This window comes from Pongo pygmaeus, chromosome 15 (assembly GCF_028885625.2).
Source record: "Pongo pygmaeus isolate AG05252 chromosome 15, NHGRI_mPonPyg2-v2.0_pri, whole genome shotgun sequence".
Classification (NCBI taxonomy): Eukaryota; Metazoa; Chordata; class Mammalia; order Primates; family Hominidae; genus Pongo; species Pongo pygmaeus.
In genome coordinates this window covers 89,316,460-89,387,841 of record NC_072388.2, presented here as the reverse complement: position 1 = coordinate 89,387,841, position 71,382 = coordinate 89,316,460, and the positions used below count along the sequence as shown (strand labels likewise).

Genomic DNA, 71,382 nt, shown 5'->3' with positions numbered 1-71,382 from the left:
CTACATGCTCGGCTAATTTTTTTTTGTATTTTTAGTAGAAATGGAGTTTCATCGTGTTAGCCAGGATGGTCTCGATCTCCTGACCTTGTATCCGCCCGCCTGGGCCTCTCAAAGTGCTAGGATTACAGGCATGAGCCACTGCACCCGGCCTTTTTTTGTATTTTTAGTGGAGAGGGGGTTTTACCATGTTGACTAGGCTGGTCTCGAACCCCTGACCTCAAGTGATTCGCCCACCTCGGCCTCCCAAAGTGCTGGGATTACAGGTGTGAGCCACTGCGCCCAGCCGGTTTTAATAGTACTAGTATTATGTGATGTTGGCATGGATTAAAATGGCAGATCGTTTTGATCCTTTTGGAGGAGGAGAGAGCCATGAGCTCCTTGAGAATAGCACGAAAGCGATGGGTCTTCTCCCCAGAAAAATATGTATACATGTACTAAGTAATTTGGGGAGGTTCATGAGTCCCAGTCGGTGAGAAAATAAATGAATTTGAGATCCCAAAAGGAAAGAGGTATATTTGCACAGGGCAACTGATGGAAATCAATTGGGAAACTTGGAAGAGGAAGTAGTTTGGGAAAGAATTTAACAAGTTTATTTTCATGCAACAGGACGTGTGACAGGAGCTGTGCTTTTGGCAGCCTGTGGGGGTGCGGGGGGCAGAGATCTGAGTGGTTAAATCGCGGAGTTTCCGTTTTGAGAATGAATGAGCTCCCTGAATTAACACAAAAGCAGAAAGCAATCAAGTATTTCCCAAAATAAATAATAGGGGCAATATTTGTGCAGGTAATATTCATAGAAGAGTTTGGGATCACTGTGATTAAAACCATACAAAAAAAAAATAGATACCAGGTGAATTCCTAAGTAAATTATTCCACTAATATTCATTATAAAGCTTACAAATTCAGTTGTAAGAGTCAAGATCAGAATAGAAGCAGATAATTTAAAATTATAGTTATAATAAACTTGGCTGGACACAGTGGCTCACACCTGTAATCCTAGCACTTTGGGAGGCTGAGGCGGGTGGATCACTTGAGCCTAGGAGTTCGAGACCAGCCTGGACAATGTGGTGAAAACTTGTCTCCACAAAAAATACAAAAATTAGCCAGGCATGGTGGCACATGCCTGTAATCCCAGGTACTCAGGAGGCTGAGGCACAAGAATTGCTTGAACTCGGGAGGCGGAGGCTGCAGTGAGCTGAGATCGCACCACTGCACTCCAGCCTGGGCGACAGAGTGAAACCCTGTCTCAAAAATAAAAATAAAAATAAAATAAATAAAATTATAGTTATAATGAGCTTAAGATGAACAGACATGTCAAGATCTGTGAACTTTTCAAAATCACTTTCCAGAACCTCTTTGCTGCATGGAAGCAGTGTGAGTCGAAGTCGAAATAGCACGCCTCTTTGCTGTTCTAGGTTGTCTGCCTAAATCACCCCCTTGACAGCTGGGGCATCAGTGTCTTTTGACCCTGTAACCTGTACTCAGATGGGAACTCTTTGGTGACCGCTCTCCTAAGAGAGGTAAGGGAAAACAATATGGTTAGTTTCCAAACTATCTAGGGCTGTCATCCACCTTGTTCAAGAAATCATAACTCTGAGATTTGGATTTGGGGAATTCATCAGTTCTGACTGGGAGCAAAGTGACACACCTATTCCAGACACTGAGATGGGAGGTCTCTCTGAATCTTCCCTCAGTCTCCCTCCCAGGCTGTTGCCACCTTCCCGAAGGGTCTGGTGGTCCTTGGACAGGCCACGCAGAACACTGCATGGGTCCAGGCTGGGACTGATCATGCCATAGGCTGGACCTAAATAGATTGGTTTCATTTCTAACCATCCAATTCTGCATGTAATCATAATTCTACCCTAAGTCATCTTTGATTTCTGGACCTAATAATTTTTTCCCCCTTAAAAAAAAAAAAAAAGCCGGGCATGGTGGCTCACACCTGTAATCCCAGCACTTTGGGAGGCTGAGGCAGGAGGATCACATGAGGCCAGGAGTTCAAGATCAGTCTGGCCAACATGGTGAAACCCCGTCTCTACTAAAAATACAAAAATGAGCTGGGTGTGGTGGTGGGCGCCTGTAATCCCAGCTACTCAGGAGGCTGAGGCAGGAGAGTTGCTTGAACCTGGGAGGCAAAGGTTGCAGTGAGCTAAGATTGCACCACTCCACTCAAGCCTGGGCAACAAGAGCGAAACTCCGTCTCAAAAAAAAAAGAAAGAAAGAAAGAAAGAAAGACAAGTGGGTTTCACTATGTTGCCCAGGCTGGTCTTGAACCCTTGGGCTCAAGCTAAAATGCTGGGTTTGCCTCTCTAATCACTGGGATTAAAGGTATGAGCCACCACACCTGTCCTGAAACACTTCCCTTTCAATTGGCACATTTTTTTCCTTTTGTTTTTTATTGGCACATTTTAAATACCTGTAGGTCTAGGACCACCAGGCAGAGTGGGCTGAACAGACTGGAAGAAACCTTCACTCCAGGGACTACTTGGAATCCCTGTGGCTGTGTGTTTACCACAGTCAGACCAGCTGGGCTTGCAGGTGCTGAATTTAGACTTCCACTGAGCCCATTTGTGGCTTCTGTCGCCTTGCCAACGGCTCTTCCTCGCTTCCCCACTGCTCTAGAAGTGATTCTGGAAGCAGCCCAATGAGGCCTCCTCTAACCTTTCTTTGCCTCAGCCTCACCTCCCTGTGAGTTTTACAGCAGGGACCGTGTTCCAGTGGCATGCCCCTCCTGGCAATGACACACGGTTTCCAGGAGATTAAAACCTCCCCCGGGGGCATGTCATCTCGGTGTTATATGCTGTCAACCCCCAGAGCCCAGGACAGTGCTAGGAATCTTGTAAGGGCTATACAAAATAAATAGGAGGGCCGGGTGTGGTGGCTCACACCTGTAATCCCAGCACTTTGGGAGGCCGAGGCGGGCGGATCATGAGGTCAGGAGTTCGAGACCATCTTGCTGAACACGGTGATACCCTGTCTCTACTAAAAATACAAAAAAATTAGCTAGGCATGGTGGCGGGTGCCTGTAGTCCCAGCTACACCAGAGGCTAAGGCAGGAGAATGGCGTGAACCCAGGAGACGGAGCTTGCAATGAGCTGAGATGGCTCCAATGCACTCCAGCCTGGGCGACAGAGCGAGACTCTGTCTCCAATAAAAAAATAAATAAATAAATAAAATTAAAATAAAATAAAATAAATAGGAAAAGAAATCAAATGCATGGACACATTGAGGTCTTGGTGCATAGCATAGCAATCACTGCTGGCACTTCGAAAGGTTTGTAGGATGATGTGACACAATGTCAGTCCTGTCAAAATCTCAGCTTCCTCTTGCTAATACACTGGATCCTACAGATTCTTGCTTTTGAGCTCTGTGGATAAGGATGGCTTGCTATGACTTGTACGGTGACTCAAAGGCAGAAGACCAGGATTTCCCATGCATTCTGGTTGTGAAAGGTTCACTTCTGGAAGGTTATTCACAAGCTCACGAACATGGAAACCAATGTCGCTGGCTGGCACATTAGAGATACTAATTTAGTCTTTTGTCTTTATTACGTGATCCCATTTAAAAGAAAATCTCCCCAGTACTGTTTATCTGGTTTCTCAGAGTCTCATGCTGTGATGCATAAAGTTTTACAGTAATTGAAAAAGTAATGACTAACTCCCAAGGCGGTAAATAAAGCACCAAGTTCACTAATTCAAAGCACTGAACATCCATTTGTAGAACACTACAGCACCATGTAAAATGACATTACCCTACAGCATAAAAACGGGAAAGTGGGAATTAATTTTCTTTTAATTTTTAATGCACTTTGGCTGATAAAGATATTAAACACTAACAAAATTTAACATATATGCTGGCATTTATTAAACCACTGATTTGCGAGCAAAATAAGCGACATTGTATTTTTAAAGCATTAAAGATTCCCTGGTGATAATTAGCTTCAAGGTCAAGGAGGAAACCATTATCAGCATATTCTGCAGAATCCCCTGTAGATTATACAGCCCATATGCTGAGGGAATGTGAAAAGTTGCAATCAGCTGCTTGATACTCTTGAGAGATGTTGAAAGACATTATGCTCTCACTAGTTCTGATGAATCTGTTAGCTAAACATTTGAGGATAGTGAAAAATAAGGGGGTGAATTTCCATCCTCGATGCCACCTTTCAGTCTAACTTGGAAAGATCTGTGTCTTCTGCTTAAGCCAATCAAGCTGCATTGTGGAGGTTCTGTCCATGACATAAGCATCTCTAATGAGGCAGGATAGAGAACTGCACTAGGAATGTTGCTTCGTCTAAATGACTGTCACCACCATGCAACATTTCATTGCTGAGGTCTTTGAATTTAAGGGCCCTGACTTGAATTTTGATTCTTTAAATACAAAAACGTCTTCAAAATAAGAAGCAAATAGGGATGATTTTTCACTAAGGGAAAGTGATGTCATGCCTGGGACTGAATTAGTTGGTAAACCAATCAGGTACAATACCAATATGTGCTGATGTGGTGATTTTTTGTCCCTAGTTATAAAAGTGGATTTATCTGCAGAATTCCATTTGGCTGGAATACACAAAATCCCTCTGTCCTTAGACCTAACCCATGATAGTGGTTGCTTTGGGGGAGACAGTGGATGGAAGTGCGTTTGGGTTTGGCGAGGGGTACAAAGGGACTTCGATTTTATCTATAATATTTTATGTATTTTATTTAAATTGGAGTTTTTCAGTCTCAGCACTATTGACATTTGAGGCCAGATAATTCTTTGTGTTTGGGGCAGTCCTGGGCATTGTAGGATGTTCAGCAGCATCCCGGGCCTCTCCCCTCTAGATGCCAATAGCACCCCAAATTGTGACAACCAGAAGTATCTCCAGCCTTTGCCAAATGTCCCCTGGGAAATAAAATTGCTCCCCCAACACCGCCCCCACTCCCACCCACACTGCCCCCACTCCCCCCCACACTATCATGTTGAGAGCCATTGATTTAAATAAAAAGCAAATAAGCACAAATAGAACAAGTAAAGAAAATGTTAGCATGTGCTAAACTGGGGGTGGGAGAGAGCACTCAATCATTTGTTTTATTATTATTATTTATTAATTTATTTTTTGAGAGAGGGTCTTACTCTGTCGCCCAGGTTGGAGTGCAGTGGTGTGATCTTGGCTCACTGCAACCTCAAACCTCCCAGGCTTAATCCTCCCAAGTAGCTGGGACCACAGGGGTGCACCACCACGTCTGGGTAATTTTTGTAGAGACAGAGTTTCGCCACATTGCCCAAACTGGTCTTGAGCTCCTGGGCTCAAGTGATCTGCCCACCTTGGCCTCCCAAAGTGCTGGGATTATAGGCATGAGCCACTGCATCTGGCCTGTTATATTATTTTGTATTTTTAAATTCTTCCCAAAAACTCAAAAGGAAAACGTATCTTTAAAACACCCAAATCCGGGCCGGGCACGGTGGCTCACGCCTGTAATTCCAGCACTTTGGGAGGCTGAGGCGGGCAGATCAAGAGGTCAGGAGATCAAGACCACCCTGGCCAACATGGTGAAACCCTGTCTCTACTAAAATACAAAAAAAAAAAAAAAAAATTAGCTGGGCGTGGTGGCGCATGCCTGTAGTCCCGGCTACTTGGGAGGCTGAGGCAGGGGAATTGCTTGAACCTAGGAGGCAGAGGTTGCAGTAAGCTGAGATTCACCACCACACTCCAGCCTGGCGACAGAGCGAGACTCTGTCTCAAAAACAAAACAAAACACAAAAACAAAAACAAACAAAAAAACCCCAAATCCTTTAGCTCACCAATAATCTAAAGTGATATGTTGCCAATAAACTGCTGTCTTCCTCCTGTCCCACACCAGGCTGGTCACATGCAGAACTAACCCCTGGGGGTGCTGCTCTTTCATCTGCCTCTGCACACACGTATTTCACAGAGATGTTTGTAATTCATTCTCTTAAACACACCGTTTTCCTAAAAGTTAGCTCAAAAAGAACAGTCTCACTCCTGATCACTGTATGTTGGCCTAGTTTATTGATCATCATGATTCCTAGCCATCTGCAACACACCCTCCTTCATGTTCTACCCTGTCTAATCCATTCTTTATACTGCCGCAGACTGGTTTTTCTGACACAAGTATTTGATATTTCCTTACTTAAAACTTTTCAAAATAAGGTATACACCTTATTATGAAATACTGCAATGCAAGTCTTTTTTTTTTTTTTTTGAGATGGCCTCTCCATCTGTTGCCCAGGCTGGAGTGCAGTGGCCTGATCTTGGCTCATTGCCACCTCCGCCTCCACCTCCTGGGTTCAAGTAATTCTCCTGCCTCAGCCTCACTAGTAGCTGGGATTACAGGCGTGCGCCACCAAGCCTGGGTAATTTTTGTATTTTTAGCAGAGACACAGTTTCGCCATGTTGGCCAGGGTGGTCCAAACTCCTGATCTCAAGGGATCCACTGCACTCCAGCCTGGCTGACAGAGCGAGACTCTGTCTCAAAACAATAATAATAATAATAATGGTTCTTCCTGGGTGTTAAACTCTAAATCTTTGGAATTTCCCCAGTGATAGGATAGGAGTGTCTTTGTTATTCATGGTGCACCCCAGACTACACCTGAGTTTATGCTACCACAATGACTCAGATGGGGGATGCCTGGAAAGACCAACTCTGTGATTGAGAGGTGGGGCTTCTAGCCAGCCCCACCTCCAGGGAGTGAAGGTAGCTAGAGACTGAATTTGATCATATTGAATAATGAGCCAATAATTCAGTCCATCGTTCCTATGTCATGGAACCCCAGTAAAACTCTAGACATAGGCTGAGCAAGCTTCCTGGTCGGTAAACACATCAGCATGCATCCTGATTCTCAGAGGGCACAGAAATGGTGTGTGGGGGAGTGGGGGCGGTGTAGGGGGAGCAATTTTATTTCCTAGGGGACATTTGGCAAAGGCTGGTTTGTCCCTTTGTCTGTCCCAGGAACTACTTCTCATTTGTAAGACCCAGGTAAGTAGCTCCACCTCCTTGGAGCCTTCCAAAGGGGCAGAGTTAATCTCCACCTCCGCAGTGCTGGTAGTAATCCTTTGTTCATTTATAGATCATCTTTGCACTTAACTCTTCAGGCAGACTTGTTTGTTGAGATTCCCGTGTGTACCACTGGAATGTAGCATATGGCCTTTGCTGAATACGCATTGAATAGAAACTTGCCTTTATTATCTGGAGTTGTATTTGTCTGTTTTTTTTGTTTTTTTTTCAGAGATGGAGTTTCGCTCTTGTTGCCCAGGCTAGAGTGCAGTAGCACAATCTCGGCTCACTGCAACTTCTGCCTCCCGGGTTCAAGCAATTCCCCTGCCTCAGCCTCCCAAGTAGCTGGAATTACAGGTGCCTGCCACCACGCTCAGCTAATTTTTGTATTTTTAGTAGAGACAGGGTTTCACCATGTTGGTCAGGCTGGTCTCGAACTCCCAACCTCAGGTGATCCTCCGGCCTCTGCCTCCCAAAGTGCTGGGATTACAGGCGTGAGCCACTGCACCAGGCCGTATTTGTCTTTTTAGAAAGTGTCATTGTGCCCCTCTTGGTTCCTCTTTTCACACCTCATTCCTCATGCTCCAGTGAAGTGGCTGTTTCTTCATCACCAATGTTTCTCTTGGCTGCTGGTGGACAAGCTACAACTTAAAATCCTATGGTTGGCAGGGCATGGTGGCTCACACCTGTAATCTCAGCACTTTGGGAGGCAGAGGTGGGTGGATCGCTTGAGGTCAGGAGTTCAAGACCAGCCTGGCCAACATGGTGAAACCTCGTCTCTACTAAAAATACAAAAAACAGCCGGGCATGGTGATGGGCATCTGTAATCCCAGCTACTTGGGAGGCCGAGGGAGGAGAATCACTTAAACCTGGGAAGCGGAGGTTGCAGTGAGCCAAGATCACGCCACTTCACTCCAGCCTGGGCGACAGAGCAAGACTCCATCCCAAAAAATAAAATAAAATAAAATCCTGTGGTTGACAATCCTGACCAGCCAGTTCACAGTTTGGAGAACTCATAGATAACATTGATGAGATGACAGAAGAGGTGAGTTTTGCTAAATATCCAGCTACAAGGAGTCGTTAAGTATATTGTAATTCCACCTATTGAATGAAATATTACACATCCTTTCAATGCCATTCCTCATTGAAAGGAATGGCAAAAACCGCATGAAGGAATGGCAAAAACTGCACTTACTTTTGCACCAACCTAATACTACATGTTTATGAGGTTTGTAATAAAACAGAAAGGCTTTTGTATAACATGAAGAGAAAGAGCAATCACAACTATGATGAAACAAATTATCCATAATCTAAGACACAGGAAAAACCTAAAAGAAAGAAAGACCTGTAATCCCAACTACTCAGGAGGCTGAAGCAGGAGGATCACTTGAACCCAGGGGTTTGAGGCTGCAATGCACTATGATCGTACCATGACACTCCAGCTTGGGCAACACAGCAAGACTCCATCTCTAAAAAAAACAAAACAAAGCCTGGGCAACAAAATGAGACCCCATCTCTACAAAAAAATTAAAAAATTAGCTGGCGTGATGATGTGCGCCTGTGGTCCCAGCTACACAGGAGGCTGAGGCAGGAAGATCTCTTGAGCCTAGGAGGTTGAGGCTACAGTGAGCCATGATCTCACCATTGCTTTCCAGCCTGGGAGACAGAGGGAGACCTGTCTGAATAATAAAAAAATAATAATAAAATATAAAACAAAACAAACTCCAAAATAATATTTGTCTTTGGGTAATGGAAACATGGGTGATCATTCCTCATCTTTTTAATACTTTCCTGTATTGAAAACTTTTCTTGTATCATGCTTAAAATGGTAGGAGAGAATAGTTCCTCTCTGTATTCCTAAATAAATAGGCAAAAGGTGAAAACAAATTTAATTTGGATACTTTCCCCTATAACTGGAAATTTACAGGTGAAAAAATTCACACTTTTGCTCTTTTTGGCAACGAGAGGAGGCAATGAAGAGAGGTGCAGATGGGAATACAAGGTGGAAGACAGGAACCAGCCAATACCTCTGGCCACACTTTAAAAATGGGCACCCACAAGGCCAGGAGAATTGCCAGAGAGACAAAAGTCAACAAAAAAAGGAGATTTTAAATGGAGACTGGGACCAAACCAGTTCCTAAAATGTCATTTTTCTAGTCAAAGAAAAGCAGCCTGAACAGTGGGGATTTAACTATTTGCCTATTTTAAAATTATTTTTTAAAAAAGAGGTTTGTGTTGTTTCATTGATCTCTTTCACTATCAACATAACTAAAACCTATCACTTTCTGGAAGAGCTAATAATCACAACGAAAGCTGAAAATTGTTTCAGAGCATTTTGGGAAGAGGGGCTAGTTTAAGAGTGAGCTACCCAAGAAGACTGATTTAACCTTTTAAAACTCTGGTTAAAGTCACTCTTATCCAAGGCTCTTAAAAATGTCCTCAGCCAGAATACAACAGCCTCCATATAGGACAGTAAACCCAAGCAGGGTTCTCTCAATGATTATTCTAGATGACGGTATAGTTATTAAGTGTTATTGGTGTCATTCCTCTCTAATTTCTGCATAACCTTACATATTTTAGCAGGTTCTGGAGTGGGTGAATTGTGAGTTAGGCATAAATAGGCTGGTTTAGCTATGACTGAAGATCTGTTACTTGGGATTGTGTCCACATATTGAGACATTTCCAACCTGAGACCCCCATCACCCCAAAACAAAACAAAATAAAATAAAACAGAAAAAAGATCACACCAGTGAAGTGGCTCAGGCTCTTCTATTTCCTTGCTGATATTTCTGTCCAAAGGGCACATTTTCTTTTGTTTGACTTCATAGGAACTACCAGAAAATTCCTAAAGATTGATGGAGTTGATAGACCCGTTTCTCCAGTTTTCTTGATCAGTGAGTGAGAATTCTTTCCCTCTTAAGATGAATGGAGTTTGTTTATACATGTTCTGAGTACACCATTTTAAAAGTGTCATTTGTCATTCGAACTATTAATAATTGGAGTACCCGCAGGTTCTGAGATTGTGACTTTGAGTGTGCAAATGGTATCATTTATTTATTCATTCACTCATTTATTTTGTATCATTTAGGACTCTTGGTAGCAAGTGGCAGAATTTGTTTACTGAAATGTGAGATGTATTATAATGATATTGGGCTGTTTCCTAGAACCCAAGCATAGGAATGCAGCGGAGCTCCAGGGAGAATTAGAATTAGAGTTCCAAAATCCCGGGGTCTGTCCTGTCCAGCTCACTCCTGATTTTATCTTCTCTCTACAGGCAGTTTACTCTGTATCTCCACCAGCTCCTGGACTATTACATCCCGCAGTCTAGACATACAAAGAAAGACAACTTTTTCCTTTTCAGTTCTAGTTTCAAAATGCATGGAAAAGAACTTTGCTTGGCCTGGCTTGGGTCAGAGCTGGGTTGAGCACCTATCAACTAAGGACATGACCAAGCTGGGTCATGCACTTACCCTAACCTGTCAGATGGGGCTGGGACAGCCAGACCACATTGTACTGATAGGACTTCTTGTGGATTCAGAAAGGAGCCTGCCAGTTAAACAAAATAAAACATGTTCACTACCTATTCCTTTTTCCTTTTTTAGTTTTACTTAAAAAATGATAGAGACGAGGTTTCACTATGTTGCCCAGGTTGGTCTCGAAGTTCTTGGCTCAAGCAATCCACCTGCCTCAGCCTCCCAAAGTGCTAGGATTATAGGCATGAGCCACCATGGCCGGCTCCCTATTCCTTTCTCTATAATATCCTTTTCCAAAAGTCAGTGGGAATTATGTATGCAGTATTTTGCCAACAAACAAGTACTGAGTACCTACCTATTTTGTATCTAGCTGCCTCTTGCCGATCCTTTTGTTCATATCACGTCTTCTGGAATGACCTAAAGGCTGTTTTCTATAGTTTTTAGCTCTCACTCATACCCACCTCTTTTCCGTTCTTTTTTTTTTTTTTCCTTTTCTTTTCTTTTTTTGAGACAGGGTCTCGCTTTGTTGTCCAGGCTGGAGTGCAATGGTGCAATCATGGCTCACTGCAGCCTTGATCTCCTGGGCTCAAGCAATCCTCCTGCCTCAGCCTCCCGAGTAGCTGGGATCACAGGTATGCACCACTATGCCTGGCTAATTTTTAACTTTTTCTGTAGAAACAGTATCTCCCTTTGTTGCCCAGGCTAGTCTCAAACACCGCATCCTTCCACCTTGGCCTCCCAAAGTGTTGGCATTACAGGCATGAGCCACTGCACCCAGCCTCTTGTTTGTTTTTTATGGACAGACTAGCTGCCTGCTTTATTAAGATCAAAACTCTTATCCAACTCCTCTGCAGCTAAAACAAAGCCTCTTTTCACATTTCTCTCCTGCAGCTTTTTTTTTTTTTTTTTTTCCTTTTCCTTCCTGCCAGCTTCAGGGAAAAGATTCACTCATGTCAGGGTCCAGAGGCGATCAAGATCCGTGACAAATACAGGCTAATGAGAATACCCCAGAGAATGAGATAGATGCAAAACAGCAACTTAACAGTCTAGAGTGAGTTATTTCTGCCACAAAGAAGAGAGATACTTAAAAGTGGTCGAGAAATTCAGTCCCTTCCTTTAGTCAAGCTATATACAAAGCCAAATCATTATCTGAAAACGTCTTTGTTTATTCTGAGAAATCCCTGCCATATGCACTGGAAATACCCAAAGCCTGTAGATCGAAATAGTAATAATAATAATAATAATAATAATAATAATAATAAAGTGAGTTGTTTTTATTCTTTCTGGGATTGTTTTTCAATGCAGAGAAGACTACTCAAAAGTTTACTTTTAGTTGACTCTAATAATAAAAAGTTTGCATAGGTCTAGAAAATTATGGCAATGGGTCAGGTTAGCCCACTGCCAATTGGTATGACCTATGTGTTAAGAATGATTTTTACATATATAAATGTTGAAAAAATAGGCAAATAACATTTTATGATGTGAAAATTGTATAAAATTCAAATTTCAGTGTGGTTGCGACCATATGTCTTTTTTTTTAGGTGGAGTCATGCTCTGTTGCCCAGGCTGGAGTGCAGTGGCACGATTTTGGCTCACTGTAACCTCTGCCTCCCAAGTTCAAGCAATTCTCCTGCCTCAGCCTCCTGAGTAGCTGGGAGTACAGGCGCCTGCCACCACTCCCGGCTAATTTTTGTATTTTTAGTAGAGACGGGGGTTTCACTATGTTGGCCAGGCTGGTCTCAAACTCCTGACCTCAAGTGATCCACCCGCCTCAGCCTCCCAAAGTGCTGGGATTACAGGTGTGAGCCACTGCATCCAGCCAATACCATATGTTTCATGTGACTCTTTCCAGAAAAAAATTTGCAGACACAGTGTTTAAAAGATTGGCATCCAATGTATTAAAAAACAAATTCAAAACCCTTGTTTGTTCTTAAGCTTTTAAGAACTCGGTCAGTTACACACCTGTGATACCCCCACCATAAACAAGATTCAGAATATTTCCATCAAGCCCAAAACATTCTCCACACCCCTCTGTGGAATATCCCTGTCTTCGTTCCCAGAGCAAGGCAAACACTGATCCACTCTCTGTCACTATATATTAATTTGTATTTTCTAGGATTTTGTATAAAGAGAATAATACAGTAAACACTCTTTGTGCCTGGCTTTTTATATCCAGCATACCAATTTTGAGATTCATTCATGTAGTATGTATCAGTAGTTTGTTCCTATTGTTATTATTATTGTTGAACAGCCATTATTTATACTCATTCTAAGGCTTCTAATTTTTCGTCCATAAGCTTTTTTCAACTAGGGAGGGTGAGCTTTGCTCATGGTGTCTATTTCATGAGCTCAGAGCTGCCTCGAAATGGAATCTGCAGCCTCCCCCTCATGCTCCTGCAATAGGACCCCATTATTCTTATAAAGCTAATCAATTACACTTACAAATATGGCAAGCTTTAGATTCTCTTGGATATCCTGAAACTGCTTAAACCTCATTAAGATTTCAATTTACCGCCGGCCATGGTGGCTCACACCTGTAATCCCAGCACTTCGGGGTGCTGAGGCAGATGGTCGAGACTGGAGTGAGCCATGATCGCACCACTGCACTCCAGCCTGGGCAAGAGAGGAGACCTTGTCTCAAAAACAAAACAAACACAAAAAGATTTTAACTTAAAACCAGGAGTCTATATCAGTTACTTGACTATACACTTTCAGTTGTTCTTATGAAGAGGGTCTCTTGAGCAACATTCTCTTATACATTTGTAAGTACACAATATACCTAGGATACCCAGATTCCTTTGTATTACAGAAACATTATTATGGTTTTAATTTCTTAAGACTTCCATATTAATTCTTACTTTTCTGGGGTGGAAAGATAGGAGGCATTGGGATAGACTATTTCCATCCCAGTTAACTGAAGTGATCTGCTAAGAAAGACAAGTGCTGCCCCAATTAATTGAGGTAACTTAGAGTCAAAGATTTTGGCAGAACCTGAGATTTAAAATTGAAGACATACAGGAATTACTGCCCCTATTGTCAAACTAAGCTCCTTTTTGTAAGTACTCTGCCAGGGACTTCAAAGCATTAAGGGTGTCTATTTTGGACTCATAGAACCTAATTCTTATGCAGGTCTGCAGCCTTCATCACAGTCCATCCATTCCTTGATTAGATGATTACATTTGCATCTCTGGTTTATAATGTATTTCCTAACTAAAGATCTTTAACTCCCTAGGATCCCAATAAATATATCTTCATTTACCTATCTATTTTCACTTGCAAATACTTCAGTATATATCTCTAATACATAAGAACTTTAAAAAGTAATCTCAGCCTGGGTGGGTGGGGAGGGCTCAGGCACGGGCACCCAGCACTTTGGGAGGCAGAGGGGGGGCAGATCGCTTGAGCCCAGGAGTTCGAGACCAGCCTGGGCAACATGGTGAAACCCTGTCTCTATTAAAAAAAAAAAAAAAATTAGCCAGACATGGTGTATGCCTGTGTCCCCAGCCACTTGGGAGGCTGAGGTGAGGGGATTGCTTGAATTGAGGAGTTCGAAGCTGCAGTGAGCAGAGATTGCACCACTACACTCCAGCCTGGGCGGCAGAAGGAGACCTTGTCTCAAAATAAATAAATAAAGGTCACCTCAGTGACGTAAGTACCTTAGTACATCTAACAGTATTCACAAGAATTACTTGTGAATTGCTTGTACTCTGCCTACCTTCTTATTTCTCCATCTATCTTGAAAAGGTCTTTTTACAGTTTGTCCAATCAGAATCATAATGAGGCCATAAATATATTGTATTTGCTTGATGTGTCTGTAAGATCTTCGTATCTGTTACAATCTCCTGCCCTCTTAAAGCCATTGATATGTTAGGGAAGCACAGTTGTTTTCTGTAATTTCCCACATTCTAGATTTGGCTAATTGTTTCTTGGTGGTACAAAGTCTTCTAAGTTGTTCCTTTACTCTCTATATTTCTGGTAGCAGGTGTGATTAGATTTTGGGTGGGAGGAACTGGGGTCAAGAACGCTTCATAGACAGGTATTTTCTAACTATCAAAGACCCTTGAACTTGATGGGACTTTCCATTTTTCCTTGTTCTGGAGTATTTAATATGGTAACCTGATTGAAGTTTGGATATCTCACATGACTTTGAGCCGAACTTGCAGTCATAATTCACATAATAGCTAACACATATTAAGTGCTTTTCATGGGCTGGACTCAACTCTAGGCCCTTTATAAATATGTTCATTTAATCTTCTCAACATTTTGCAGATAAGGAAACTAATGCTTAGAGCGTTTAAGTTGACCCAGTTAGCAAGGATGGTGTGAATTTAGGGGTCGAATTGGAATCCCAATTTCTTTAGTCCCTTTCCGCGGTGAACAATTCCCTTCTCCGGTTTCCGCAGTTCCGGTTCTCACAGGGTCCCAACCACTAGGAACCCGTCACTCCTCGCCCCGCCCCCCTTGGCCCCGCCCTGCCCTGCTTTGCCCTGCCTCTCCCTGCCCCGCCGCGCCCCCGTCCCTTGACGACCCTCCTCTCTGGGCCGCCCCTCCCGCTTCGGGGTCAAGCCCCAGAGAGCGCCGCGAAAACCACATTTCCCAGAGTGCACCGCGACGGCAGGGGTCCTCAGACCGGCGCTCGCTCGCCGGCGCCATCTCTATAGAGAAGAACGGCGGGGCGGCCTGTGGTCATGGCGCTGTTCCCAGCGTTTGCGGGGCTTAGTGAGGCTCCCGATGGCGGGAGCTCCAGAAAAGGTAAGCACACAAACGAGCCGAAGAAGGCACCTGGGGGGCTTAAGAGGCTGTTTCTCGGGCCCAGGTCTAGACTTTTGCTTTGGATTTGTGTATCCATTTGTATCCCAGAGTTCTCCGCGGCGCTGCAAAGCCTTCTGGGAAAGGCTCAAGACTTCCTCCGAGGTCTGGGGCCCAAAGGCCTGTTCTGGGCCAAGGTTGTAGAGTTACGGAGGGATGGAGAAAGTCCAGCAGATGCCCTGGAGCTGGGACTTCTGTACGATGTTGTTAGGTCCTGTTCTTTTTTTCGAGCCTCAGTTACTTCGTCTTTAAATTGGGAATAATGATACTCGACATCTCGAGGAAACCCTTGATGCAAATGCAGAATGTTTTTATTACATATTACTTCCTTTCCTGTTGTACTTATTTCTGAAATGCTTATTAGGTTGGTATTACATAGCGGCCTAGAGCTAGGGGATTAGTATCCAAAACCTAATCAGTTTCTCTCTGGAGAGGCACAGCACCCAGTGAAAAGAACTAACATTTATTCTTGAGGGCCTACTGTGTATCAGGTTATGGCTTTACACATTTTACTTAAGTCCCAGACATTTCCAGCAGAGCTGCATTGTTCAAAATTGGGGTACATAGTTCATTTAAGAAGTAGTTAATCCTGGCCAGGAGCTGTGGCCCACACCTGTAGGTTGAAGGATAGTGAGCCCGGGAGTTCCTGACCCTCATGGTCAACATAGGGAGACTCCTTCTCTTAAAAAAAAAGCCAGGCATGGTGGTGCACACCTGTAGTATCAGCTCCTCAGGAGGCTGAGGCGGGAGGATTGCTTGAGCCCAGAAGTTTGAGGCCGCAGTGAGCCATGATCGTGCCGCTGCATCCCGCCCTGGGGGGGGCGACCTTGTCCCTAAAAAAAAAAAAAAGAAAAAAAAGTAATTCTAAATTATGTGCCATATGTGACAGGGCGCAGTTGAGTCTTACACATCTGTTATATCCTCTCATATAGTTTCTACACTTTTTGTAACATTTCTCCTAATTTTTTTTTTTTTTTTTTTTGAGACAGGGTCTCTCACTCTGTTGCCCAGGCTGGAGTGCAGTGGCGCTGTCATGACTCACTGCCGCCTCAGACTCCTGGGCTCAACTTCCTGCCTCAGCCTCATGAATAGCTGGAACTACAGGTGTGCACCACAGGCCTGGCTAATTTTTTTTAATATTTAGTAGAGATGAGGTCTCACCATGTTACCAGGCTGGTCTCGAACTCCTGAGCTCAAGCGATCCTCTGCCTCAGCCTCCCAAAGTTCTAGGATTACAGGCATGAGCCACTGCGCTCATCCTATTTCTCGTAATTGTGAGTAATTTCTTGTGTAAAATTGTAGTCTTCCCTTACTAGACTGTAATCTCTATCAGGTTGGGCAGTGTTTGTCTCTTCATTGTAGCATAGTTAGCCCCTAGCACAGGTCCAAAGTATAATAGGTATTCAATAAATATTTTCTGGATGTACAGATCAATAGTACTTAATAATTGTGTGTTGCAGGAATGCATGAGTGCACCTAAAAAAAGTGTATAGTACAAGGTAGGATGTTATAGATACTGTAGGTGAACTACAGGATTAATTACTTCTTTTTCTTTCTTTCTTTTTTTTTTTTTTGAGACCAAGTCTTGCTCTGTCGCTCAAGCTGGATGTAGTTGTACTATCTTGGCTAACTGCAGCCTTCGCCTCCCAGGTTCAAGTGATTCTCCTGCCTCAGCCTCCTGAGTAGCTGGGACTACAGGCACTCGCCACCATGCCCAGCTAATTTTTGTATTTTTAGTAGAGACGGGGTTTCACTGTTTTGGCCAGGCTGGTCTTGAACTCCTAACTTTAAGTGATTCGCCTGCCGTAGCCTCCCAAAGTGCTGGGATTACAGTTGTGAACCACCGCACCCAGCCCAGGAATAATTACTTCTTAATAGAAGGTTCAAAAAAGGCTTTATGTAGGAACTAATATTTTTTTCTTTTACTTTTTTTTTTTTTTTTTGAGGCAGTCTCACTCTGTCACCCAGACTGGAGTGCAGTGGCACAATCTCAGCTCACTGCAACCTCTTCCTCCCGGCTTCAAGTGATTCTTGTGCCTCAGACTCCTGAGTAGCTTGGATTACAGGTGTACGCCACCACACCCGGCTAATTTTTTGTATTTTTAGTAGAAATGGGGTTTCACCATGTTGGCCAGGCTGGTGTCGAACTCCTGAGCTTAGGTGATCCGCCCACCTCGGCCTCCCAAAGTGCTGGGATTACAGGTGTAAGTCAACGTACCCAGCCTACTTTTTTTTTTGTCTTATGTAGAGACAGGGTCTTGCCATGTTGCCCAGGCTGATCTCAGACTGCTGGGCTCAAGTGATTCTCCTGCCTCAGCCTCCCAAAGTTCTGGGATTACAGGTGTGAGCCACTGTGCCCAGCCAGGAGCTAAGTTGTGGATGGATCTTCAAGAGAGTAGGATTTGGACAAATAAAGATGGTGGAAGTGTATACCAGGACCTTCAAGTCCTGCAGAAGAAAAGTGTGAGAACTGCAAATCATCTAGTTCGTCTGGAGATGTGGTGGCATAAAGAGGAGCCTTGGGAAATATGGTTGGGCTGGTGGTGATGGAGGATAGTGATCTTTAATAACATGTCAAAGCTTTATCCTTTTATTTTGAGAGGGGGAAATCGAACTTTTGCAGAGGAGTCTTACTCTTAAATAGTATTTATTTGACATCCTCTGGATATCTACAATCAGGAAAATGTGTGTAAAAGCATGTTTTATAAAGTATTGTCTTTTGAAAAAATGTAAACACAACATTATCTCTTGTAATGAAAAAAAGCCATAATTCTTTTCTGGTCATTTTCACTTACCCGTCAGTGTTCAAATTTCATGAGATGTTTCAAAAATGGGATTTTATAGTTGGATTGTCCAAGTCGATTTCCAAAATACAGCCAACATTGCATTTTGTGGATATATGCCTTAGGTCTCTTTCAGTATAAATCAGTTTCTCCCTCTCCTTCATTCCATGTGATCGATTTGTTGAGGAAACCGTGTCATTTGTCCTGTAAATGTTTCCCACCAAATCCTCATAGTGTCACTTAACATGCTTCTGTATTCCAGTATTTCCTGTAAACTGGTATTTACCTCTAGTCAATTAATTAGATTCAGATTTAATCTTTTTGTTGAAAGTACCTCATTGGGGGAGCAATGCACTTGCTATGGAATCATTTCAGGAGGATGCCCTGTCTAATGTTCTCTGTTTTAGTGATGTTAAGATTGACCAGTGGATTCATGTGGTTGCAACCTGTTTCATCCCGTATGAAGCAGTCCGTGAACCTTACACCTAATGATTTTTGCAGCCATTCATGATTATTGTTTAGGTTCATTATTATTTCATTGAGGTTGCAAAATGGTTATTTTCTAATTATATCATTCCTCCTGTATTTATTAACATCAATTATTCTATGAAGAACTATTGGGATACCCTGAATACAGTTTAGTTAGGCAGGAAAGACAGGATAAATACTTTTTTTTTTTTTTTTTTTTGAGACAGAGTCTAGCTGTCGCCCAGGCTGGAGTGCAGTGGCGAAATCTGGCCCACTGCAACCTCCGCCTCTCGGGTTCAAGTGAATCTCCTGCCTCAGCCTCCCTAATAACTGGGACTGCAGGCATGCGCCACCACTCCTGGCTAATTTTTTTTTTTTTGAGATGGAATCTCGCTCTGTTGCCTAGGCTGGAGTGCAGTGGCGCGATCTCAGCTCACTTCCGGGTTCACACCATTCTCCTGCCTCAGCCTCCCAAGTAGCTGGGACTACAGGCGCTTGCCACCATGCCTGGCTAATTTTTTTGTATTTTTAGTACAGAGGGGGTTTCACTGTGTTAGCCAGAGTGGTCTCGATCTCCTGACCTCATGATCTGCCTGCCTCTGCCTCCCAAAGTGCTGGGATTACAGGCGTGTGCCACCGCGCCCGGCTTACTCCTGGCTAATTTTTGTATTTTTAAGTAGAGACAGAGTTTCACCATGTTGGCCAGGCTAGTCTCGAACTCCAGACCTCAAGCGATCCACCTGCGTTGGCCTCCCAAAGTGCGTGAGCCACCTCGCCTAGCCTGGGATAAATACTTGATTCATTCCTTAGATTCAGAATAATGAGTTGGGGGTCCCAGTAACTTCTAGAGGCGACCAGTGAGGTGTGAAGTTTCTGGTTTTCATTATGAAGTCGTGAATTTTTAATGTTTATATTTCAATCCATTGCAGGTAGGCTTTTTTTTTTCTTTTTTTAGAAATGAGGTTTCACTCTGTCACCCAGGTTGGCGCGATCATAGCTCACTACAATCTCCAGTTCCTGGGCTCAAGCAGTCCGCCTGTCTCAGCCTCCTGAGTAGCTAGGACTGCTAGTGTGCACCCCCGCACTTGGCTGATTTATTTATTTTTTTAGAGGTAGAGTCTTGCTACGTTGGTCAAGCTGATCTTGAACTCCTGGCCTTAAGCAGTGCTCCTGCCACGGCCTCCCAGAGTGCTGGGATTACAGGCATGAGCCATCATGCTGGGCCTGACCCAATCATCTTTATTTAATAGCTTTCTTGCTTTCTATCCTAAGAGATGTCCAGGAATCATCACTTACATTTTCTGTTGTGGACTGGAGTTGGCCATTTCTCCAGGGAATCCTGGTTTCTTTTAGTGGAAAATGGTATGGATATATGAAAACCACACACTGGATTGTTAGGGGTATCATCACCACTGTGTTGTCATTACTTCTAGAATTTTTCAGTGGATGGAACCAGGAAGAGAAAAATACGTCATGAATTCATATTAGTATTTCCAGTCCAAATGTAAGATTATGAAGCTTTTACTTCTTTGATGTAATTTTGAAATTTCTTTATATGTTCAAAATAACAGTATTAATGTGACTAATGCTAACAGTTTCAGATTTTTTTATGGTTCTATTTATTTTAAGGACATAACCCACAGTGGATATGTGGTCAACTTACTGAGTTTGAAAATCACTTGAAACAATTCCCTGTGTGGTTTTACCACCAGTTTGATATATGGTGATACAAATATAAATGTTTTCCATTTTTAGGGATTGTTTTTCTTTTTAATTTGATTTTGTTTTATAATGATGTAAAACGCTTAGCCTAATGTTGAGATTGTAAACCAGGTATATTCAGAGGAGAAAAACCTTCCATCTCTGTTTCTCCAACCTGTCACTTTCCTTCCCCTACAGACTAACATTTTCATTAGCCCATGGTATCCTCCCATTTTTTTTCCCTCCTTTCTATAAGCAACTACATTTCCCCTCTCTTTCTTAAATGCATACTGTTCTGCATTTTACCTTAGATCCTGGAGATCGCTCTACACTCTATAGAGATCTTCCTCATTTCTTTTTACTAGTGCACAGAACTCCATCGTGTGGCTGTCACATGGTTTATTCAACCAGTCCCCTATTAAGGACATTTGGACTCTTTCCAGTCTTTGGCTGTTATAAATAGAAGCAGTGTACTTTTTGCCTTACGCTATAAAAAATGTTATAAAAATGTAAAATAGTGTTAGCAAGAAGTGGGTGCAGAGTTTCAATTAAAAAAAATGTTAAACTCCTGGACAGAAAAGACAGCCAATACCAAAATGAGTGAGAGAGGTGCTGTTCTCCTCTTTCTGGCTACCATTAAAAGTCAGGCCAAGGGCTGGGCACAGTGGCTTACACCTGAAATCTCAGCACTTTGGGAGGCCAAGGCAGGCAGATCACTTGAGCTTAGGAGTTTGAGACCAGACTGGGCAACATGACAAAACCCTGACTCTAATAACAACAACAAAAACTAGCCAGGTGTGGTAGTGTGTTCCTGTGGTCCCAGCTACTCGGGAGGTTGAGGTAGGAGGATCGCTTGAGCCTGGGAGGTGGAGGTTGCTGTGAGCTGAGATCTCACCACTGCACTCCAGCCTGGGTGACATAGTGAGACTCCATCTCAGAAAAAAAACAAAGAGGCCAGGATTTAAGTAGGCATCACATTCAATAAGGAGTCTGGTGGGACTATGTTTAGTAAAATTCATTCTTTCAGGAAACAAGAATAGGAGCATCCATCGTGTCAGGATCAGCAGAGAGCGCCCAGCATCTGACCCCTTCAGTTCTGGAGCTTTTCTTCCTACCCTCATATTGTTGACTAGGATTGTGTACCCTAAAACATTGTTGCTTGGGAATCAAATATTTGACAGATTTGGAATGGAAGATGGTATATTAGTTTATTTAATCTTCATATTATATGAAGCAGACATATTATCCATATTGGGGAAGAAACTAAACGCATTATCTTTTTCCCCCAAACCTTTTTCTTCCTGTGTCCACAAATCAGAAAATGGCACTACCATTCACCCAAACCAAAACTTAGACACATACCTTGACTCCCCACTTCCACCCATTCAATTATTTAGTCCTTCCAAACAACTCTGAAAGTCCTTAGTTTCTCCATAGTCTCACTACCATTACCTAACTTTTGCCGTCATCGTCCCCTAGGTTACTACAACAGCCTCCTAAAATAGCGTCCCCACCATTAGTCCTGCCATTGCTCCCTGAGCCACTCTCCACACTGTAACAAGAATTTTTAAATGTCCTTATTTAAAAACACTATGTGCCATTCACTGGTTTAAATGCCTTACAAATACTAACTTATTGAATTCTCATAACAACTCTATGAAGTTATTGCTGTTCAAATGTACGCACAGATGGAGCCAGTAAGTAACTTCTGAAGGTCACATGGTTAGTAAGTCACAGAGTCAGGATTTGAACTCACACAATTTAGCTTCAAAGTGTGTGCTTTTTTTTTTTTTTTTTTTTTTTTTTTTTTTTTTTTTGAGAGGGAGTCTTGCTCTGTCACCCAGGCTGGAGTGTAGTGGCATCTCAGCTCACTGCAACCTCTGCCTCCAGGGCTCAAATGATTCTCCTCCCTCAGCCTCCCGAGTAGCTGGGATTACAGGTGTGTGCCACCATGCCTGGCTAATTTTTGTATTCCTAGTAGAGACAGGGTTTCACCGTGTTGGCCAGGCTAGTCTCAAACTCCTGACCTCAAGTGATCCGCCCGCCTCGGCCTCCCAAAGTGCTGGGATTGCAGGCGTGAGCCACTGCGCCCGGCCTAAAATGTGTGCTCTTAAACGCTGTTCTTTGCTGCTGATCTTTCAAACAGTATATCTGATTTGGTTACTCCCATTCAGAACGTGACCATCTGCCCATTGCTCTTAGGGTAATGCCAAGCTCTCAAACATGTTTTTTAAGGCCCTACCTCTCCTGCTTCATTTTGCCCCCATTTCCCCTCAGTCCCAATGGCCAAGCCACAATCACTTCTCCTATTTCTTAGTGTCTATTTCCCAAACACTTCCTAGGAGCATATTACTTTCACTCCTCCTCCTTTAGATCTTAGCTGAGAGATTTTCTCAGTCAGCTTTCTCTGATCCAGACCTTGTTTGAATTAGAGAGCGTGCTGTCATTATTCCCTGTCTATTTTCTCTCTCTTTGCATTTGTCACATTGCGTAGAAGTGACTGCTAGTAGGGCAGCTCCGTGAGGGTAGTGTTGGGTTTGTCTTATTCGTTGTGCATTCCTAGCACCTAGACCAGTACCTGGCTGTCAGTAAAAAATTACCGAATAAAAAAAAGAGACTCAGATAAATTATTTTGTTCAGAGTTGCACAACCAAGAAACAGCCAGTTTGAACACAGGTTCTTCTAACTACAGAGCTTGTGTTATAAACCATGCTATGATATTAGAACACTGGGTTTTGGTCCTTTATATAATACCTTTGGAATTCCTGGGCCTCTTCAAATTGCAGGTTAACTGCTGTGGAAGGGCTGACTTTGCTTAGGTTCTCTGTAATAATCATCTTAAATGCAGTTCTCAGCCATGTTTGCTGGTGCTTTTTGTATAAATAAGTTTGTACTCCCAGATCCTTTGTTAAACTTATTCATTTTAAAGGAACAAATCTCTTCCGTAATATATATACTACTTTATTTATACCGTTGGCCCTAGAAATGTTTTTTGAATTACCATCTCAGGAGGACCACTTACCTCTGAGTTCACTTAAACAAACTAGTAATCAGTGCTATTTCGTTATAATAGAAGGGGAATGGACGTAGAACTTGGATATTTTGTCCAATTATAGTTAAAAATATATTTTAAAGTTCAAATCTTTTCATGGCAATTCCTTCCTCCCTCTGTGTGTAATAGAATTAAATTAAAGCATTTTTACTAGTGGTAGAGAAATAGGGTTACATAATAAATGTTCATAAAAAGTATTTGAGCTTAAATTATTCAGCGATGATTCATTATATTATTTTCTGTTAAATTACCCTGAAAATTTATACGTGCTACATTTCTACCAGACACCTGCCTATTTTTGTTAGGCGGTAGTTCTAAAGTGGTTTTTCTGCCTGATGTTTCCACATTTCTTGGTGTGTATGCATAATAAAATGTATGGCAGAGTGTTAATTTCCAGGCACATTCCAGCTCGTAATTTACTAACCTGCAAGGACCAAAGCCTTGTCAGCCAGTGGGATTCTCTTTCTTAAACCGTAGGCATTTGGTGTGCTGCTGGTCTTCTCTATAAATGTTACATCTTGCTTAGTATTGGCACAATTATCTATGTACACGTTTTATATCTATCAAGTATGTAAATTATGTGAGGATGTAACTGTTGAAAATGACTTTGCAGTCTGATTAATAAAGCATCTTTTCATCTCAGATAACTTTCTGCAGAATTCTGTTGAATTAAAATTGAATTTAACAATGCAAGTTTTTATTTGACAGTGAAGGTTATAATTATAAGCTCCATGTGAGCAGAACCTTTCTTGTTCCCCACTGTACCCCCAATACCTAGACCTGTGCCTGGGTGTGTAGTTGGTATTCATTAACTTATGTAATGATTAAATATACATTTACAATGAGGAAAGGAAGAATTATACTAGTTGTACTTTATACCTAGATAATGGATTTTTTTTTGAAGATTTCAAATTTCTTCAGTTCATTTGATTAGGTGTTGAGGGTATAAACATGCAAAGATATGGTGCATATCCTCATTCATTTTATTTATTCAACAGATATTTATTGAGTCCATTTGCTTTGTACCAAGGCACTGTGCTAGGAGTTGAGAATACAGTAGTGAATAGTCATGGCCCTGCCCTCATGGAGTTTGGGAAGTGACAGGTGGGAGGAGGGGAGGGAGCTAGAAACTGGGATATAAGAGTTGTAAGCTAGTTGGTGTTTATTTTTTCTTTTGCCACTTCTGTAATATCACAGTAGTCATTACTAATCTGGTCCCTATAAGGATTTGAGTTTTTGACCCTTGGCTTAGAGTATAGTGGGAAGATAATGAGATTACAATGTGAAGATTGCCGTAAGAGCCCCGTGTACTAATTGCAGGGAGACTTTAGGAGAACCAGCCTCCTTAGTTGAGGAAGTGAAGAGAAGCTCCATGGTGTGGGGTGGAGAGAACTGGATGAGGAGTCACAGATTCAGGTTCAGATGCTTGCCCTTGGCCACAGCTGGGCCTCCAGCTGTTGGTGTATAGGGGAGGGGGTGGTATCCAGGCTGTGCTCTGAAGAGCCATCTCAGACCCAGCCCCTCCCTCTAACTCCCAACTAGAGAGCATCCCTGCCTTTTCTGTTCTTCATGTTGGACTTCTATGGAAGATTCTGTTTGAAATGAGTTCCTTGGCTAAGAAAAGTTTGGAAGTCCATGGACTAGAGGACTTCCAAAATCCTTCCAAGCCTACCATACAGTGATTATTACTTCTAGTACTCCCTGCATGTCCACTGCTAATATGCTATCAGAAAATAAAACACAACTTCTTGTCAGGTGAAAATACCTTTTGCTCCACAGGAGGTCATTCGATTGGCATGAAGGTCACAGAGGATCCATGATGATTCATGTTCAGAACCCAAGAGCTTTCTTTCTTTTTTTCTTTTCTTTTCTTTTTTTTTTTTAGTAGAGCTGGGGTCTTGCTTATGTTGCCCAGGCTGGTTTGAACTCCTGGGCTCAAGTGGTCCTCCCTTCTCAGCTTCCCAAAGTGCTAGTATAATAGATACACTTGCCAAGTTTTATTTCTTTCTGAATTTTTTTCCCCCACAGTAGTGCCATACAGCAAAGCCTCAATTGTATCCTCAAAAGCCTGGCACAGTGGTGGCACGCCTATAGTCCCAGCTGCTTGGGAGGCTGAAGCAGGAGGATCGCTTGAGCGTAGGAGTTTGAGGCCATCCTGGGCAACATAGCAAGACCCCCTCTCTCAAATTTAAAAAGCCTTTCTTGTGTCTTCTGAAGGACTTTGAAGAGTCACACACTGTATGTTGTGATGTCTGTATTTCTTTACATTTTATTCCAGCTGTCATCACTATCTAGAATATTTATATAGAAATATACTGGAATTGTTTGAGAGCATCTTTTCCTGAATACTGTTTGTTCCATCTTTTTCCACTTTTTCTTTTTCATGATAGAATCTGATTATTGTGGAAATAATTTTGATCTCAGTGAGCAACAGGAACTAGTTTCACATATCTTTTGCCGGGAATTAGGCCCAAATGAAGGGAACCAACCTCAGAAGGGAAAAGAGGTTGCATGAGCAGTTGTTTAACATTTACTAGGTATGACCTTACTAATTACTTAACCCCTTTGAGTCTTAGTTTCCTCTTCTATAAAATGGTGATCATAATACCTCCCATAGAGCCTTGTTGTGAGGATTAAAAGATGAAAAGGATATAAGTTCTTAGCCTGGTGTTTGGCCTGCTGTAGGCACTTAAGTTGGAACCTGTCACTTCTTTCCCTTTTTTTTTGTGCTGTTTAATATGCCTTTCTTTCTTTGGGATTTTCCTTCCTTCCTCTTTTCCTTCTTTCTCACAAGTATTTGTTGAACACCTACTATAAGCCAGTGATTAAAACAGTACCTGTTGTCAGGAAGCATACATTCTGGTGTCTCCTCCCTACTAAGATGCAAACACTGATATGGTTTGGCTCTGGGTGCCCTCCAAATCTCATCTTGAATGGTAATCCCTACAATCCCCATGTGTCAAGGGAGGAACTGGTGGGAGGTGATTGGATCCTGGGGGCAGTTCACCCCAAGCTGTTCTCGCAATAGTGAGTGAGTTCTCATGAGATCTGACGGTTTTATAAGGGGCTCTTCCCCCTTGGCTCTTTACTCTTTCCTCTGCTGCCACCACATCAAGAAGGTCCTTGCTTCCTCTTCACCTTCCACCATGATTGTAAGTTTCCTGAGGCCTCCCCAGCTATGTGGAACTGCGAGTCAATTAAACCTCTTCCTTTATAAATTACCCAGTCTTGGGTATTTCTTTATAGCAGTGTGAGAACGGACTAATACAGTTACTTAAGGAGCTAGTATCCAGAATAAAGAACTTCTGCAAAGAGGATCTGTGAATGGCTAGTAAACACGTGAAAAGATGTTCAGCAGCATAAGTCATTAGGGAAATCTACAGTAAGATAACACATCACACCCACTAGGATGACTGTAATAAAAAAGATAATATAACAAAAAAGGATATGGAGAAACTGGAATTCTTATACATTGTTAATGAGAATCTAAAATGGTACAGCTGCTTTGGAAAACAATCTGGCATTTCCTCAAAATGTTAAATATGAGTTACCATATCACCCAGCAATTCTGCTCCTAGGTATCCACTCAAGAGAAATGAAAATGTGTCCATATGAAAACTTGTACATGAATATTCAGAGTAGTAGTATTCATCATAGCTAAAAAGAAGAAATAACCCAAGTGTTCATCAACTAATGGACAGGTAAAATGTGGTAAATCCATAAAATGAGATATTATTTGACAATGAAAAGGAATGAGGTAGTGATACACACTACAGCATGGATGAACCTTGAAAACATTGTGGTAAGTTACAAAAGACCACATATATTATATGAGCTCATTTATATTAAATGTCCAAAATAGGCAAATCTAGAGAGATAGAAAGCAGGTTAGTGTTTGGCTAGGGGTGAGGTGGGCGGGGCAGGGAAACAGGAGGTGGGTGATAGGAATGGACTGCTAATAGGTCTGAGGTTTTGTTTTGGGATGATGAAAATGTTCCAAAGTTATGAAGATGGCCGCACAACTCTGTAAATACACTAAAAATGTGTTAAATTGTACATGACTAATGGCTGAGTTATGGTATGTAAATTATATCTCAATAAAACTGTTCAAAAATGCAGTCACCCTCCTCTTTTGTACCTTCAACCATTTAACGGGTTCTTCCTCTTTAGGATATGAATACCTCTGGCCTCCCATCCAAACAAAACAGGACAAAATACAAAGCCCCCGTGGGCTCCCTTGCTGCTGCCATCCCATGTTTTTTTTCTTCCCTTCACAGCTAAGACTCCTAAAAGTTAGAAAATAAGTAATTTAGAAATAGTTCACTGTAGAAAAGTAAGAAATTATGGTAAGCAGAAAGAAGAAAATCTTTAGACATTTAATGTAATCACCTAGAGATAATCATCACAGTATTCACATTTATATAATTTTAGCATTAAAAGTAAACATCTTGGGTTTTTATTTCCAAAGAAGAGTACTATTGTAAGGAAAAGTTTGTTAAGTTAGTGTACTAAGGTAGAAGATGGAATATTTTTAAAAAGATATTAATCTTCTGTAATAATGTTAAGCATGGTGGGCTTTTATGCATGATTTGATTTGCTTTTGTTTTGTTTTGTTTTGTTTTGTTTGAGATGGAGTCTAACTCTGTCATCCATGCTGGAGTGCAGTGATGCGATACCGGCTCACTGCAACCTCTGCCTCCCGGGTTCAAGCGATCTCCTGCCTCAGCCTCCCGAGTAGCTGGGATTACAGGCGTGTGCTACCACACCTGGCTAATTTTTGTATTTTTAGTAGAGATGGTTTTTCGCCATGTTGGCCAGGCTGGTGTCAAACTCCCAACCTCAGGTGATCTGCCCTCCTCAGCCTCCCAAAGTGCTGGGATTACAGGCATGAGCCACCACGCCCAGCCGATTTGATTTTTTAACTTTTAGGAATTGTCTGAATCAAATTTGAGGTCATAAAAACCTAATGCTTTGGAAGCATTCACACTCATTAGACAGTGTGGATGGATGGAATGCAAAATGCCTTGTTGCCTTTTAGCCCGTACTTGTTACATGGCTTTTGCTTAAGCTGCAGTTTGATATCACGGAGGGATTTTGGTCTTGAATATTTTAGAGTGTATTAAAGCCATGCCCTGTGAAATAAAAATTTCATGGATTCTGTTCAGCTTCTGTGGACTTTGGACTGACTGTTCAAAATGTCTGGCTGACATTGGCTGTGAATTAGGATGTCAGCTGGTAAGATGGATAGATCCCCTGCTTTAGAATCATATTGAACTAATTTCATTGATCTTTTCTCCTTTTGCCTGTGCAGAGTTAGACTGGCTGAGCAACCCGAGCTTTTGTGTTGGATCCATAACGTCCCTGAGCCAACAAACTGAAGCAGCCCCAGCCCATGTTTCTGAAGGGTCACCGCTGACAAGGTAGTTTTTGTTTGACAGATGTGTTTTTGTTTTTGTCAGTTTACTGTCTATATAGCTTAGCTGAAATGATGCTCCTTAGAAAACTCTAATAAAAGAGCTATGTAAAACTCTTACTTAAAGTAATAAGGTGATCTTTGACTATTTTCCCTTACCTCTTGTATTATTATTTTTTCTTTGCTTTGCAGTGGCAAGTACATGACACAGTTAGTGCCTGTAATTAGGCCAAGAGGGAAATGGCATCATTGTGATTCTCAAGTAACTTTACTAGCCTCATTAGTAGCCTTTAGAACATCATAATTCAGGTATTTTTTTAGTTACATTTTCAACCCTTTTGTAAAATAGAGAGGGAGCTAGTATAATATAAGATTAAAAATGGCCTGAAAACATCAGGGAAAGCAAGATGGCACACATCTCTCCTCAGCTTTGAAAGAATTTTGTTTTAGATCATTGAACTGAGAAATAAGCTCTCTTACAAATACAGACTAGATGATTTCATTAATAGGGTGAATAGGCTGTGAAACCCAGTACTCTAAATGTGTAAGAAGCCTTTGGAAATTGAGAAGAGTTGATGCATGAGAGGAAGTTGGTAGATATTAGATATTTCAGTAATGAGGAAGAAGAGCTCGTTGTCATCTCCAAAAACAAGGACCACAATTAAATGTTTTGGTTTTTTTATTAACGACATGTTGACATAATATGTGGCACTGAAAATAAACCTTTTTATAATGATTTTTTTTGAAATTTATTTTTATTTTTTTAAATAAAGATGAGGTCTTGCTACGTTACCCAGGCTTGTCTCAAACTCCCAAGCACCTTCAGCAGTCCTCTTGCCTTGGCCTCCCAAAGTGCTAGGATATAGGCATGAGTAACCACACCCAGCCAACCTTTAATAATGTCTTAAAAATACTGTATTTGATAAGTGGTAGGTTACTTTCATTTAAAGATGTATAAATAAGAAAGTATATGTTTAGAAACTATTAAAATTAGAATTTCTTCACCTGTTATTATTTTAGGTCCAATTCCTAAGTCTTGCAGGTGAGGTATAATCCAGTAAGTTACTGTGTAATATATGGGCAAATAGTAAATCTGTGTGAACATTTATACAGTTCCCTCTTAAATATTTGTTGACTTATTTACATAGTATTATTTTTCCTACATCTTTTTAGAAAGTAATTTTAAAGTTGATTTTCCCAAACAGGAGTCATCTGAAATCAGAGTCTTCAGATGAAAGTGACACTAACAAAAAGCTCAAACAAACAAGCAGAAAAAAGAAGAAAGAGAAAAAGAAAAAAAGGAAGCGTCAGTATCATAAGAAAACAAAGAGGAAGCATGGGCCGTCGAGTAGCAGCAGGTCTGAGACAGACACCGATTCTGAAAAGGACAAACCTTCCAGAGGCGTCGGAGGCAGTAAAAAGGAATCTGAGAAACCGAAGTAGGTTGCTGTTCTCAAGTACCTATGATATTTTAAGTCTTGAGTTTTTCTCCCTTAATTGTTGCTGCAAATTAGATATTTGAATAACCATTTAGTCACTCAGTCAGAAGAGAGCTCTACCATTATATCAGCTTAAAAAAGAGAAGGAAAAAAATTAGGGACACGATTTTATTTGAGAAATGTTATTTAGACACAGTAATGATTGTGTGAGTCTGTTTTAGACAAAAAGTCTTTGGGATTTTCACAAGATGGCAGATGTGCCACAGTGGGTCTGTGAGTTAGTGCACCACATAGATAACGGTTCCCTCTCTGAGGGCCGTGGGTCTCCACACTCTGGGTAAGAGAAATATCTTCTTTCTCTGCCTTGATGTATCTTTCATTCAGTCACTCCTATCAACTCCTGTGTGTATACATGATCACACACACTTTAAGATTAACATAGCACTTAAATAATTGTTACATTTGTCCTTTTCCTTTTCTTTTTCATATTTGTTTAAGACCACTATGTCGAAGGCAGTGGAAAACAGCTCATGATTACAGTGTTTCCATTCCTTGGGGGCTTTATTTCTCCCATATTTTACTCTGCTTTCTTTCTTTCTTTTTTTTTTTTTTTTTTTTTGAGACGGGGTTTCACTCCTGTTGCCCACACTGGAGTGCAGTGGTGCAATCTCAGCTCACCACAACCTCTACCTCCTGGGTTCAGGCGATTGTCCTGCCTCAGCCTCCCGAGTAGCTGGGATTACAGGCGTCTGCCACCACGCCTGGCTAATTTTTTGTATTTTTAGTAGAGATGGCGTTTCACCATGTTGGCCAGGCTGGTCTTGAACTCCTGACCTCAGGTGATCCACCTGCCTCAGCCTCCAAAGTGCTGGGATTACAGGCATGAGCCACTGTGGCCTACTCTGCTTTCTACCTTGAGCATATTGTTCAATTCATTCTACAGAATGGCCACAGCATAGGTGCTCAATACAGCCTTTTCTCTGTGCCTAGTTGAATGTTTTCCTAAGTAGAGGGGTATTTGGCTGTAGGTGGGACAGGTGGTATATGGTGAAACTACCTGAATTATTGCTCATTTAACTTTCTCCTTTATTTGCTCATATGGTCTAGAAGGGAGAAAACTTAGGTACCTGTCTAGAACATCTCTAAAAAAGAAATAGTGCTGTTGAGATTTTTGCAACTCTTCAGGAATTTTTTTTTCCTTTTTTTAGACAGTCTCATTCTATCACCCAGGCTGGAGTGCAGTGGTACGATCTTGCCTCACCGCAACCTCCGCCTTCCGGGTTCAAGCGATTCTCATGCCTCAGCCTCCCAAGTGGCTGGGACTACAGGCATGCATCACTACACCCAGCTAATTTTTGTAACCCAAGCTTTTTTTTTTTTTTTTTTTTGAGACAGAGTATATTGCTCTGTCAGCCAGGCTGGAGTACAGTGGCACGATCTCAGCTCACTGCAACCTCTGCCTCCCGGGCTCAAGCAAGTCTCCTGCCTCAGCCTCCCAAGTAGCTAGGGTTACAGGCGTGTGCCACCACGCCCAGCTAATTTTTGTGTTTTTAGTAGAGACGGGGTTTTTCCATGTTGGCCAGGCTGGTCTCGATCTCCAATCTCCTGACCTCAGGTAATCCACCCGCCTCTGCCTCCCAAAGTGCTGGGATTACAGCCATGAGCCACTGCGCCCAGCCCCCAAGCTTGCTCTTTAGAGGAAAAAATAAAGCAGTCAAGCAAAAAGGTTCTGAATTTGACTGAATTTTTGAGGGTAGGAATCAGGCCTGTCTTGCTTACCGCCATATTCGCACAGCACTTGGTGCACAGGGCCCATTACAGAGTAAGCACTGAATTTGTTTTTGTTACATGAATGAATGAATATGTTATTGGTATCCTTACTTTTTACTGTGTCTTTAAAGCAAGCTACTTTAATTGTTATGTCTTCCCAAAACTCACCTTCTAGCTACTTGTCCTTTTTTATAGCTGGGGAAAATGAGTTTTAAAGGATTTCCCGAAACCACACAGGAACTATATTTAGAACTTGAAGGATAGTTAATTTCAGCCTATGCTTAATCATGTCAGGGAATCTTTACAGCCTCTTGATAGTTTTATGATCCAGATAGCATTTTTAAGTTTATTGATATTTTATAGAATATCCTTATTAAGATTGTTCTTGTCCTTCTCTTTTACTGTCTTGTTATTAACTTATGTATTCTCTTCCTGAGAAGGTGACCTGGAAGAATTATTTCCACGTAGACAAGGACTACAATATTAGTGGGTTGTGAGAGTCTTTCTGTGATGTCAGGAAAGTGGGTTCATGAGGGTGGCAGACCCTATGAGACTGTTTCAGGGTGATGACAAATGACTTCCCAAGAGGCCACAGCTACTAATTGACCTTGGGTTTCTGGGATGAGCTTTCCCTCACCTTCAAGTGGAGGCAGCTCCTTCCTTGCACACAGCCCAGACTACCACATCCTGCTTCCTTAGCTCAGTACCTCCAAGGGGAGAGGAAAGGGCCTGTTGACTCCTCAGGGGTGGTCTGCAGCTGGCCTCTCCTTTTTTTCTCCCAGTTGGCTTTCCATTTATTTCTCGAATGCATCAATCAGTTTGCGGTAGGCTCTCCATCTTTTCATTGCCCCTTATGGTTTTTGTAGACAGAAAGCCCTCTGCAGTTGTTCTGAAGGGAAATGTGTTAAAATCTCCATACATTAACCCGAGGCTCATCATTCAACAACTATTTATTGAGTAGCTACTTAGTGTTCCTGAAATGCCATTCCCTTATATGCCCTGCCAAGAATAATTAAGAAGCCTCCAAAATCTTTATTTGTACCTGGGCAGAGCTGAAAAGCAGAGATAGAACAACAGTTAATAGCTGGTTTGACTACTTTGTCACCTTCTTGCGTCAGCAGCATTATGAACTGATTTTCTTTAGAGGAAGAAGATGTTAGATGCCAGAAAAACCTTCCCTCCCTCTCACTTAACGGGAGTGGTTCCTTTTGGATCTGAGCTGAAAGTCTGCCAGCCTACACATTGGTTCAGAGAGATAGATTAGGGTCTTGTCTTCAGGGGAGCCTCGTGATTCTGCCCTTTATGTACGAGGTCCAGACATATAAGCAAAACGGCGAATACAGAGTCCAGACCATAAAAATGAGGCTGAGCTGGGCGCGGTGGCTCACGCCTGTAATCCCAGCACTTTGGGAGGCCGAGGCGGGTGGATCACAAGGTTAGGAGATCGAGACCATCCTGGCTAACATGGTGAAACCCTGTCTCTACTAAAAATACAAAAAATTAGCCGGGCGTGGTGGCGGGCGCCTGTAGTCCCAGCTACTCAGGAGGCTGAGGCAGGAAAATGGCGTGAATCCAGGAGGCGGAGCTTGCAGTGAGCAAAGATCGCACCACTGCACTCCAGCCTGGGTGACAGAGCGAGACTCTGTCTCAAAAAAAAAAAAAAAAAAAAATGAGACTGAGACCAAGCCTAAGTGATGTTGGAGGCTGAGCAGTTCAGAACCATGGCTTTTTAGAGAAGTTTTGAGTTGGAATAAAGTATCTAGGCACTTTCAAGTAAGTTAGGTGAAGTTAGGGCAGCACACTTGAATGTCGGTGTTGTCACCTTTGGAGGTGTGGGAGTTCCCTCTGCCTAGCCCTCTAAGGTGCCTCAGAGCAGGAATACTTTTTAGGAAAAGACCTTGTTTATAAATATATTTGAAATTCAGGTTACAGTAATCCGAATGAAATATTTTAAAAGAACTCCTGTATACCTATATTCTTCAGGTTAATTTTTGAGATAGGAAGACTTCTTTTGTTGGTAGAGTGTCATTTAGTGGTGACAGGTTTTGCTTTATTTTTTAAAACTCTTTGCCCAGAGCTAGAGTCCGCTTCCATCTCTATGGCACGTGTACATTTAACGTGCTTAGGTGTGTTTGATGCCATGTGGAGTTTGACGTGTTTAACTCTCATATTACTGAAAATGCCACCTGTGTCACTGGAAGATTTTTTAAAGTGCCTCTCCCTTCTTCTTCCTTTGTCCCACAGTCAAGGAAATAATGCTGCAGCTGATACTGGACATCGCTTTGTTTGGCTTGAGGACATTCAGGCTGTGATGGGAGAAACCTTCAGAACAGATAAGAAACCAGATCCTGCGAACTGGGAGTACAAGTCTCTCTACCGAGGGGATATAGCAAGGTAGTCACCTTGTTTTCCCCCAGTTTTCGCTGTAGGAAAGTAACTTTTTTCTCCTCAGAACTCTCTTGGCATTGTCCGTCTGCCTGTTTCTCTCTTTCATCAGTTCTGTTGGGTTTTATTTATTGCATTGTTCAGGCACATGTCTCATCTCATATTCTAAAATGAAAGCTTAACACTTGAAGTCAAGTCAGATTAATCTTATTTATCCCTGGTGCTTGGCATAGTGCCTGGCACAGTAGGCGTTCAATAAGTATTTGTTGAATAAGCGAATCCAAAACTACCTTGTAATAATTAATTGTGACAGAATATCTGGTAACCATTTGGTCTAACCTATATGTCATTTTTTAAAGTTGGAAAGCTTTCATTTATCCACCCCCCACATCTGTCATTTAAAAAATGACATTTAGTGGTAAGGACTTTTTCAAAATGTTTCTAGCATACACCATCAGATAATCATAAAAATAGGTGATATTTGCTTTAGTAATGAGTTTGAACTTTTCCCCTCTAATCTGGCAATCAAAAATATTTGACTACTTACTAAACCCTTTAGACCAAACTTGTCCAACCCAAATTTGTAAACTTCCTTAAAACATTATGATTTTTTTGTGATTTTTTTTTTTTTTAAACTCATCAGCTATCATTAGTATTAGTGTATTTTATGTGTGGCCCAAGACAGTTCTTCATCCAGTGGGGCCCAGGGAAACCAAAAGGTTGGATACTGTATTAGCCCATTTTCATACTATTGTGAAGAAATACCTGAGACTGGGTAAATTATAAAGAAAAAGAGTTTTAATGGACTCGCAGTTCCACATGGCTGAGGAGACCTCACAATCATGGTGGAAGGTGAAGAAGGAGCAAAGGCACGTCTTACGTGGTGGCTGCTCTTCATAAAACCAGGGGAACTGCCCTTTATAAAACCATCAGATCTCGTGACACTATCATGAGAACGGCACAGGAAAGACCTGCCCCCATGATTCAATTACCTCCCATCAGGCCCCTCCCACAACACGTGGGGATTATGGGAACTACAGTTCAAGATGAGATTTGGGTGGGGGCACAGCCAAACCATATCTGATACCCCTGCTTTAGACATTTAGTACTTTGTGAGAAACCATGGGGAACATAAAGAACAATAACACAGTGTGTTCCCAGATAGTTTACAGATAATGAGAATTGAAGATAGAGAATCATCAATCTTAGACTATAAAGCCAAGAGGAGATCTTGAAGATTATTATTCTTTATAGACTAATGACTTTGTGAAATAAATTTCCATTTCCATTACTTTGCTGTATCTCCAAATTTTAATCCTATTGTCACTCATCCTGACATTATACCTCACCACGTAAGCAATTCCAACTAAAATTTCCGTCCCAATGAGTTAATAACAGTTGTTTTATTCAGTACATATTTAATCTACCTACTGTCAATGGCAACTTTATGGTTGAGCATAAATGACTATTATATTTTCAATGTATTCATATATTTTTGAGTTATCTTAATGCTCCTTGAGGTATTACTTGGTTTTCCATGCCACCACAGGGTACTACCCCAGATGTGGTAGATTCCCAGTAAAAGATGGGCAGCTGGGCCAGGCATGGTGGCTCACACCTGTCATCCCAGCACTTTGGGAGGCCGAGGCGGGTGGATCCCTTGAGGTCAGGAGTTCGAGACCAGCCTGGCCAACATGGTGAAACCCCATCTCTACTAAAAATACAAAAATTAGCTGGGCATGTTGTTGCATGCCTGTAATCCCAGCTATGAGGGGAGTGAGACAGGATGATTGCTTGAACCTGGGAGATGGAGGTTGCGGTGAGCCGAGATTGTGCCACTGCACTCCAGCCTGGGCAACAGAGCAAGACTCTGTCTCAAAAAAAAAGGCAGTCAACAAACAGAGATTGGAGGACATGAGGTAGTGGCCGTGGTGCTGTGCGCATTGTTTCACTTAAGTTAGCCTGTCTGATCCTCACAGCTGCTCTGTGAGGAGGAGGAGGAGGAGAACCCTCTTCATTTTACAAATGAGGAAAAGGAATCGTAGAGAGGTTAAGTAACTGCGCAAGATCTTGCAGCCAGGCAGCAGCAGGGTTGAGATTTGAACCTGCGTGTCTCTGGCTTCACATTTCAAATGTTCTTTCACCGCCCATGCAGAAAGATGAGACAGGGTGTGTGGTAGGACGTTTTCTAGATTTGGAAACAGAGGACTCTGGTTCTCTTTGTGACTTTGCCATTTACTAGCAATAAAGTCCCAGGCAAGTCACCTGACCTGTCTGAGCCTCTGTTGTTTCATTTGTAAATTGGAAATTGTAACTTCTGCCATGCCTTGTGCTCAAATATCAGAATATTTGATATGGAATTGGAAATTGGTGTGCAAATATAAAGGGTTAGTATTTATTAATAGATGAAAGGAGGGGAATGTACTAACAAAGAGTGGCTCTTGAGCTTCTGCTAATGAATGGCACAGACTTAGGAAGAGAGTAATTGGAAACAGCCTTATTAATCTAAACCGCAAGGATACCACTGCTAAAGGGCTTAGGGCATTGTTATTTCCTAGCCATTTGGTAAAGTTTACACAAGACAAATCTTGCCTGGATTAGTAGCTATATAACTGTTAATGTCCAGGTCTGGGAAGATATTGATCCCATGGCAATCTGAGCTGGTGAGAGGACAGTGGGAATACTGTCACTGAGCAATGGGCTTAATGCCTCAAGTGCATAGAAGTCAGTACTATGGCACCAGCTTTTGAGAGAAGCAGCAGCTTTATTGCAAGGTCAACAGGAGGCAGCACTTGAATCTGTCTCCCCCAGATGGGGTCTGTGTGTTTTATAGGAAGAGAGTAACTGTGAGGGAGATAGGAAAGTGCATCGAGGCGTGATTTGATTGGGTTATGGAGACAGTCAGTGTAGGGTTCTTGGCTCTTTTTTTTTTTTTGAGACGGAGTCTTGCTCTGTCGCCCAGGCTGGAGTGCAGTGACGCAATCTCGACTCACTGCAACCTCCGCCTGCCGGGTTCAAACAATTCTTCTGCCTCAGTCTCCTAAGTAGCTGGGACTACAGGCGCGTGCTACCATGCCCAGTTAATTTTTTTTTTTCCCGTATGCCACTAAAATTCGCCCAAGTTTATTCAACCTGCATTCATCTTGATTGCCTGGCGCTTTGGATTTAATTCTTCTATCCCACTTTGTATCTTCCATTCGCTTCACTCTCTCCAGCTTTTATTCTTTCTTTCTTTTTTCCCTTGGGCCAATGCATGCGACCCAACTCACATGCATGGACTCTGGGAAGGTAAATGCCCGGCTAGTTTTTTTGTATTTTTGTATTTTTAGTAGAGATGGAGTTTCACTGTTTTAGCCAGGATGGTCTCAATCTCCTCCTGACCTCATGATCCACCCATCCTAGCCTTCCAAAGTGCTGGGATTACAGGTGTGAGCCACCGCGCCCGGCCTGTGGGTTATTGGCTCTTAAGTTCATACTGCAGCAACTCTCCTCACTTCTTAATTTGGTCCATGCGCCTTGGTTTAGATACCTTGGTTCCCCGTGCGGTTGACATTTTTGTTCCCTGGCTTTGGGGTCACTAATTGGGCACACTTGATTCATCTGTGTGTGCTTGTGACTTGCGAGCTGTGGGTCCACTGCAACTGAACAACAACTCATTGTTCTGTTATTGACAAAGTTGAAGTAGTTTGAACTGGTTTTGCAGTTAACAATTTTGTGTCAGATACTGACTTTTCACACTTTAGGAGGAACACTGACCCGCCGAGAGCACTGGAATGAAGGTGAACGGTTAGGATTTGACCAGCACTGTCATGTAAGGACTAGATGGGCATCTGGCCTAGGCAGGGATATGATCATTGTCTTTTTTTTTTTTTTTCCCCCCTCCCACCCCCGATCGTTGTCTTTTAAGCTTGGATGGACTGTCCCTTGGAGGCTGGATTGACAATGTTTTGTGTGACTTGTGAAGTTAGAACCAGTACTAATGAGTGGAAGTTCTGGGAAGTCAGATTTGGTTCAATATAGAGTAGCACATCCTCTACTCCCGTGAGCATCCCGCAGTGACACTGCGTGTGGAAGTATTGTGGTAAGCAGGGGTTAGGTTCTAAAGTTAGTGTATAACTTGAAAATTAGAGTCAATCTATATTTGGAGAATTCCTTAAGACTAATATACTGTCTGATAGTGAAGTTAAGCTCAGTCAGTTTTTTCTCCATTTTTGGAATAGATTGTTATTTCTTTGGCTATACACCAGATAAAATAGTTGGCTTATGTTTAGGAGCCAACTTTGATAAAAATAATAATTTAAACTTATCTAACCCTTACTATATGGCAGACACCCTTCTAAGGACTTCACATATATAAACATTTTTGGCCAAGTGCAGTGACCCACACCTGTAGTCCCAGCACTTTGGGAGGTCAAGACAAGAGGATCGCTTCAGGCCAGGGGTTCAAGACAAGGCTGAGCAACATAGTGAGACTGCGTCTCTACAAAAAATTAAAAAATTAGCTGAATGTGGTGGCATGTGCCTGAAGTCCCAGCTATTCAGGAGGCTGAAGTGGGAGGACTGCTGAAGGAGTTTGAGGCTGCAGTGAGCTGTATTGCATCACTGCAGTGAGCTATATTGCATCATTGCAGCCTGGGTAACAGAGGGAAACCCTACAAATTTTTCTGTAGATGGGTGCAGTGGCTCACACCTGTAATCCCTGTATTTTTAGTAGAGATGGGGTTTCACCATGTTAGCCAGGATGGTCTCAATCTCCTGACCTTGTGATCTGCCCACCTCGGCCTTCCAAAGTGCTGAGGCGGGTGGATCGCTTGAGGTCAGGAGTTCAAGAGCAGCCCGGCTAAATTTTGTATTTTTAGTAGAGATGGGGTTTCACCATGTTGGCCATGCTGGTCTCAGATTCCTGGCCTTAATTGATCCACCCACCTCGGCCTCCCAAAGTGCTGGGATTACAGGTGTGAGCCACCATGCCTGGCCGTTAGTTGATTATTTGATAAGGATTTTATAGCAAAAGTGCCTTCATTTAGGGAAACATTGTGTTAAATTACAGCCTAGGTCCTGTATAATTATTAAGATCTCATGCTAAGTGATAAATTGGATATAACCTAAATGTCTAACGATTGGGAAATGGTTAAATAAATTATGGCACATCCATACAATGGAACAGTTTGAAGTCAATACAAATTATATTTTGTAAGATTAATGGTATGGGGAGATGCTTTAAAGTAGGAAGGAAGGCCTGAAACTATGTGATATCAACTATTTTTAAAAAGGATGTATGTGCACACATATAAATACATACTGAAACACATATAGTGTCTGAAAGTAGATTGTAATGTAGGCCAGTAACATTTTTCCCCTTCCCTTATCATTTTCATCTAATTTGTTATAAAAATGCAGCTGTTAGTTTAAAGTCAGGAAACAGTAAACATTTTTCAAGAGATTATATGAATATCTAAAATACTGTATATTTTTTGCGAGACTAATGAGGAATCAATACTATTAAAAGAGGATAAAGGAGAGCAAAACTAGCTTTTTAACTCAAAGTTTGTTCCTTAGGGAATGGCAGCCTTGTTTAGAACTACATTAGTGCTATTTTTTTTTTTTTTTGAGGCCGAGTCTCACTCTGTTGCCCAGGCTGGAGAGCAGTGGCTTGAGCCCGGCTCACTGCAACCTCTGCCTCCTGGGTTCAAGTGATTCTCCTGCCTCAGCCTCCCGAGTAGCTGGGATTACAGTCGTGTGCCACCACGCCCAGCTAATTTTGTATACTTAGTAGAGACAGGGTTTCACCATGTTAGCCAGACTGATCTCAAACTCCCGACCTCTGGTGATCCACCCGCCTCAGCCTCCCAAAGTGCTGGGATTACAGGCATGAGCCACCACACCCGGCCTACATTAGTGCTATTTTATCTCATCACACCTTTGTTAAGGTTGTTTTTGACTCATAAATGGAATGGCAAGAGACTGTCATGAGATAGTCTAGAAAGAATTAGGAGGGAGGCTAGATAAAAGGTTTGAGAGAGAATGTTTATGTCTGTGTGAGAAAATCGTCCCCTACAGTGGAATTGGCTGTGTTTGGTCAGTGAGGAGGGCAGAGGCACTTAGAGAGGGGACCTGTTGACCGCAGAGAAGCCGCAGAGGTGAAGGAGAGAGCCCGGCCCTGAACCAAGGTGAAGTGGAGCGGAGCTTCCTGGGAGCTGACAGAAGATGAAGGCAGTTCTCCCCTGCCTTTTTCTCCCCACAGCATTTCCAATTTTATTAGGAAAAAATTTTAATATACAGCAAGAGTTGAAAGATTTTTACAGTGAATGCTGGTATAACTGCCCCCTACGTCTACCATTAACTTTGTATCCATTAAGTTTGTATTGTACTTGCTTTGTCATATGTGTCCATCCATCAGCCCATCCTATTTTTTTGATGCATTTCAAAGTAAACTGCAGATCAATAAAGAACCCCCTAAATACTTCAGCATATGTATTATTAACTAGAGGTCAATATTTATTTAGTTTTATTCCTTTAATTGAAAATTTATATGCAATGTAATGCACAAAGCTTCATTCTCTTGAGTTCTGGGAAATGTATACACGCCTGTATAACCCGAACCTCTGTTAAAATGTGAAATATTACTCTGACCGCCAAAAGTTTCCTCGTGCTCTTTTCTGGTCAGTCTATACCCCATTTTCCCAGAGGCAATCACCGTTCTTATTTGTTTCCACCCTCAATTCATTTTTACCTGTTACAATGCATGTAAGTAGAATTACACAGTGTGTACTCTTTTGTATCTGGCTTCTTTCACTCAGCGTAATGTTTTTGAGATCATCCGTCCGTAAGGCACTTACCAGTAGCTCCTTTTTACTTCTGGTAGTATTCCATTGTATGGCTGTACCTCTCTTTACTTATCCATCTTCTATTGATGGACACGTGGACTCTTTCAGTGTTTGGCTGTTAGGAATAAAGCTGCCGAGAACATTTGTGCTCATGTCTTTGTGTAGACATGTGCTTTCCTTTTTCTTGGGTAAATATGTAGGAATAGAATTGCTGGGTCATAGGTTAGGTCTGTGTTGAGTTTTTTAAGAAACAGCCAGATCTTTTCCCAAAGTGATTATACCAGTTTACATTCCCGCTGACAGCAAATGAGAGTCCTGGTTACTCCACAGGTTACTACCAACATTTGGTGTTGTCAACCTTTTAAATATTAACACTGTTCTAGTTGGTGTGTGGGGTACCTCATTGTGGTTTTAATTTGCATGTCCTTGTTGACTAATGATGTTGAGTTTTTTTTTTTTATGCGCTTATTGGCTACTCATGTCTTCTTTTGTGGAATTTCAGTTCAGATCTTTTGCCCGGTTTTAAAATTGAATTGTTTGTTAACATGCATACAGAAAAATGTACAATTTTCCTTAGCTTTTGCCTGTGCAAATATTCAGTAGTCATGTGTTTGTTAACTCTGGGGACGCCTACATGTTCCATAAAAGCGTTTTAGAACCCAACCTCTTTTCCTCTAGAGTAGAAAATAACCAAATGTAATTTCATTTGACATACTTTGTTTCAGGATTAAAAAAAGAATCTTAGGCCTATATGTTATCTTCTTAAGTAGGGACACAGGAAAATATTGAGAAAACGGGACTGGTCTAGGAGACAGATGATCCAGGTTCCCAGGCCTCAGTGTCCTTATTTAGAAACAGTTAAGAGAAGGGATGATAATTTTTGCCTTGCCTGTCACATATGGCTGTGATGATCAAATGACATAATGTGTGTGACAGTTCTTTACAAGGCTCCAGGAAAATAGAAATTACTAAGATCTAGAAGACAGGCATGATCTTAAATTCATGAGATGTTAAAGAAGAGTTGAAGTGTTATAGGAAGAAGTCAAGCCAGGCAGAAAGAAAGTTAATTGCTGGTCCTTGTGTATCTCCAAATAGAAACAATCTGAAGGTGAGGTGAATTTGGATATATGCAGTGAACCTGCATAACGAGAGTTTAGGTCTAATGCGCCTTCAGTCATTCAGAGGTAGTACACATATTCCCTCAGTAACTTTTTTTCTTTTTCTAATATCAGATACAAGAGGAAAGGAGACTCCTGCCTTGGCATTAACCCTAAGAAGCAGTGCATATCTTGGGAAGGGACTTCCACAGAGAAGAAGCATTCACGCAAGCAGGTTGAACGCTATTTTACTAAGAAGAGTGTGGGATTAATGAACATCGATGGAGTTGCCATTAGCAGTAAAACTGAACCTCCCTCATCTGAGCCCATCTCCTTTATACCAGTGAAGGACTTGGAAGATGCGGCTCCTGTTACAACCTGGTTGAATCCTCTGGGGATTTATGATCAGTCAACCACACAGTGGCTACAAGGACAGGGTCCTCCAGAGCAGGAATCAAAGCAGCCAGACGCACAGCCAGGCAGCGAGAGTGCGGCTCTCAAAGCCAAGGTGGAGGAGTTTAACAGGAGGGTGCGGGAGAATCCTCGGGATACGCAGCTGTGGATGGCATTCGTTGCTTTTCAGGTATGTGTTGCCGTCCCAATTCTCTTACCTTAGAAGGACATTCCTGATTTTGGGCAAACTGATGGACTCTGCAGCAATTTTTGAGCTAATAAGGAAATTTGACACTGGGCATACAAAGATTATTAGAATAGAGCCTTTGCCCTGAGCTCGCTCAAAGTCCAATGAGGAAAATGGACATGTGAAAAATAAGTGCACCCTGGGGTAGTAAATGCTGTAATGTGTCACTTGGGAGTGGAGTGAGGGAATGACTTGCGTTGAGGGAGGAGAAAGAGCTACCAAGAAGGAGAAGGTGAAGTTCAACACAGTCTTGAAAGAAGAGATGTTCACCAGGTAGGGAGAGGCATTCCTGAAGTACAAACAGAACAGGCAGGGCTCACAGAATTGTGAAAGAGAGAGGGCTGCTCAGTGTATTACCCAGTCAGAGCCATGCATTCTCTTTCAAAAACTTGTAGGTTTGTCTGAGTCCCTAATTTTGAACCACTCATACAATTACCATATTTTGTGCCATATTTGTCCCTTTTATTGGTAAGGTCTGCTCTTCAGAAAAGACTTTCAAGGCATTGTATGCTAGTCATTGATACAGAAATCAAAGCTTAAAATGGCAGAGAGTGGATAATTAAGTGATAAACACAAGATCAAACATATCAGGTGACACAAGCACCTTAGGATCCAGGTTTTCTTTAAAAGAAATTGTGGCAAACTAGTGGTTTAAGAAAGTCCCTAGGGGGTGGTAAGAAAATCACTAAGCATTGTTGAAACTCAGGATCTCCCAGGTCCATTTGCATTTGTAAATTGGTGTTTTTGTTGTTGAGGACGAGGTCATGAAAAGTCCTGGCCTGTATGCCATCGAGGAAGGAGAGCAGGAAAAGCGAAAGAGGTCCCTGAAGCTCATTCTGGAGAAGAAGCTGGCCATTCTGGAGCGGGCCATTGAGAGCAACCAGAGCAGTGTGGATCTGAAACTGGCCAAGCTGAAGCTCTGCACAGAGTTCTGGGAGCCCTCCACTCTGGTCAAAGAGTGGCAGAAACTGATATTTTTGCATCCCAATAATACAGCCCTTTGGCAGAAATACCTTTTATTTTGCCAGAGCCAGTTTAGTACCTTTTCGATATCAAAAATTCACAGTCTTTATGGAAAATGCTTGAGCACTTTGTCTGCTGTTAAGGATGGCAGCATCTTATCTCACCCTGCGTTGCCTGGCACGGAAGAGGCCATGTTTGGTAAGGAGATAACCAGATCCAGTTACGTGGGAGGAGTTAGACTTTCTTTCGGCTTTACTTGAAAATGAAGATCTATTTTTGATTTATTCTAGAAAAAGTATAAATTGTTTGATAGAACTGATTTTTTAAAAAAAGTATTACGACTTTTTTTGATAACAAATTTGCCCCCAGCTCCCAGGGCAGGTAGGGGCAATAGAGCCAGTAGAGTTAAGATATCACTGGACAAGTTGCTGCTGATTAGCCAAGTAAACATAGGCAAGTCTCTTAACTGCTTTGGCAGTCGGTGGCCTTATCTGTCGAGATGCATGTACCTGTCTCACGCAATTATAGGGTCCCAGGCAGTAATGTCCGTGAGATGCCCTGACTGGGAACCACTGCATAAATAGAAGTTTTGGGTATTATTATGCTGTTAACATTTTTGGTGTGTCCTGAAGGAACCTGGAATATAAATTTTGACAGTAATGAGATGTTGGAGGCTGCATGTTATGCAGAGCCAGAGAGTATCACTTTTGACCTTGAATCCTGAAGGGTTTGCCCTTCACTGGCTCTGGTGTGTCCTTGGGCAGGTCCTCTTTGAGCCCCAGTTTCTCCATTAGCAACAATACTATAAACCTGCTTTACAGGACTGTGGTGCACAGTAAACGAGATAATCCATGGCGAGTCTAGCTCAGTGTCTGGCACAGAGCAGGCATTTATTTAATCACAACCCCTGTTATTGAGTATTAATTACTATTGGCATCTAAAGATAGAAATACATTGCTCTCAAAATATAAGCATTTATCACACTGACACAGAGTCTTGAATTTGTTACTGTATGTGATCTACACAAATAGCTTAGTGTTATTTAGTAGCTGGAATTGTACCACAAGTAAGATGAACTGGAATGTTCAGACATGGAACCTTGATTTGTTTACAGCCGACTCTGAACATAGGATGAAAGTTGCTGGTGACTAATGCCATCTAGTGATCAATTGAATACAGCTCTTTGCTTTCTGATAAAAATCTGCTACGCCATCCTTTTTCTATAATTTTTCTTGTAATAATGAGCTCTGATTATTTGATAGCATTCAGACCAACCTCTTGACTTATGTACTATATATAGTTTTTATTGTTAATATTTGTGTTCTGTGATGGTTTCATACAAAAATTAGAACAAACACTTGGATTATAATACTGTGTGAGATGCTTTAAATCAGGACATGTATCACAGCTTTGTAAATTAATAGTGATTGCAGGTGAAAGATGTTCTCAGTGTGTTAATTGCCTGTTTTGAGAAGTTACGTTCTTTCCCTTTAATGGTATCAACCAGGCTTCTTCCCCTTTGCCCTCCTGTTCGCAGCACTCTTTCTTCAGCAGTGCCACTTTCTGCGGCAGGCTGGCCACTCTGAGAAGTCCGTCTCATTGTTCCAGGCCATGGTGGACTTCACCTTCTTCAAACCTGACAGCGTGAAAGATCTGCCTACCAAAGGACAGGTACCCAGCTCTGCTTGCCTCATCTCTCTCTTCCTGGTTCTTTCTCTGGAGGGAGAGGGGGAAGGTGTGGATAATGAGAGGTGGTGTGGTAGTGTTTTTAAAATATCATATCCTCCTTTATATCAGTCTGCTGAGGAGGACTTCTCAGAAATAGTCCAGTGATCTGAGGAAAGTTTTGTAATGAAAGTGGTGAGATGTGGATAGGTAAAGAAGCTTCCCCCTCCTTCACAACATAAAGGCTCTCTGAGGACCCACCCTGCCACCCTGCCTGCCTACCTGCCTGCCTGCCTTCCTCCTTTCCTTTTCCTTTTCTTTTCCCTGCCCCCCTCCCCTCCCCTTCTTCCTCCTCTCGCCTCCCCTTTCCCCTTCTTCCTCCCGTCCCCTCTCCCTCCCCCCTCCCCCCTCCTCCCCTCCCCTTCCTTCCCCCTCCTCCCCTCCCCTTCCTTCCCCCTCCTCCCCTCCCCTCCCCTCCCCTTCCCCCTTCCTCCTCCCCTCCCCCTCCCCTTCCTCCTCCCCTCCCCTCTTCCTCCCCCTTCCTCCTCCCCTCCCCTCTTCCTCCCCCTCCCCTCCCTTCTCCTCCCCCTCCCCCTTCCCCCTCCCCTTTCCCCCCTTCCCCCTCCCCCTTCTTGTCCCTTCCCCCTTTCTCCTCCCCTCCCCTTCCCCTTCCTCTTCCCCTCCCCTCTTCTTCCCCATCCCCTCCCTTTCCCCTCCCCCTTCCCCTCCCTTCCCCCTTCCTCCTCCCCTCCCCTCCCCCTTCCCCTTCCTCTTCCCCTCCCTTCTCCCTCCCCCATCCCCTCCCTTTCCCCTGTCCCTTCCCCCTCCCCTCTCCCTGCCCCTCCCCTGCCCCTTCCCCCTCCCCCTTCCCCATCCCCCTTCTCCCTCCCCTTCCTCCTCTCCTCTCCCTCCCCTCCCCCTCCTCTCCTCTCCCCCTCCCTCCTCCTCCCCTCCCCTCTCCCCCTCCTCCCCTCCCCTCCCCTCCTCCCCCCTATCCTCTTTCTGCCTTTATTTAAATGCTGGTTAGCTCCCCCAGTCAGGGAAACAGTTGTCATGCCATTTTAAACCTTGTTTACTCTCTTCCACCCTTACACATTCTAGTTTGGGTCTTGCGTCACTTCCCCAGTTAACCTTCTAAGTACCCACAATCTTCGCTAGAGTTGCAAATGAAATTACACAGAGGCACCTTGTCAACAGTGATCCTTATTGGGGAAGGGTTAATCCTTTAGATGACAAATGAGCGTTGCCAATGTTTGAGATAAATGAAGATAAGTGAAGAAATAAAGAATTTTTATAGAGTTATGTATATAAGAAAATGTATCTTTTCCCTTTTTCCACTAAATAAAACTCAGTTTTCTACTCTGTAAAGACGTCTAGTGGAAGATAAACAGAATATATGAGTTGATGGTGAACATTCCAAAGTGTTTCTTGAGAGGCCAAGGCCTCCATCATGTGGGAGTTTCATGAATTGCCAGTAAAGACCGTTTTTATCATGATGCTACCTCTAGAAAAAATTGGATTAAAGAATTATACCAGTTAAATTGCTATTATCAATCATTAATAAGCCATATAACAGAGTAATTTTAAGACATGCTGTGAGATTTTAAGAATAGGCTGTACTACAGAAGTGATTCTCAGCTGACTCTAAGGAGCCTTGTGGGTCAGGATCAGAATTTCTCTCACCCCCTCCCCCTGCCCTGTTCCTAAGACCCACTGTGATAAGAACAGAGTGATGGGTGGAGGGTTCTGCCTACAAATGTGACCCATCAAAGACCACTGCTCTAAAGTGTTGGGAGACCCTGATCCACGTGCTTGAGGTTTCAGACACGAACAGCACATGTAATTCCAAAGCATTTACATGACAACTTTGGAATAAAGTTTCTTATTTAATAATATTCCATATTGCTTTTATAACTGAGAGACGTTGTTACCATAAACACAGTAGTGTGATTTAACACAGGCAGGTCTGATATTACTGGTCTGTGTTTCTGTGGAATAAACAAATAGATTATACTCATTTATCACACTATTATAAAAAAAATTTTTTTCTTAAGTAAACTTTCTTTCTTCACTCTTACAAGAGCCAGACCTCTAAAGAGGGAGCGTAGTCTTCCTGGTCCCCCTTTCTGAGGATGACTGATGTGTCAGGACGTTTGCCCTGCCCTGACGTGACTCTCCTGGAGGCAATACTCTTCCAGGCGTGCGTGGCACTGCCCAGGGCTCAGGCTGGATAATCCTGTGGCTCATGGCCCATGCTGTGCCCACTGGAAGCCTGCGTGTCCTCTTCAAAAGGTTTCTTACAAAAGCTTTCATTGAGTAGGTTATTGGCTCACTTCTACAGTCCTGTTTCCAGTTGATAACATGATCACGTTTCTGTTCATTGCTGTGTTCACATTCTGTTCCATAGGGAAAGATTTATTGCCAGTGAGCTGCTTACCACACACTGCAGACCTAATGTCGGAATGAATGAGGGAGGCGCTAATGGGGCCAGGCTTTAAAATGCAGACCTTTAGGCTGGGTGCGGTGGCTTATGCCTGTAATCCCAGCACTTTGGGAGGCTGAGGTGGGCAGAGCACCTGAGATCGGGAGTTGGAGACCGGCCTGACCAACATGGAGAAACCCCGTCTCTACTAAAAAAAATACAAAATTAGCTGGGCGTGGTGGCTCATACTTGTAATCCCAGCTACTCGGGAGGCTGAGGTAGGAGAATTGCTTGAGCCTGGGAGGCGGAGGTTGCAGTGAGCCAAGATCACACCACTGCACTCCAGCCTGGGCAACAAGAGCGAAACTCCGTCTCAAAAAGTAAAAAATAAAAAATGCAGACCTTTTTACTCCCTGGTTGCCTACCTTGTTCAGATCTGTGCCAACAAGCGTTTATTGAGTCCCTGCTAGGCAGTGAGTATTGTGCCAGGTGTTAGGAATATATAGTTACTTAAGATATGGTTGTGCTCAACCATATCTCATGTAGCTCGTGGTCTGTCTTGTTGGAACTTTCCTTTCAAAATATCTTGAAAGCGGCATGACTTTAGGAATTAGCTCGGGGGTCCAGTGACACTAGGTGAACTGGCAGTGCCACTGTCCCTGGTTAGACTGGCCTGGCAGGATAAGAACTAGGAAACTACTCCCTTCCTCCCCATCTGGAGACCCTTCTTGCTGAACCTCAGCTGATCTTTTTGTAACCTAATCTCGGGAGTGACCTCCCATCACTTTTGCCATATTTTGTGTGTTGGAATCACTAGGTCCAGCTCACATGCGAGTGTGAAAACCACGAGGCAGGGGTAGGGTCATGGGGGTTATCTTGAAAGCTGCCTGCCATGATAGATGGTTCTTTTTTCTATCTCGGGGTGTGTAGCATGTATCTACTTCAAAGACTGATGGCAACCATGATTTCAAGGATCATAAGCTTCTCTTATATCCACCAGCACGGATTTTGCCCACTGACTCAGCAGTTTTGTACAAGTGAGGTCTAATGTCCGTTCTAAAATCTGAACAGGTGGAATTCTTTGAGCCCTTTTGGGACAGTGGAGAGCCCCGGGCTGGGGAGAAGGGAGCCCGAGGCTGGAAGGCGTGGATGCACCAGCAGGAACGAGGTGGCTGGGTGGTCATCAACCCAGGTAAGTCACCGCTCAGTGAAGATGCGTACATCTGTTTCTTCTGGAATTTGTTTTTACATCATGATTATTTGTTTATCTGCTTAAGCTATTTATCAGTAGCTTCAGAATATTGCACAAACATCAAAATGTCAAAAATGTTAAGTAGATGTCATGGGTTCCCCTTAGAAGTTTTAAAGCAGTCGACTTATTCCTTCAGTACATAATGCTTTGAGGATTTGAAAGTTTCTGTAATTTCCCTTTTTCCTTTTATAGGTTGCAACTGAAGAAGGCATCTTGTTAATAACTGCCCCAATCCCCATTCTTTTTTTTTTTGAGACAGAATCTCGCTCTGTCACCCAGGCTGGAGTACAGTGGCATGATCTCGGCTCACTGCAACCTCTGCCTCCTGGGTTCAAGCAATTCTCATGCGTCAGACTCCTGAGTAGCTGGGATTACAGGCTTCTGCCACCACGCCCAGCTAATGTTTGTATTTTTGGTAGAGATAGGGTCGCCATGTTGGCCAGGCTGGTCTCTCTGGTCTGAAACACCTGACCTCCAGTGATCTGCCTGCCTTGGCCTCCCAAAGTGCTGGGATTACAGGTGTGAGCCACCACGCCCGACCCCATTCTTTTTTAGTGTGTATTTCAGACAGTCTTTTTGTTATCCTGTCAATGTACAGACCAACAGATACTTTGAAAAATACCTTTTTAGGACTATTATAAAGTAATTATTACCTAGCATTTACCTAACTGTCACTCTAAGTGACCCCCAAATACTTTCCAGATTTATACTTTAACACAGAGCTGCCCAATAGAAATATAATGTGAGCCTTTTGTGTAATTTCAAATATTCTAGTGGCCACATTAAAAAAGTAAAAAGGAACAGATGATGTTAATTTTGATAGTGTGTTTTATTTAACCTAGTATATCGAAACATTTCAGTATGTAATCAATATTTTAAAATTATTAACCAGAGATTCAGATGCCAATTGCGTGCTTTAAAAAGAAAAAAAATTATTAACTAGGTATTTTGCATTCTTTTTTTAGTACTCTTTGAAATCTGGTGTGTATTTTACACTTTTAGCAAATCTCAGTTCAGACTAGCTACTTTTCTTTTTTTTTTTTTTTTTTTTTTTGAGACAGAGTCTTGGTCTGTCACCCAGGCTGGAGTGTAGTGGCTCAATCTTGGCTCACTGCAACCTCCGCCTTCCGGGTTCAAGGGATTCTTGTGCCTCAGCCTCCCAAGTAGCTGGGATTACAGGTATGCACCACCACACCCACCTAATTTTGTATTTTTAGTAGAGACAAGGTTTCACTGTGTTGGTCCAGGCTGGTCTCGAACCCCTGACCTCAAGTAATCCCCCCACCTCTGCCTCCCAAAGTGCTGGGATTTCCAATGTGAGCCACCGCACCCAGCCCAGACTAGCTACTTTTCAAGTGCATGATAGCCACATATTAATGGTGACGTATTGGACAGAACAAGTCTTAGATATTCAGGAACTGCTTTACTCCCCGAAAGGCAGTTCCAGCATAGAGAGAGATCTGCCAGGCAGACGATTTCATTGAAAGTTCTATAGGGAAAGAGTGATGGACAAGGACTCAGGAGACTGACTCCTTGCCTAGGCTCAGTGAGCTTCTTCTCACAGGTGTAACCTTTCTTTGTTTATTCATTTGCACCATGAAAACTTTGGATTAGGTATTGTCTTGCAAGACAGTTCAGAGCTCCGGGCCAGGGAGCATCTCTAGTACCACTAAGAAGCGAGCGGGGCCCTTCAGGTGTTTTGGGGTAACTCTCCTCTGGGCAGTGCTGTCAGGCAGTGATCATGCCTCACTTGGGGCTGTCAGAGTCTCAGCTGTTTAGATTTCCCTGGGGTGTTCTTTTCCAAAAAGAATGAGAACTATTCATCAGGCTGACCACTGGTTTTACGTATGAAGAAAAACAGCCTGCATGAAACGGAAGTAGGTATTGCAGCCACTGAGTCTGCAAGACCGCATAAGCAAGGGCCAAAAAAATGGAAGTCTGATTAGTAACTCTCCTCTCTGAGTGACTGACTTAGCATGGGTCTGTGTTTTTAGGCTTAGTTTTTTTGGTTTTGTTTGGTTTTTGTTAGAGAGCGAGCCCATTACAGTGCATAGTATCTGTTACACAGTTTGCTGTGTTCTGCATTTCTGTGACAATAAAGTTTTCATAGCAGTGTCCACAGACTAATTTTACTTCTGATAAGTTTCCAGATATCTAATGGTCACTTAAAATCAGGTGTAAAGTTAGTTTTCTCCAAAAGGGAATGCAAATTAATATCAAAACCTTGACTTTTAGCATCAAGTTAGAGACTTGTGTTGGTACTTACATTCTCTGCAAGCTTCTCACACATTTCCATTATGGAGAAACTTTTGCTGAATTTATGAATTTCTTTCTAATGAATTTAATGGAAGTCCTCCAAAAAACTAGGAGGGTCAAAAGAAAGGCTGAAAATTTTCTTGATTCCAGCAAACCTAATTGATAACAGTTTTTGTTTTTATTTTATTTTTAACTTCTCTTATTTATCCTGAAAGGTTAGCGTTGAGAGGGTAGTTGATTTCATCGTGCAGTCAAGCATTTATCATAGCGTGTTTCTTCTCTCTTGACCTCACTTTCTGTTAGTATGTAGTTGTTTTACATGAATGTCTGTCCAAAGCTCTGTAATCTTTTGTGTCCTTAATGTAGTAAATTCAGGTATCTAAGTCTGGTGTATGACTCACAAAGGTAATTTCTCTTACAAGAGTTTTTCAGAGTGATTAAAGGGTTACTTTAAACATAGATCTTTAGAAGAAGGTGATAAATACATTTAGTTTTCTTCTTTGAGAAACTCAGAAGAGCATTTAGGCAGACTATTGGTGGAATAATAGAATGCTAATATATACATTATGCTAATATATACTATAATGCTAATATATACAATATATTATTATTATATGTGCACATTATGTGTTTAAGTTTTTAAAAATATTTTATTTTGAAATAGTATAGAGTCACAAGAAGTAGAAAAAATGTACCAAGAGGTTTTGTGCACCCTTCATCCAGTTCCTTCCAGTGGTAGTACCACAGTACAATGTCAGAACCAGGGAACTGACATTGGTACAGTCTGCAGAGTTTATTCACATTTCACCATTTTACATGCACTCATTGGTGTGTGTGTTTCTGTGGTACTAGGCAGTTTCTATCACGTGTGTAGCTTTGTGTAATCACTACCACAATCAAGATACAGACTGTTTCATCACTGCAAGGCTCCCTCGTGGTATCCTTTCTTAGCCACATCTGCCCCTTCCCCCTCCTAACTCATGGGAACCACTAATCTGTTCTGTTTTCCTGTTGTCTCATGAAGGTTATATAAATGGAATCATAAGGTATATAACATTAACAAAATTTGTTTAGTTGTAAAATATATATAAAATTGATCATTTTTAAGTATACAGTTGAGTGACATTAAGTACATTCACACTGCCATGCAGCCATCACCTCTATCGACCTCCGCAACTTTTTCATTTTCCCCAATTCTGTACCCATTAAAGACAAATTCCTCATTTCTCCCTCCCCCCCAGGCCCCAGCAGTCATTCTACTTTCTGTCTCTATGAATGTGACTACTTTAGGAACCTGGTAGATGTGGAATCATACAATAGTTGACCTCCTGTGAGTGGCTGATTCCACTTAGCATAGTGTCGTCAGAGTTCATCCATGTCGCGCCAGGATTTCCTTCCTTTTTAAAGCCGAACACTTCTCCACTATGTGTATATACCACATTTTGTTTAGCCATCCATTTGTCAATGCACACTTTGGTTGCTTCCACCTCTGGGCCATTGTGAATAATGCTGCTATGAACTTGGGTGTACAATATCTGTTTGAGTCTCTGCTTTCAGTTCTCCTGGGTAGATATTCAGCAGTGGAATCGCCTCATACGGTAATCCTGTGTCTAGTATGCCATGCTGTTTTCCATACATCAGACGGCAGCTGCACCATTTTACATCCCCACCAGCAGGGCACCGGGGTTCGATTTGTCCACATCCCTGGGAACAGTTGTGTTTTGTGTAACTTTTTGAGATTGGCTTTTTTAACTTAGCGTAGTTTCCCTGAGATACATACAAATTGTTGCATATATCAATGGTTTGTTCATGTTGATTGCTGAGTAGTATTCCATTGTGTAAATGGACCACAGCTTAACTGTTCAACCTACGAAGGATGTTTGGATTGTTTCCAGGTGTTGGCGATTATGCATGAAGCTGCTTCTGAGCATTAGCATATAGGTTTTTGTGTAAACGTAGGTTTTAATTTATCTGGGATCAGTGCCCAAGAGTGCAGTTATGCTAAGTGCATGTTTAGTTTGGTGAGAAACTGCCAAAATGATTTCCTGTGTGGCTATACCATTTTATACACTTTATTTTTTAACCTTGAACTTTACAGATAACTCTGGCTTTCCTCCTCTTCCCTTCTACACGTTCAGAGTTAGGAAACAAAGTGAAATAAATTATTGGATATCCTGATTTGGCTTTTTTAAAGGCAAGTTCTAGTGAGCATAGGCCATAATTAATTATACGGTCCCTGGCTAAAAGTTCAGATGACTTCAGAAAATGTAAACTAGTGCCATCATTAAATGTCATTTAGCATTCTAAAACTGTGTTGTCCAATACAGTAACCTCTAGCCACATGTGGCTATTTAAAATTAAATAAAATTAAGAATTCAGGCCAGGTGTGGTGACTCACGCCTGTAATCCCAGCACTTTGGGAGGCCAAGGCAGGTGGATCACCTGAGATCAGGAGTTCGAAACCAGCCTGACCAACATGGTGAAACCCCATCTCTACTAAATACAAAAAATTAGCCAGGCATAGTGGCACATACCTGTAATCCCAGCTACTCAGGAGGCTGAGGTAGGAGTATTGCTTGAACCTGGGAGGCGGAGGTTGCAGTGTGCCGAGATTGTGCCACTGTACTCCAGCCTGGGCGACAAGAGCGAGACTCCATCTCAGAAAAAAAAAAAAGGAATTCATTTCCTTTACTAGCTACCTCTCAAGTGCCCAGTGAGTCACATGTGGCTACCCTGTTAATGCAGGTATGTAGGGCATTTTCATCATCACAGCGAGTTCTGTTGGACAGTACTGTTCTAGAGTATGTGTCATTTCCATTTTAATCACTATACTATTAAAAATAATTTGATTTTATCACCTTGTCTTCCTTTGCTTCCTGAGGACTTGACTGATTACAAGACCTAAATGCCACAGAGTATCCTGGGAGGCTGGCATGGCTCTTACACATCTTGGCATTGCGGGTGCCCAACAGTCCCTGACATAGGAGGCTGATTGAGTGGCGATGGTGGTTTTATTTGCTGATGAGGTGAAGAAATCTCATTCTTGTCTAGATGAGGATGACGATGAACCAGAAGAGGATGACCAGGAAATAAAAGATAAGACTCTGCCCAGGTGGCAGATCTGGCTTGCTGCTGAGCGTTCCCGTGACCAGAGGCACTGGCAGCCCTGGCGTCCTGATAAGACCAAGAAGCAAACCGAGGAAGACTGTGAGGATCCCGAGAGACAGGCACGTATCCTCCGCCCCAGGCAGGAAGCTGTCCGGGGGTCCCTGCCTGCTTTCCATTCCCATGCGCTTTGGTTATCTGAAAGGAGGCCGCTGGAGCTCTCTTAGCAGTTGGCTAGCTTAGGAGATGCTAACCTGCTCCTGTTCTCATCTGTGGAAACTTCCTTCCTGCTGGATATCAGTGTAGAATTTCCTTGGCTGCTGATGATGGGGGAGCATATAGGTGGTTGACCAGAGAGCTCCTGTCCCCTAGTAGGTGGGTGGGCCCTTGTGGTCACCCCTCTGGAGATTGTCTTCCAGGTCATTCGGTTAATTTTTCATGTGGAGCCCTGTGGGATACATACAGATTATTCAAAAAACTCAGAATCACTGTTCTAGATTCTTTCCTTGTGTCCACTTTCCCCACCCCACTCTTGGGTCCGTGAAGCTGTAGCAGATAGACTGGACTCTAGAAGACAAGAGGGACTGGCCGTAAGGTCCATGTTGGACAGTTGGCATCAGTGTGTCTTGCGGAAGAAGAAATTAATGTTTATTGAATACCTGTGGCGTGCCAGGCAGTTCACCTGTGTTATCTCATTTACTGTTACCATGTGACTTGTTACATGCTGCCCTGTGTTTAGTGGCCAGCAGCTCTGGAGGTTTTAAATGAAAATCAAGAAATGCTGTCTTGATACCTAGAATTGATCCAGTTTCACAAGATACCAACTCTGTGTCTTGGAGCTCTGTGACCTTTTCTACAAACGAGGTGCCCTGAAGGCAAGGAGTTTATCCCTTTTGTTTAGTGCTCTGACGTCAATGCCTAGAACAGCATTTGTCCTGTGGTGAGCACTCAGTGAATCCTCTTGGATGTTGAAGGAATATTTGTTTGATGATGGAACATCTGCTCTGGGCAGAGGGATCAGCACAAGTGAAGGCCCCAGAGTGCCAGGAGCGTTTGAGGAGTGGGGAATGGGGTGGCCAGACTGGAGTGAGGACACAGAGAAGTGGGGATAGAGACAGAGGTGATCTCTGGAGGAAGAAGGGGCCAGCTTCTAGGGAAGCCTCAACTCACTGGAAGTCTTGGAGAGGGGACTACCCAGGAGGCCTCTTGCTTCGCTGAAGCTGAATGTCTGCAGAAGAGTGGAATCTTTCTTTGGTATCTGAGGATTCTGTAGAGTTCATAGCCACCCTTCTGGAAGTCATTTCTCAAGGCTTAGAGTCCCAGCAGTCTCCTGGAAGCAGATTTCTGGAGCAGACTGCTGCTGCAAGCAATTTCTTGCCACTTAGCTTTTTCTGTAATCAAAGCCTGGGGGAGAAAAGCTTTCTGATTTATTTTTAACGTAAAGAAGCAGCTTTCTGATTAATTGATGGTTTTGATTGAGTCCCACATACTCTAGTTTATTGTGCTTATGTTATGATTTCCTCTTTGCTGAGAGCCGCAAAGACCAATCAGATAAGCAGCACCAGGACACAAAGGGTGGCCTCCTTGGCCTTATGTTTTTAAATTATTACATGAACTCAGCTATAGACATTTACAGTTAGTATTTGGCTCTTATAATTGCTTTTAACATGCTCCATTGCTCCTGTAGGTTCCTTCTTACCTTCAGTCTGTTTATCTAGTTTTGTCTGTTTATCTAGTTTTGAGCATAGTTTTCATTTCTTGGAGCAATTTCGTACAAGGAAACCACAAATAGTAAAGTTCTTATCTTCCATCTTACAATACAAATTTTTCGCCATCATGCGTTATCAAAGTACAAAAGCAATTATGTATGCTTTCAGAAGTGAACATGTTTCTAGATTTTCTACAAATCCATCAGGATACTTTGAAAGCTTCTGGCTTAAACCTGTTCATGCCTTCTCTCCTTCTCAGGCTTTCCCATGTGTTGAAATGTTAATGGCACCACAGGGCTGCCCAACAGTTACTCTCCAGCTGTCCAGGTTGCCTTGCGAGGTCTCTGGCTTGTGCTAACAGAGAGCTTAGCTCCTGTCTGTTTAAAATTGATTTAATTTGAATAATGTTGAACCATTAGTACCTGCATATAAAGAGAATTGTGACAACTGTGCAGGTTTTGTTTCGTTACATGGGTCGCTTTGTTTTGTCTTTGTTGCAGGTGTTGTTTGATGATATTGGGCAGTCTTTGATCAGACTTTGCAGCCACGATCTTCAGTTCCAGCTGGTGGAGGCCTTCCTGCAGTTCTTGGGTGTGCCTTCTGGCTTTACTCCTCCAGCCTCCTGTCTTTATCTGGCCATGGATGAGAACAGCATCTTTGATAATGGACTTTATGATGAAAAGCCCTTGACTTTTTTCAACCCTTCATTTTCTGGGGCTAGCTGTGTTGGCCGCATGGATAGGTTAGGCTGTCCTCGCTGGACCAGGGGTCAGAACCGAGAGGGCGAGGAGTTCATCCGCAATGTCTTCCACCTTGTCATGCCTTTGTTTTCAGGCAAAGAGAAGTCCCAGCTCTGCTTCTCCTGGTTACAGTATGAGATTGCAAAGGTAATTCCAGACTCATCCTCCCGTGTTTGGGGACTTTTCATTTCATGTCAGTGTTTATAAACGGGATTGTAAGCCTCCGAGTGCTCTCCCTGGAACTATGCCCCAGCACCTCCTCCTCCAGTGACCCTGAAGGCACCTTGTGTGTGTTTGCCCTTCTGAGGGGCTGCAGTGAAGAGGAGTAAGACAGGAACGAGTCAGGCTACCTCAGTGACTCTCGAGCTGTTTATTGTATTATCTTGCACTACCAGGTCCCCGTTCTTATATGAACAATGAGTGCTCAGAATAGTTTTAGAGCAGCGTCAGAGCATTCAGGGGCTTATTAAAATAGATCAGCGTCAGGTGCGGTGGCTCACGCCTGTAATCCCAGCATTTGGGAGGCCGAGGCGGGCGGATCACCTGAGGTCGGGAGTTCGAGACCAGCCTGGCCAACATGGCAGAACCTTGTCTCTACTAAAAATGCAAAAATTAGCTGGGCGTTGTGGCATGTGCCTGTAATCCCAGCTGCCCAGGAGGCTGAGGCAGGAGAATCGCTTGAACATGGGAGGCGGAGGTTGCCGTGAACTGAGATCACACCATTGCACTCCAGCGTGGGTGACAGAGTGAGACTCCATCTCAAAAATAAATAATAGATAAGCTACTTATAATACTTACCCTCCGCTTTCTGCTAGAAATGAGTCTGGATTGGCTGTTCTGTCCTCTGCTGGCCACAGTTAGTACTGGCTCTCTTAGCACCCAAGTTCTGAAGCTTCAACTACAGATTACACACACCAGGTTGTATTGAAATAGTGTGTTAAAATGTTGTGGCCACATCTCTTTGGAGAAGAACATTTGTAGGTATCAGCCTTGTTTATAGAGATTTCAGCTGGAACCCTGGATTGTAAATTTGGGGGAACTTGTGGCCCTGGTAAAAATCCTCATTTCTTTTCCAGCTCACAGAGCCTCAGTGTTTACCAGACCTGTGATAAAGGGAGGAAGTTTAGACACCTTTTTTCCTGTCAGTGCTTTCTACAGTTGGCAGCAGAGGATGCCTTAATTACAGAGCACCTGAAGTCATTCTTCTCTTTTTCCCTGTAGGTCATTTGGTGCCTGCACCCTAAAAACAAGAAGAGATTAAAGTCACAAGGGAAGAACTGCAAAAAACTAGCCAAGAATCTCCTTAAGGAGCCAGAAAACTGCAACAACTTTTGCCTGTGGAAGCAGTATGCACATCTGGAGTGGTTGCTTGGCAACACAGAGGATGCTAGAAAAGTTTTTGACACAGCACTCGGCATGGCAGGAAGCAGAGAACTGAAAGACTCTGACCTCTGTGAGCTCAGTCTGCTCTATGCTGAGCTGGAGGTGGAGCTGTCGCCAGAAGTGAGAGGGGCCGCCACAGCCCGAGCTGTTCACATATTAACCAAGCTGACTGAGAGCAGCCCCTATGGGCCCTACGCTGGACAGGTGTCGGCTGTTCGCATTTTGAAAGCGCGAAAGGCTTACGAGCACGCGCTGCAGGACTGTTTGGGTGACAGCTGTGTCTCTGATCCAGCTCCCACCGATTCCTGTAGCCGCCTAATTAGCCTGGCTAAATGCTTCATGCTCTTCCAGTATTTGACCATAGGGATTGATGCTGCTGTGCGGATATACGAACAGGTGTTTGCAAAACTGAACAGTTCTGTTTTCCCAGAAGGCTCTGGCGAGGGGGACAGTGCCAGCTCCCAGAGTTGGACCAGTGTTCTCGAAGCCATCACACTGATGCACACGAGCCTGCTGAGATTCCACATGAAAGTGAGTGTTTACCCGCTGGCCCCTCTGCGAGAGGCACTCTCACAGGCTTTAAAGTTGTATCCAGGCAACCAGGTTCTTTGGAGGTCCTATGTACAGATTCAGAATAAGTCCCACAGTGCCAGCAAGACCAGGAGATTTTTTGACACAATCACCAGGTCTGCCAAACCCTTGGAGCCTTGGTTGTTTGCAATTGAAGCTGAGAAACTGAGGAAGAGACTGGTGGAAACCGTCCAGAGGTAATTCCAGACCGTCCTGTTCGTGTGCCCCGCAAATGTTTATGGAATGCTTGCTGTGTTCCCCCGACCTTGCTGGGTCTCAGGAATACAGGGATGAACACGGCACGGTGCCCAGAACACCTGCCGTGGGGCTGTAGGTGTCATAGAATAACGGATTGAAAGGCGAGCAAGACACAAAGTAGTGGCACCTCTCAGGAGAGGGGTTGGTGGCTGTCGCCTGGGTGTGCTTCTGGGGAGTGTGAATGTTGCTTCTGTGTGCATGGGTGGTGGCCGTCAGATCATGGGAATGCTGAGAAGCCGTCACGAAAGCCTGATGGCTAAGAGCACAGGGGCCAGGTGGCAGCTCTCTGGATTCCAGTGCCAGCTCTTCTCGGCTGGGTGAACTCGAGCAGGCAACTTCCCCTCTCATAGCTCCCTCTCTGTCAGATGGGAATGAAGAACCTACTTCATAGGGTCTCTCTGAGGGGTCAGTGAGGTAAGTGCTTGGCACAAAGTGTGTAGTGACTGGGAGCATCTGTCAGCATTCCTAGTGACAGAAGTGTCATGTTTAAATTCCATCTTTGATACGATATTTTCTTTTCTTTTTATTTTTTGAGACAGGTTCTCACTCTGTCGCTCAGGCTGGAGTGCAGTGGTGCAGTCTCAGCTCACTGCAGCCTTGACCTCCTGGGCTCAAGTGATTCTCCCACCTCAGTCTCCCCGGTAGCTGGGACTACAGGCACCACCACGCCTGGCTAATTTTTTTATTTTGTAGAGACGGGGTTTTGCCATATTGCCCAGACTGGTCTCCATCTCCTGAGCTTAAGCGATCCTCCCATCTCAGCCTTCCAAAGTGCTGGGATTATAGGAGGGAGCCACAGCGTCCGGCCTGATGCAGTATTTTCTCTCTAAAGGTTAAATGTTAATCTGGGGGACACATTAGCTTAGGCATCATTGTTTTCCCAGAATCTTTGCCGTTGCTTCACTCTGACCTTATAAGCCAAAATTGTCTTTGAATAATATTTCACTTGTTTTTTTATTTCTTCCATTGGGATTTTGTTCACTCCATGTGAGCCTTGCTTTCTCTATTATAAATCAAAAGGTCTTTTCTTCCTGTAAAGCAGAATTTGCATTCTGCTGATTAAAGGGTAGCTTTCTTTCTTTTTTTTTTTTCTGAGACGGAGTCTCACTCTGTTGCCCAGGCTGGAATGCAGTGGCATGATCTCAGCTCACTGCAACCTCTGCCTCCCGGGTTCAAGCAATTCTCCTGCCTCAGCCTCCCGAGTAGCTGGGACTACAGGCACCAGCTAATTTTTGTATTTTTAGTAGAGACAAGGTTTCGCCATATTGGCCAGGCTGGTCTCGAACTCCTGACCTTGTAATCTACCGACCTCGGCCTCCCGAAGTGCTGGGATTACAGGCATGAGCCATCGCGCCCAGCAAAGGGTAGTTTTCTTTAGCAAACAGAGGTGAGTGGGTTTTTGTGTGACTTCAAGACAGATCCGGTGTGGTGTGGAAACCACAGAACTCTGGCCTGTGCCTTCTCCTGGCCTTGGAGAAGCCCCGTACACAGTGCCCTACGCCTGAGGGACAGCTCTCCCCTGACTCTCTCTGATCTGGTTGTTGCTGACACTTGTCATCACTAAGGCATCTCTTCCTCCTGGGATGTAGGATGAGAGAGCTTGTGTCAGAGTCACGTGAGCCTTTGCCTTGCAGGTTAGACGGTAGAGAGATCCACGCCACAATTCCCGAGACCGGCTTAATGCATCGGATCCAAGCCCTGTTTGAAAATGCCATGCGCAGCGACAGTGGCAGCCAGTGCCCCTTGCTGTGGAGGATGTATTTGAATTTTCTGGTAAGAAAATATTGAGATGTTTTGTGTTCATGCAGATCTCTACCTCTTCCTTCGTAAATGAGAAAGTATGGGTGTCCAGTAGCCCCTGCCCAGGAGAGCTGGGAGGCCATATTTCACTCTCATCTTCTTGGCATTGGTGAATCTCTAAGAAATCCTGATGGAATAATGTCAGATTTCTCAGGACTTGGGAAGAGGTTGCAAGTGGTCCATCTCCTCAAAATATTTGGTAGAACGAAGTTGAAGAGTAGTTACTGGGCTATTCAGTGCAATAGGATTTAATGTGGGTTTCTCTGAGTTGACTTAAGTCGGCAACTTGCAAAAGGTCTAAGAGCTTTCCTTTGAAAGAGACCTATATTCTTTGCCATTCTGCTCATAAGAATTTCTAGGTCCTGATTTTTTTTTTTTTTTTTTTTTTTTTTTTTCCTGAGACGGAGTCTCACTCTGTTGCCCAGGCTGGAGTGCAATGGCGCGGTCTCGGCTCACTGCAATCTCCGCCTCCTGGGTTCAAGCAATTCTCTGCCTCAGTCTCCCAGGTAGCTGGGATTACAGGCACCTGCCACCATGCCTGGCTAATTTTTTGTATTTTTAGTTGAGATGGGGTTTCACCATCTTGGCCAGGCTGGTCTTGAACTCCTGACCTCATGAGCCACCTGCCTCGGCCTCCCAAAGTGCTGGGATTACAGGCGTGAGCCACCGTGCCCGGCCTTGTTTTGTTATTAAAAAAAAAAGGTTCAGGCTGGGTGGTGCAGTGGTTCAGGCCTGTAGTCCCAGCACTTTCGGAGGCCAAGGCAGGAAAATTGCTTGAGCCCAGGAGTTCAAGACCAGCCTAAGCAAGATGGTGATACCCCATCTCTACAAAAAAATTAAAAAGTTAGCTGGGCATGGTGGTGTGAGCCTTTGGTCCCAGCTACACCAGAGGTTGAGGCAGGAGGATTCCTTGAGCCCAGGAGTTTGAGGTGGCAGCGAGCTATGATCACACCACTGCACTCTGGCCTGGGCGACAAAATGAGACCTTGTCTCTTAAAAAAAAAATGTAATCTAGGATGTAATTTTAAAAATCAACATTTCTGGCTGGACACAGTGGCTCATGCCTGTAATCCCAGCACTTTGGGAGGCCAAGGCAGATGGATCACCTGAGGTCAGGAGTTCGAGGCCAGCCTGGACATCATGGCGAAACCCCGTCTCTACTGAAAATACAAAAATTAGCTTGGTGTGGTGGTATGCGCCTGTAATCCCAGCCACCTGGGAGGCTGGGGCAGGAGAATTGCTGGAGCCTGGGAGGCAGAGGCTGCAGTGAGCCAAGGTCATGCCGCTGTACTCCAGCCTGAACAACAGAGTGAGACTCTGTCTCCAAAAAAAAAAAAAAAATCAATTATTTCTTTTTTTTTTTTTTTTAAGACAAGGTCTTATTCTGTTGCCCAGGCTGGAGTGCAGTAGTGGGATCGCAGCTCACTGCAACCTCTGCCTCCCAGGTTCAAGTGATTCTCCTGCCTCAGCCTCCTGAGTAGCTAGGATTACAGGCGTGAGTCCAGCTAATTTTTGCATTTTTAGTAGAGATGGGATTTTGCCATGTTGGCCAGACTGGTCTTGAAATCCTGACCTCAAGTGATCCGCCTGTCTCATCCTCTGAAAGTGCTGGGATTACAGGTGTAAGCCACCATGCCCAGCCTAAAATCGACATTTCTAAAGCAGCTTTGTGTTCATGTAAAAGTACCATAGAGATTAAATATGGTGAGACACCATTTAATTTTGTGAATGTGAATGTACAAGCTGAAAGGTGGCTCTTTGGCTTAATAGAATCTGTGAATTGGCTCAGCCTTGGGTTAAAGGCCTGGCATTGGGCTGGGCCTTGTTTACTGTAACACATCTGTTGCCAAGTTGCACGTTTTTTTTAGAAACACAGTCTTCTAGGCCTCTTGCTTTAGTTCAGGGATACTCAGTCGTATCCAAATGGTCTTCAATGAATATCGTACGTTTCGGAAATCAAAAGTGATCTTCCTGGCCAGGTGTGGTGGCTCATGCCTGTGATCCCAGCACTTTGGGAGGCTGCTCATGCCTGTGATCCCAGCACTTTGGGAGGCTGCTCATGCCTGTGATCCCAGCACTTTGGGAGGCTGCTCATGCCTGTGATCCCAGCACTTTGGGAGGCCGCTCATGCCTGTGATCCCAGCACTTTGGGAGGCTGCTCATGCCTGTGATCCCAGCACTTTGGGAGGCTGAGGCAGCCGGATCACCTGAGGTCAGGAGTTCGAGACCAGCCTGGCTGACATGGCAAAACCCCGTCACTACTAAAAATACAAAAAAAAATTAGCTGGATGTGGTGGCAGGCATCTGTAATCGTAGCTACTTGGGAGGCTCAGGCAAGAGAATCGCTTGAACCAGGGAGGTTGCAGTGAGCTGCAGGCGGAGGTTGCAGTGAGCTGAGATCATACCACTGCACTCCTGCCTGGGTGACAGAGTGAGACCCTGTCTCAAAAAAAAAACAAAAACCAAAAAAAAACCAAAGTGACCTTCCTTACTCATAAATCTTATGTATATATCTGAAGATTTCCATAGGATAAATTCTCAAAACTTGATCATGTTACATATGACAAAACTGGAGTGTAAAGAGATACAGAGCGAGCATCTGTATCTGTTGGGCCCCCACTCATTCCTGTCTTTGATTCCAGAATTCATCGGGTGTGTCTCTCTGACCTCTGGAAGGAGCCAGGCACTGAAGGCCTGAGGGGCTGGGCAGGACCCGTGACCTCAGGACAGCTGTTCATGGGCACACTCAGGAATAATGGGCACAGTTTTGGGGGCAGAAGTTGGCATCAAAAATGAATTACCACGTCTGGGTGTGGTGGCTCACACCTGTAATCCCAGCACTTTGGGGAGGCCGAGGTGGGCAATCACGAGGTCAGGAGATTGAGACCATCCTGGCTAACACGGTGAAACCCCGTCTCTACTAAAAATACAAAAAATTAGCCGGGCGTGGTGGCGGGCACCTGTAGTCCCAGCTACTTGGGAGGCTGAGGCAGGAAAATCGCTTGAACCTGGGAGGCGGAGGCTGCAGTGAGCCAAGATTGCGCCACTGCACTCCAGCCTGGGCGACAGAGCGAGACTCCGTCTCAAAAAAAAAAAAAAAAAAAAAAAAAACGCAAAAGTTTGTGCATTTCTCTTAACATTTATCTTCAGACCCAGAAGCTCTGATCTTATGGTTTGACTCGTGTGTGAGCTGGAAACTTGCAGGCAGGATGCTGCTGTTAGTAGAGACAACAGTTTGAGGCAGCAGAGTCAGGAGCCCAGGGTTTTAATGAAACCTCCACTCCTGTCATCAGGCTGTTCAGCTGAGGGAGCAGAGCAGATGCTCCCTGATATTCCCAGCATAAAGATTCCGCCCATCTTTACATTTAAAATGGTGGAGCTTGCACATTTGCCAGTTTAACTTACCCAGTCTTTTACAGGTAGAGGCAGGGTAAGGTGCAAATGTACAATATTTTTACTAAGAATCTGCCATGAGCCTAGTTTGGTTGGGCTGTAGACAAAAAGTGCTTATTGGCTTTGAAAAAAAGATCTGGCCCCTTAGAGAATTTCTCTCTTTTTGGAAAGGTAGTATTGGAACTAAGGACTCATTAGAGCAGAGACTGCCCCTAGCAGTTCCTGAGGCATCTGGGCAGGCTCCTAGCACTTTGTTAATACAGTGAAAAATTACATTAGGGCCAGCATGCAAGGTGAAGGTGTAGCAAGTGCCTGAAGAGGCAGAAGAAGGGAGCCTTGCAGGCCGGGGGAAGGCTAAGGCTCCCTGGAGGAGGGCTGTGAGGTTGGTTGTGCGATTGTGCCTTTTTGTGTACCTGTGCACATACGTGCATGCTTATACATATGCACATACATATACTCTTGCAACATGCACGCAAGCTTATTTGCTTGCTTGCACTTTTTTCCCTGTAAAAATGTTTGAAGGAGTTCGGGAGATCGAGACCAGCCTGGCCAATATGGAGGAACCCCATCTCTACTAAAAATACAAAATTAGCTGGGCGTAGTGGCACATGTCTGTAATCCCAGCTACTCGGGAGGCTGAGGCAGGAGAATCACTTGAACCCGGGAGGCGGAGGTTGTGGTGAGCCGAGATCGCGGCACCGCACCCCAGCCTAGGCAACAAGAGTGAAACTCCATCTCAAAAAAAAAAGTTTGAAGGAATTAAAGCTTATTCTTGGCCATGGAGGGAAAGGAATTGGACAAACAGCAGTTAAAATTTTCCACTAATGTTGGAATTTAGCAGGTTAAAACCTCGCTTTTAGGAGAGACTTTCAAATGTGCTGTTTTGCATATACATTAACACTCTCAGCCAAACTTTTTTTTTTTGAGATAGGATCTTACTCTGTTGCCCAGGCTGCTGGAGTGCAATGGCACTATCACGACTCACTGCAGCCTCAACCTCCTGGGCTCATACAATCCTCACACGTCAGCCTCCTGAGTAGCTGGGACTACTGGCATGCACGACCATGCCTCGCTGTTTTTTTTATTTTTTGTAAAGATGGGGTCTCACATGGTGCCCAGGCTAGCCTCAAACTCCTGGGCTCAAGCAGTCCATTCACCTCAGCCTCCCAAAGTGTTCAGATGATGGGCGTGAGCCACTGCGCCTGGCTTGTTTATTGTTTTGTTGTTTTAGCTAAAATTACAGTTTTTTCAAGATACTTAAAATCCTTTAATTTGGTCATCTACCTACACAATAAAGAAGTAACTATGAGTATATAAGCCAGTTAGCTGATTTCAGGGGACTGATGAAAGACGTCTTAAATAAAAAGGGCAGAGTGGCATTTCTGAATTGTGAATCATTAGATTTTCTTTTACCCTCTAGTATAATTTCTTCCATCCTGTTGACAGCTGGCAGGAGTCGGTGTGTATTGAAAGGCCATATTTACAAGAGCTGGTGGGAGGGAAAAGAATCCCCCTGAGTTCTATCAGAGATAAACCGATAAACCTCTCAGCAGAGTGTCAGTCTTCTCTCAGGAGCACACGGAGGGAGCATTATAGAAATGCATCTTTTTTTTTTGGACAAAGTTGGTTATGTTTTGTTAAATTACTTAAAAAATTGTATAAGCTAACTGTTCAGATTTGTTTATAAGGAGATAAAAAAAGAGAATCAAAATTTGCAAAAGCCTTAAGACCTTCAGCTTCCTCGTTTTTTAGAGCTGTTGCTTCCCCCATGGGGAGGTGGCACACATCTGCTAAGAAGGTAGACAAATGCCAAAACAAGTGATTACGAAGCACCAAATAGCTTCTCTACACGGAGGACTCAAACACTCGGGACGTTAGCGATGCGGCCGATGGGCAGCTGCCCGCCACTGTCACTCGCCTCCCCCGTGGTCATGCAGGGGAGGATTATTATGGCCCAGCTCAGGTCTGAGTCATAAGCATTTTTTGTTTTTTTTTGAGACAGGGTCTTGCTCTGTCATGGAGGCTGGAATGCAGTGGTGCAGTCTCGGCTCACTGCAGCCTCAACCTCCTGAGCTCAAGCAATCCCCACACCTTAGCTGGGACCACAGGTGCATACCACTGTGCTGGGCTAATTTTTGTATTTTTTAGAGACAGCATTTTGCCATGTTGCCCAGGCTGGTCTTCAACTACTGAGCTCAAGCAATCTGCCTGCTTTAGCCTCCCAAAGTGCTGGGATTACAGGTGTGAGCCACTGTGCCCAGCCAGCATCTTGTTGGCTGAGTTCTTCAGATGGTTGGTATGAGATTTGGTTCCTGGGGCTTCGTGTGAGGGAAGCGGCCTCTGTATGAAGTCTCCATTCCTGCTTCCCTCTGGGAGACTGCCCTTGGCCGAATCACACACACACTCAGGCACCCATCACGGCAGTTCTGCTCCTCCATTAGCTATTTTCTTAGGTTCCCAGCAAAGACCCTGTTGGTTACCTGAGATGCTCCCAGTCCACCTGAGGAGACATTTACCTGGACACAATCCCGTAGGGTGCAGACACAGTACCATGGGAACTCCAGCAAAGAAGAGTTGCCCTCTCTGTTATGTTTCAGTCCTGACTTAGGAATTTCATGAGGGGTCTCAGTTGTCAGTTCAGAAGGTGAGAAAGGAGGACCAGGAGAGCCAGATAGCGCCCATGAACTCTTCCCACCCTCGAGACTCTGTGCCAGTCAGAGGTCAAAGGTACACGCAGGCCACGTCTCAGAATATGAAATCATGGACGGAAGCCACACGTGGTCACCACTAAGCTTTCACTTGGCGTCGAGCCCTCCCATACCTCCGTACAGTGAGGGCGTCTCCAGCGCTGATGGAGGCTAGCCAGCTGTGTGCCTGGATTTGTTGGGTTCCGGGATTAGCTGTGCATGGTTGAGAAAGTACAGTCATAAAGTTTTTCTTTTATCTTTCAAAAAGGACAAAAAAGCTTACATTTTGTCAGTATCTTAGGAAAGGACGCTGAAGTATGTTAGGATGGGAAGGACAGCGCTCAATGGCTCTTTGGTTATAAATTCAGAGGCTCAGCCTCAGAACTGGAGGCTCCCACCAGGGAGGACACACAGGAGTCCTCCGAGCCTCACAGCTGGCCCTGTGCGTGGCACTCGCAGAGGCTGGGGAAAGACTGGGCCTTGCCTGAAGCAGGATCATCACAGTTCCGTTCCCTGTGACTGTGGGAGTTAACAGTTGAGAAGGACCGGCCATGGAGTCCCGGCTACTTGGGAGACTGAGGTGGGAGGACTGCTTGAGCCCAGAGGTTCAAGGCCAGCCTGGGCAACACAGACAGTGAAAAAAAAACAAAAATGAAAACAAAACAAATTGAAAAGGGAGTGAGGCCATCCTTCGTAGATGGAGTTCCTGAGATGTAAATTGGAGATTGGAGTCCCTGGATGCCACTGTTCAGGTTTCTGGGAAGCCAGTCAGCAGCCCTCACTGGTCCCGGGCTGGATGCTGTGCCCCGGCCGCTTGGTTGGGCAGGGCCGGCGTCCCCTAGAACCTTCTGAGGGAGGGGAGCTTGCAGGACGGGGTGGGTGGAAACAGAGACTTCAGCTCCACAAGCCCTGCCTGTGCCCACTCCTGGCTGCACAGCTACCTGTGGAGCTGCCCGTGTGGGCTGTGATTCCTTGGAGGGCTTGAGAGGGGCTGTTGTCAGTGGAGGTCCCAGGCTGGGTCTCCTTCCACACTGGGCTGGGAAGGAGGCTGTGTGGCTGAGTCGAGACGGAGGGTTTTATATCTAGAGAGAACACATGCTGAATATCCACACAGATACTGAGATTGCCGATGGAACTTGCACCTTTTGTAAGGTCAGTGATCACAGTCCTGGCCGTCTCATTTCTCTAAAAGATAGTTTTCAGAAAATGGCAAGTATTAAAGCAAGTGTCTTCTCTACGTTTTCTAAGATAAGTATTGTAGATTTTCTCTATTTGTATAATGTCTTCAGCCTCATCTCACCGACACTCCTTGGTTTCAAGCACTGTTACTAACCCCCAGACGTGACAGCCTACAGCAAAGGAGGAGATCCGGGACTTTAAAAAGTCAGTAGTGTTCAGGATTGACACTCCGGGGCCATTTCAATGGGAGGAAACAACCCCAACACAGCAGTGGCTTCTGAGAGTGCTCCCTGGCGCCTGCCCCTGTCCCACGGCCACCGTGACGGTGCCAGGCCCTCTGCACAGGTGGGCTCACTGCAGCTGAGGGCTTGTGCCCGTCATCCAGGGGTGTTTGTGTAGCCTTAGCCTCTCTGTGTCAGCTAATCATGTTTGTATTTTCTCCCCCTCACCTCAGGTTTCCTTAGGAAATAAAGAAAGAAGCAAAGGTGTATTCTACAAAGCACTTCAGAATTGTCCTTGGGCAAAGGTAAGTGTTAAAGGCCATGGCATCTTCAGCTTCCCGAAGACTTCCCGCCAGGTCTCCGTCCAGCTAGTGTCTTCCCAGCCTGCCCCGCGGCACTGGGGATGCTCGGCTCATGGACGCCATACCCTGTCCCAAGGTACATCCAGAGCCTTTTCCTGGTGAAACTGTTCCCTGTGGAGTCAGAGCCTGGCCCTGCCTGGGGCTGGTGCTTCATGGAAGTGTTGCTGTGGGTAGCTGGTTTCCCAGCATTTGGTCAGAGTCCAGCCCAGATGCTGAAAGAGCTGGGATCATGTCCCAGCCCGGCTGTGAGAGCCCAGGTCAGGTGACACTCAGAAGTGAAACTGAGGGCGATGGCCAGCAATTCCTGGACCCCTTTTAAAAGAGAAGGCCTTGCTTGGCGTTTGCTCACTTTTGCGAGTTCAGTGTCCTTCCTGAACATGCCCAGTGCTGCCCGAGTTAAGAAAGTCTGAGCCAAGGGGAGCAGGGGCTGTGGAGGGCGACAGGAGGGCAGCGTCACCAGGAACCTGGCCCTTGCTTCCTGAGCTCCTCCAGGCTGACAGGAAGTGGCGGCTGAGTGGGGTGGCCTTCCTGCCTGCCCCTAGGTGTTGTACCTGGACGCCGTGGAGTACTTCCCCGATGAGATGCAGGAGATCCTGGACCTAATGACTGAGAAGGAGCTCCGGGTGCGCCTGCCACTGGAGGAGCTGGAGCTGCTGCTGGAGGATTAGAGAGCAGCGGGGAAACGGGCTGTGGCTTCGAGGTCAAGTTGCCCGCCCTGCGGAGCTAGGAGGCACGAGTGGAGAACGTGTGTGTTAGGAGAACGCAGCTTTTGAAATGTTCTTTCTCGATAGTAATAATGTGGGCTGCCAGCCTCTCACATCTTGCACGCTTTTTGGGTGTGTAAATGACACAAAAGCTATTTACATATTATATATGTGAATATGTGTATATATGTACATAGCCAGAGAGTCATACCAAGTGGTCATTAAACCGACGATGATTGAGGCGTGCAGCATCCTTGCTCATTCTCTCCCTGTGCGCAGCCAGCACCGGCCCCCGCACGGTGAATGTGTCCCCTCCGCTGGTGTCATGGTGGTCGTGCCAGGCCCTCTCTGAGATAAAGGTGTGGTTTTTCAGCACTAGGGTGTCTTCCCCAGGCTGGTGAGCTGGAGATTTTGCTCTTGTGTTCAGACCCGCAGTTAAGCTTGGTGGTCTGGCCTGCACGCAGTGTGTGGAAAGTTCCCTGAGCTTACCCCGGTGGCGATGCCTCCGCCTGGAGCTGGAGGGGCAGCGTGCCCTGGGGCTGCTGAAAAACTCAGGCCTGACCCTGTGGAGTCAGAACCCGCTCTCCAGCAGGTCCCAGGCCACTTGAGTGTGGAAGGCTGCCCGGGGCAGTGGCAGCCTCTGCGGGAAGCCTGCTCCCAAGCCGTCTAGGAGCCGAGCACGCTGTACTGCCAGCCCCAGCCCTGCCTGCGTGAGGGGCCCGGCACGCTTGTGCAGCAATGCTGCTTACACTATGAAGGCCAAGGCTGGCCCGGTTCTGGTGTTGCGTTCGAGGGCTGTGAACAGAATGAAATGTCAACATCCATTTTTCAGACTTGTTCTGCCTCCGAAGAGATTTTTAGTGCTGAGTCATTTTCACTATTAACATGGCTGGGAGGAATGGTTTTCTTATCTTCTCTGAGCTCTAGACTGGCTAACTTCTCTCTGGCTTTTTTTGTTTTCCTCTCTTTAGAATTGCTGTATACTTGTATCTCCTCGGCACCACGTTTAGAAAAGCCAGTGTATAATTTTGGCTGGCAACTGACGGACGCAGCGGGCAGCAGCAGGCAGGGCAGTGCACGAGAGCGCCTCCCAGGGCACGGTGGGAAACTGGCCAGCCCAGCCCCGCTACTGCCCTCTCTTGCTCGTCCCCAGTCCCTGAGCTACAGGTGGCTGTAGGCAGAAGCTCACCAGGTGTTCCTTAGTGACAGACAGGTTGTCAGCTGCTCCCCTTGATGCCTTTTCACAGAAACAACCCTTAACTTGAGGAAGCTGAGAGCTCGACTCCGAGGTGGACTTGCTCCCCTTCCCCGAGAGCTAACTGGCTTGAACTGTCATGAGTTCCTGGCTGCCCACAAAGAGGGACCTTCTCCACCCTTGTCCTCTGTGCGGGGCGGACATCAGCCAGACACGTCACAGACCTGATTGGGGGCAGGGAGTAGGAAGTCCAGGACCAAACCATGCTCCCCATGACAGCAGCAGGCGCCTCAGTCCCCATCCGACTCATGTCTCCTCATCTGGTTCAGAACTTAGAAGGGCGTGGCCTGTGATCAACTGGTCCCCTCAAACCACAGTGGCAACCTGTCCCTTGAGAGCCAGGAACGGCTGTTAGCAGTGGGCAGTGAGCCCCCGAGAGGATAAAGCGGCTGCTCGAACAGATTGTGAGCACATTACTTGCTGCATGGGAAGAGGCTTAAAACAAAGATTCCTTGAGGGCATTTTACAGAAAACAAGATGTCGAGAGCATCACTGTTGTTACTTAAAAGCCCGTTTGCGGCCGGGCACAGTGGCTCAACGTCTGTAATCCCAGCACTTTGGGAGGCCGAGGCGGACGGAACACAAGGTCAGGAGTTCGAGACCATCCTGGCT

General features: G+C 44.1%; 1 protein-coding gene across 2 annotated transcripts; it reads left to right on the top strand.

Annotated features, from left to right (window-relative positions):
* Positions 1 to 14,933: 14,933 nt before the first annotated feature.
* On the top strand, positions 14,934 to 69,763 carry NRDE2 (NRDE-2, necessary for RNA interference, domain containing). 2 transcript variants are annotated; one of them, XM_054449888.2, is made up of 14 exons: positions 14,934 to 15,214; positions 28,587 to 28,695; positions 29,894 to 30,127; positions 34,142 to 34,291; positions 42,342 to 42,789; positions 43,602 to 44,007; positions 45,347 to 45,480; positions 48,968 to 49,088; positions 54,456 to 54,631; positions 56,719 to 57,105; positions 58,180 to 59,108; positions 60,804 to 60,942; positions 68,683 to 68,754; positions 69,354 to 69,763. In XM_054449888.2, exons 1-14 carry the CDS (start codon positions 15,151 to 15,153, stop codon positions 69,477 to 69,479), a joined length of 3,495 nt encoding a protein of 1,164 aa, XP_054305863.2. In that variant the 5' UTR covers positions 14,934 to 15,150; the 3' UTR covers positions 69,480 to 69,763. The 2 variants fall into 2 exon arrangements, 1 of the variants encoding a protein (XP_054305863.2); XR_008493828.2 differs by lacking the exon at positions 69,354 to 69,763 and adding an exon at positions 68,339 to 68,573 and having other exon boundaries at positions 14,991 to 15,214; positions 68,683 to 68,737.
* The last annotated feature ends 1,619 nt before the right edge of the window (positions 69,764 to 71,382 follow it).

Bases quoted from the DNA above. Each gene is read 5' to 3' on its own strand.
- NRDE2 (XM_054449888.2), top strand. From the start codon at position 15,151: ATGGCGCTGTTCCCAGCGTTTGCGGGGCTTAGTGAGGCTCCCGATGGC. The intron at 28,696-29,893 runs GTAGTTTTTGTT...TTTCCCAAACAG, and splicing joins GAAGGGTCACCGCTGACAAG to GAGTCATCTGAAATCAGAGT. The intron at 44,008-45,346 runs GTAAGGAGATAA...TCCTGTTCGCAG, and splicing joins CACGGAAGAGGCCATGTTTG to CACTCTTTCTTCAGCAGTGC.